This window comes from Xenopus laevis, chromosome 4S, assembly GCF_017654675.1.
Source record: "Xenopus laevis strain J_2021 chromosome 4S, Xenopus_laevis_v10.1, whole genome shotgun sequence".
Taxonomy (NCBI): domain Eukaryota; kingdom Metazoa; phylum Chordata; class Amphibia; order Anura; family Pipidae; genus Xenopus; species Xenopus laevis.
The window spans coordinates 121,647,208-121,719,296 of NC_054378.1; the positions used below are offsets into that span (position 1 = coordinate 121,647,208).

The 72,089-nt window shown below is 42.4% G+C and overlaps 1 protein-coding gene across 1 annotated transcript; it reads left to right on the plus strand.

Moving 5' to 3' along the window:
• The first annotated feature begins 821 nt into the window (after positions 1-821).
• tmf1.S (TATA element modulatory factor 1 S homeolog) lies at positions 822-42,642 on the plus strand. Its single transcript, XM_018261480.2, has 17 exons — positions 822-1,034; positions 7,587-8,782; positions 11,026-11,129; positions 14,828-14,954; positions 17,164-17,269; positions 18,780-18,922; positions 21,116-21,282; positions 22,692-22,848; positions 22,936-23,028; positions 24,564-24,720; positions 26,620-26,812; positions 28,475-28,544; positions 30,478-30,570; positions 31,125-31,244; positions 31,328-31,480; positions 32,511-32,636; positions 42,295-42,642. The coding sequence occupies exons 1-17, from the start codon at positions 893-895 to the stop codon at positions 42,436-42,438; spliced, it is 3,291 nt and encodes a 1,096-aa protein (XP_018116969.1). The 5' UTR covers positions 822-892; the 3' UTR covers positions 42,439-42,642.
• Positions 42,643-72,089: the final 29,447 nt, after the last annotated feature.

Consider the following 72,089-nt stretch of genomic DNA (forward strand, 5'->3'; position numbering starts at 1 on the left):
ACTATAGTAGTACTTATCTGTTATCTACTGTGTATCCTGTGCTTGAATGGCTGCCCCCATGGCTACACAGCAGCTTGTTTATATAAACTATAGTAGTACTTATCTGTTATCTACTGTGTATCCTGTGCTTGAATGGCTGCCCCCATGGCTACACAGCAGCTTGTTTTTATAAACTATAGTAGTACTTATCTGTTATCTACTGTGTATCCTGTGCTTGAATGGCTGCCCTCATGGCTACACAGCAGCTTATTTATATAAACAATAGTAGTGTTTCTTAAGCAAACACACCAGTTTTACCAGTGCAGGGCAACACTGCATTGTATTTTTATTACTTTAACACTTATTTTTTTGACGTTACTGTTCCTTTAACAAACAAGGGATATAAATGATTACAGGATTGGAGTTCCCTGGTCACAAGAATTTGCATTAACTACTGCTGCACCTCCTTATTTATAAACTGGCCTGTAACTCCCTACACTCCCCAAAATACCGCTGTACCCCCTTATTTATAAACTGGACTGTAATTCCCTACACTTCCCAAAATACCACTGTACCCCATTATTTATAAACTGGCCTGTAACTCCCTACACTCCCCAAAATACCACTGTACCCTTATTTATAAAGCAGCATGTAATCCCTTGCATTCTCAGTATACCACAGCCTTATTTATAAGTCAACAACAAGTACAATTCCCAGCAGTGTCCGGTGAGTAACACTAACAGACTGAGTGACAGGGCGGCCATTGCATACACAGTCCATAGCAGGAACTCCCTACAGCGGAGATGGAGGCGCGGGATGATGACGTCACGCCGGGGGTTTGTTTACTGTTACGTGTCTGGGGAGGGGGCGGTGCTGCAGACTGACGGGCTCGGGAGGCCTCTGTGCCGGGAGGATGAGCTGGTTCAACACTTCGCACCTCTCCAGCTTCGCTAAACAGGCTTTCTCCCAGGCCCAGAAGTCTATAGACCGAGTACTGGATATTAAGGAAGATGAAACCGCCTGGGCCGACTCCATCATTGGTCCCTTTGAGGAAGGTACGAGGGGCCCTGCGGCCTGTCATGGGCTGTGAGACTGAGCGAGTCAGTGATCTGTCTCATATGGGGGAATCTTGTCACTGACTTGGGGCTTCCGGTTTAGTTTCTGTCAGTAGTGACTGGATTCCACTTCCGTGTCCCTGTAGCTACTGACCATTGTCTTATTGTGTCCCAGTCCCACTGGTTATCTCTCTCATGTGTCCTACTGGTTATCTCTCTCATGTGTCCTACTGGTTATCTCTCTCATAATTGTGTCCTACTGGTTATCTCTCTCATAATTGTGTCCTTGTGTGAGGCTGTTAATGTGTCTGTATCACTTTATATCACAATATGGAGCAGTAACTCAGTGTCAGTAGTGAAGCTCATCCTCTCATTGAATCCGCTCATTCCATTGGTCAGCAGAAAACAGCTTCACTGTCACACCTTGTGTCCCTGTGTATATTTGTCCTGTCACTGCCCCCCCCGTGTATTAATTGTGCTGTACAACTGTGTACATGTCCCACTATTATACTTTGTGTCCTACACTGTTAATCTGTCCCAACTGCTGTTGTGCCCTGTTCCACTCTATGTCCTTTTGTGTCCCACTGTGTGTATCTTACCTGTACTGTATACTCCTGTATATCCCTGTAAATCCCTGTATACTCCTGTATATCCCTGTAAATCCCTGTATACTCCTGTATACTCCTGTATACTCCTGTATATCACTGTATACTCCTGTATACTCCTGTATATCACTGTATATCCCTGTATTCTCCTGTATATCCCTGTATATTCCTGCATACTCCTGTATATTCCTGCATACTCCTGTATATTCCTGCATACTCCTGTATATTCCTGCATACTCCTGTATATTCCTGCATACTCCTGTATATTCCTGCATACTCCTGTATATCCCTGCATACTCCTGTATATCCCTGCATACTCCTGTATATCCCTGTATACTCCTGTATACTCCTGTATATCCCTGTATACTCCTGTATATCCCTGCATACTCCTGTATATCCCTGTATACTCCTGTATACTCCTGTATATCACTGTATACTCCTGTATACTCCTGTATATCACTGTATATCCCTGTATTCTCCTGTATATCCCTGTATATTCCTGCATACTCCTGTATATTCCTGCATACTCCTGTATATTCCTGCATACTCCTGTATATCCCTGCATACTCCTGTATATCCCTGTATACTCCTGTATATCCCTGTATACTCCTGTATATCCCTGCTTATCCCTGCATACTCCTGTATATCCCTGTATACTCCTGTATATCCCTGTATACTCCTGTATATCCCTGTATAATACACAAAAGCCATGAATATCTTGTAAATTATATCCTTATAAATGGTGAGTTCTGATGTCATCAGTTATAAACGGTGAGTTCTGATGTAATTTCTGTCACATGACTCACTGAAATTTGTGTATTATTTTTCAAATTGTTTTTATTACAAGTTAAACATGTATAAACATGAAAACATTCGGGCCTACCAGAGGCCCATGGTAATGAGCAGAGTAACAGATAGATACATGTATGCGTATCATAAACATCAACAAGGAATCGGTGACAAACCAAAAGAAAAGAAAAAACAAACAAACATACAGGGAATATATGCTCTGATAGAGAAAAGTAAGTAAAAGATAAGAAAATAAAAACAAAATCCAAGTATTTCCTTAGGCCAAGGTCAATTACCGCAGATAAGAGGCTAAAAGCCTGTTGGTTCGCTGAGTCTTGGGGGGCGAGATTGGAACGGCCGCATTACCACAGAGAGTGGTCTGAATGTACTGAAAAGTGTCACGTAATAGTGGATTATCCCTAAGCGTTTCTAGATCGTACCAAGTAGTGCGTTGAAAGGTATACGTAGTCAAATATTTTAGTGGAGATGGAAGGCTATTAATATATGCGCCCCAAATAGAGAAGAATTTGTCTACCTGTCGTTCTTTCTTGGCCATGGCCTCGAGCCAGTCCATGTGAAAGATGTAATGTAGCTTTTGTTTGGTCAATAAAAGGGATGGGCTGTCCGTAGAGAGCCATTGATGTAAGATTGCCTTTCGAGACGCCGCTGCCAATCGGGTCGCCAAATGTTTCTCTTCTTTAGTGAAGGTATTGAAAGGTTTCACCGAGCTAAATAGTGCCCATTCTAAAGTAGGGTGAATCAATTTATTAGTCATTAGGCGTTATCAAAACCCCTATTCCTTATATGAGTGGCAGTTTTAGCGAAATGTAACAGCTGCATACTAAGGAAAGGAAAGGATTTGGTAAACGGAAATTTTTCAATGAAATCTGTCAGAAATTTGTGTATTATAATAAATAAAGTACCCCCAGTTGTAAAATATGAGGATATTAGAAGTTACCTCGGAGTTCCATGACCTGTATAAAAACACTCGGCCTTCGGCCTCGTACTTTTATATGGTCATGAAACTCCTCTGTAACTTATAATATCCTTATATTTTACAAGAGGGGGTACTTTATTCAGTATACATCACTGTATATCCCTGTATACTCCTGTATATCCCTGTGCCACTGCTACAGCTCTATCTGTCTGTCTGTCTCTGTCGCACTGTGTTGATCCATTTCTGCCTCCCTCACTGCATGTCTCTTTCTCACTTTGCCCTGTCACTTCCACTGTAAGTCACTCTGTCTCTGCACAAATCTCTGCCCCTTCCCCACTGGCTTTCTATGTAGGTCTGTGTGTTCCCTTTCCTTTGGCTTTCACAATAGTATTGTTCCAAGTAAAGTTGTTGTACCGTGTAAGCCAGTCACAGGACAAAAAGGTGGTATAAAGGTGATGCCTTTATTGGCTGACTAAGATAATGTCCGGTATATTTTGGTATCTTTCATTGTAATTCTGTGAAAAGTTCTCCTACTGGATTAGCCAGTCACAGGGCAAAGAAATAACAAAAAGGTTATATGAAGCCGATACCATTATTTGCTGGCTAACATAAGTTATCAACTTTATACCACCTTTTTGTTACAATATTACTGTGTGACCCCATTCCACCTGCTTTTTGTATAGTATCATCCCCCAATCCCACTGGATGTCCCCGCACCTCTCTCCCCGCGCCTCTCTCCCCACGCCTCTCTCCCCGCACCTCTCTCCTTATGCCTCTCTCCTCGCACCTCTCTCCTTATGCCTCTCTCCCCACGCCTCTCTCCCCGCAGCTCTCTGCTTGCAGCTCTCTCCTTACGCCTCTCTCCCCGAGCCTCTCTCCCCACGCCTCTCTCCCCGCACCTCTCTCCTTATGCTTTTTGTATAGTATCATCCCCCAATCCCACTGGATGTCCCCGCACCTCTCTCCCCGCGCCTCTCTCCCCACGCCTCTCTCCCCGAGCCTCTCTCCCCACGCCTCTCTCCTTATGCCTCTCTCCCCGCAGCTCTCTGCTTGCAGCTCTCTCCCCACGCCTCTCTCCCCGAGCCTCTCTCCCCACGCCTCTCTCCTTATGCCTCTCTCCTCGCACCTGTCTCCTTATGCCTCTCTCCCCGCGCCTCTCTCCCCGCACCTCTCTCCTTATGCTTTTTGTATAGTATCATCCCCCAATCCCACTGGATGTCCCCGCGCCTCTCTCCCCACGCCTCTCTCCCCGAGCCTCTCTCCCCACGCCTCTCTCCCCGCACCTCTCTCCTTATGCCTCTCTCCCCGCAGCTCTCTGCTTGCAGCTCTCTCCCCACGCCTCTCTCCCCGAGCCTCTCTCCCCACGCCTCTCTCCTTATGCCTCTCTCCTCGCACCTGTCTCCTTATGCCTCTCTCCTCGCACCTCTCTCCTTATGCCTCTCTCCCCGCGCCTCTCTCCCCGCGCCTCTCTCCCCGCAGCTCTCTCCCCGCAGCTCTCTCCCCGCAGCTCTCTCCTTACGCCTCTCTCCTCGCACCTCTCTCCCTGCATTGCCAAACTTTGGGTGACTTTGGAAAGCTGAAGCAACGTATATGTTTTCCCACTTTCCCCAATTTCCATCATTGCATTCTGTCTTCATTCACTAGGTGCTCACTTTAAAAATAACCGACTCTGATACAAATCCTGTATCTCTGTGTGCAGGGTGTTTGCCAGAGTCTGTTACTTTGTTAACTTTTGTTTGTGCTGGAGTTGGTTACTTGAATTATTCTTCTAAGAATGGGAGTCCCCTAAAAGCTGATACCTTTATTTGCTGGCTAACATAAGTTATCACATTTATACCACCTTTTTGTTACAATATTACTGTGTAATAGAGTCCTGCAGCGGGTCCGGTACCCGCGTGTTACCCGCAAAAACGATATTTACTCCTTTTTTCTGGTCACGGCTACTTCCGATGGTGTCACTTACGGTTTAATTTTACTTCTTTTTTTTCTGATCACCTCTACTTCCAATGGTGTCACTTCCGGTTAACAATGACAGCACTTTCTGATTCTTGATGGTCGCGGGTCCGGGTTGCGGATAAGTTACGTGCGGGTAGGGTCGGGTCGGTGTTCCAAGCGGGTAAGAATGCAGGTTGCGGGTCTGGGTTACGGATTGCAGGGTACGGGTCCCAAAAAATGAGCCCGCACAGGACTCTACTGTGTGACCCTGTTCCACCTGCAGTTTGTATAGTATCATGCCCCAATCCCACTGGCTGTCCCCGCGCCTCTCTCCCCGCATCTCTCTTCCCGCGCCTCTCTCCTTGCCGCTCTCCCTGCATTGCCAAACTTTGGGTGACTTTGGAAAGCTGAAGCAACGTTTATGTTTTCCCACTGGCAATTTCCATCATTGCATTCTGTCTTCAATCACTAGGTGCTCACTCTTTAAAAATAACCGACTCTGATACAAATCCCGTTTCTCTGTGTGCAGGGTGTTTGCCAGAGTCTGTTACTTTGTTAACTTTTGTTTGTGCTGGAGTTGGTTACTTGAATTATTCTTCTAAGAATGGGAGCCCCCGTAAAAGATGTGTTAGATCTACCTGTCAATCAAAATCTGACCTAGACCTCAGCATGAAGAGAGACAAGTTTTGGAAAGTGAGATACTGATGAGTAACTTGATTATTTCTTAAACAATACCACAATGTTAATTAATTGTATTTAGAGTGTATTTAGAGAAGTCAATACATTTGTGGCATTACAGTATATTTGTTTTTTAGACGTTCAGTGACCCCATTGGAGAGTTGGGAAGATTTAGAAGAAGAAGGCAAATAAAAAATGTCTAAAAATAAATAAATAATGAAGACCAATTAAAAAGTTGCTTAGAATTGGCCATTCTATAACATTCTATAAGTTAACTTCAAAGATGAACCACCCCTTTTAGAAAAAAAAAAAAAAAGTCCTGTTGTATATATCGTCTTCTTCATCCTATTGCATACAGTAGTTGGCCGTCTTTTATTTATACAAACTGTACTAAGTATTTAGTAATTTATGCTTTGATCATTTGTCCTTCAGAGACCGTTAATTATTATGGTATCATTTATTATGTACACACGGCTTGAATGTTTTATGTTTGCAGATCTAGGAGACCATGTCATCCCTAGGGCTCATTAGTCTGGGGGGAACACACGATTAAAATAAAAACATTTTTTCAGTGGTACAACCTTGTAGCAGCTAGTGTGTTTGGGCCATTTTATTTAGATAAGTGAACCATTAGCACGGATACAGTGTAGGCCCTAATCTAAGCACTTTGTCCCCCAACTCTGTCGCAGCAAACCCCCTCCCCAGTAGGGATGTAGCGAACTGCCGTTTATGTGTTCGCGAACGCTGTTCGCGAACACCGGCAAAAAATGCGAACAGTTCGCGAACAGTTCGCGAACTTCGAACATCCGAAAATCGTTCGATTCGAACGATCGAAGGATTTTAATCGTTCGATCGAAGGATTTTCGTTCGAATCGAACGATCGAAGCCATTCAATCGAATGATTTCATTCAATCCAATGGCTTCGATCGTTCGATTCGAACGAAAATCCTTCGATTTTAGCGGTCGAAGGAATCGAATGGTCGAACGATTTTTGACGCGAACGCCTATTGGCGAACGTCGCGCGACGTTCGCGAACATTCGGCGGACGCGAACAGTCGAAGTTCGCGCGAACTAGTTCGCCGGCGAACAGTTCGCTACATCCCTACTCCCCAGTCACAGTAAACCCCCTCCCCAGTCACAGCAAACCCTTCCCCGGTCGCAGCAAACCCCTTCCCCGGTCACAGCAAACCCCTTCCCCAGTCGCCGCAAACCCCTTCCCCAGTCGCCGCAAACCCCTTCCCCAGTCGCCGCAAACCCCTTCCCCAGTCGCCGCAAACCCCTTCCCCAGTCGCCGCAAACCCCCTCCCCAGTCGCAGCAAACCCCCTCCCCAGTCGCAGCAAACCCCCTCCCCAGTCCCAGCAAAACCCTCTACCCTTCCAGTTGCAGCAAACCCCCCTCGCCTGGCGCATACCTACTTTACATGCATGTTCAGGCGGAGGTCCGGAGTAGAGGAGGAGGTGAGACTCTGTGGAGCGGGCTTGGGCCCATCGGGTTTTTTTTTTATCCAAATTACAGAAAGATTCATTATCCCAGAAACCCCAGACCCCAAGCATTCTGGATAACATGCCCATACCTGTATCATGGTTATTTATTTTCTTTCTTTATAGAGAACGTTTCATCACTCAAAGGGAGCTGGGAAAACTCCAATTGGGGGGGACAATCAGAAGAACCTGAAACACAAGTGGTGTTATCTCCGACAGCAATTACCAAGCCCGTTACACGGAGTGTAGTGGACGAATCAGAGAATTTCTTCAGTGCCTTTCTCTCTTCCCCGACATCGAACACTGCCTCCGATAGTTCTGTGGTGTCCAAGCCTCCCGTCAAATCTCCGAGGCTCAAACAGGAAGAGAACTATACCTCTCCCACATCCACGGTCAAGGTGAAACAGAAAGATGAAATTAATCTTAACTTGTTCAAGCAAAGTGCCTGTAAGAGCCAAAGAGCAGATTTGGAAACACCAGACATATCTTCAGAGAAACCAGTGCCCCACCGTTCAAATGTCTCTTCGGAATTAAAATGTGAGACTGAAAAAGAGGAGCAAATATCTTCTGACATTACAACAGATAATGGAGTTCCAGAGAGCAGACCTATTGAAGAACTCTCCAGCTCGTCGACGGCTGTTACTTCTGAAAGTAAAGACGTTGCACTGGATAATAAAGAACAGAAGTCTGAGGACCGTCAGAGTAACACCCCGTCCCCCCCAATAAGCACCTTTTCCTCTGGGACGTCAACCACCAGTGATATTGAAGTGTTAGACCATGAGAGCGTGATGAGCGAGAGCTCTGTTAGTTCAAGGCAAGAAGCAGCTGATTCCAAAGCAAACCTCCATTTAATGCAGACATCTTTCCAGCTTCTCTCTGCCTCTGCTGAATACAGCCGTATGGAAGAGTTTCCAAAGCTTACGGAGAGCTGCTCATCGTCGGATGCATTTGAGCGGATAGATTCCTTTAGCATGCAATCCATGGACAGCCGCAGTGTTAGTGAACTCAATTCCGACGATGAATTTCCCGGCAGAGGATGCACCCTGGTTTCCATCGCAGTCAGCTCTTCTTCTCCCAATATGGACGTCCATGAGTCAGTTGAGTGTAAACCAGAGGAAGACTTAAACGAGACACTAATGGTGCACTCCAGTGAGAATACGGAAATGGAGGAAAGTGGAAGGAGCTCCACTCCTGTAAATTCAGAGCAGCCTGATCTTCTGGCCCACGAAGGTGAAGATGTCTGTCATGGAGTTGCTGCTGAATCTTTGACTGAAGCTGAAACTGCACCAGAAGCTAAATTCTCAAATGAGGACTTGCAAAAGGTAATAAAGAAGTATAACACTTGTTTGGTTTCTAGTGTATCCCAGTTGTATGTGTGTATTGTATCGGCTTGCCAGGGTGTAGATTACACAGACTGGAATAAAAGATCCGCTCCACACTGGCACACCATTAAAGTAGAAGGAAAGCTACTGAATCAGTTTATTGCCAATAGATTAGCCACAATAGTGCAAGCTATAACACTATATTTATTCTTTAGAATGTTTTACCATACCTGAGTAAACAGCTCTAGAGACTCTCTCTGTTTGTTTAGGATAGCAGCTGCCATATTAGCATGGTGTGACATCACTTCCTGCCTGAGTCTCTCCCTTCTCACTCATAGCTCTGGGCTCAGATTACAACAGGGAGGGGAGAGAAGAGCAAACTGAGCATGCTCAAGCCCTAGCCCTGGAGGTTTTAGCTGAAACAAGAAGTGTGATACAGAAGCCCATGAGTACACAATAGAAGGAAAGAAATGTGGTGTTTCTTTTGACAGAGGACTCAGAGCAGCATTACTTTGAGGGTTTACTGGTGTATTTATATAGACCTTCTGATAAAGCTTACTTAATTTTAGCCTTTCCTTCTCCTTTAATCTAACCACAAGAGATGACTATTTTTACTTGTGGGTCATTAACTACCAAAACATATTAAAGGGGTGGTTCACCTTTTAGGTAACTTTTAGTATGTTATAGAATGGATAATTCTAAGCAACTTGTCAATTGGCCTTCATTGTTTATTTTCTATAGTTTTGTAATTATTAGCCTTTTTCGTTTGACGCTTTCTGGCTTTCAAATGGGCGTCACTGACCCCATCTAAAAAACAAATGCTCTGTAAAGCTACAAATGTATTGTTATTTGCTATTTTTTATTCATCATCTTTCTAGTAAGGTCCTATCCTGTTCATATTCCAGCCTCTTATTCAAATCAATGAATGGTTGCTAGGGTAATTTGGAACTTAGTTACCAGATTGCTTAAAATGCAGATTGAAGAGCTGCTGAATAAAAAGCAAAATAACGCAAAAACCTTAAATAATAAAAAATTAAAACCGATTGCAAATTGTCTCAGAATATCACCCTCTACATTATACTAAAAGTTAACGCAAAGGTGAACAACCCCTTTAAAGAGAGTGATATTCTGAGACCATTTGTAATTGGCTTTCATTTTTTATTAGTTGTGGTTTTTGATTTATTTAGCTTTTTATTCAGCAGCTCTCCAGTTTGCAATTTCAGCATTCTAGTTGCTAGGATCCAAATTACTCTAGCAACCATGCATTGATTTGAATATGAGACTGGAATATGAATAGGAGAGGCCTGAATAGAAAGATGAGTAATACAAAAAATAGCAATAATAATACATTTGTAGCCTTACAGAACATTTGATTTTTAGACGGGGTCAGTGACCCCCCCCCCCCATTTGAAAGCTGGAAAGGCAAATAGTTAAGAAAAAATAAAAAAGATGAAGACCAATTGAAAAATTACTTAGAATTACCCATTCCATAACATACTAAAAGTTAACTTAAAGATGAACCATCCCTTTAAAGGGGACCTGTCACCCCAAAAAAATATTCAAAATCCTATTTTATCACATTAGTCAAGCAAAATGAACTTTAATTACACTATACAAATTATTTGAATATTGTTTCCTTCCGTCTGGGAATTCATAATTATAGCAAGCAGGCAGCAGCCATTTTGAGGACACTGTTAAGACAAGCCTTGTATCATCTCAGAATCTTGTTTGTGCACCAGAATGGGGGACCTGATGTCCATCCCCATGTCCTGGCTACACAATTAAATGGTAAAGAGAACGGGGAATGTGGGGAGGGCAGTGATATCTAGAAAGTGCTGAATGGAAAGTGAAAGTAATTGTCTGTCCCGCCTCTATGCCCATGGCATAGAGGAGGGGCAGACATTATTTGATTGACAGCCGATATGTTTAAATGAGCTTACAACAGCTATGAATGCTTTAATAAAAAATAGAAATTGGATTTCATGTTTAATTTGAAAAGGACTTTTACTATACAGATTTTTGTGTCCGGGTGACAGGTCCACTTTAAATAGCAACTTCAGAGCAGGATTAAACAATAATAAAAAACAGTCACATACTTTCTCAGAATTTGATTGTGTAAAGTACTACATTAAACATTATTACATTAAATTCGAGGAACATTTACTTGTTCATAAATTTGTACGTAGAATGTACATAACAATATTTCCTGGGCTACGATGATACTTGTGTTTTGCTGTGTGTAGACGATCGATGAACTTACTGCCAGACTGGAGAAGAGGGAGACACAACTGCTATCCTTGAGCAAGGAAAAGGCCTTCCTAGAAGAAGCTTACGACAACCTTAATGAGTAAGTACATTTTCAGTAACATCAAAATATGAAAGTGTTTTAAAGTAATACAAATATAATGCAGTGTTGCCCTGCACTGGTAAAACTGATGTGTTTGCTTCAGAAACACTACTATTGTTTATATAAATAAGCTGCTGTGTAGCCATGGGGCAGCCATTCAAGCACAGGATACACAGTAGATAACAGATAAGTACTACTATTGTTTATATAAATAAGCTTCTGTGTAGCCATGGGGCAGCCATTCAAGCACAGGATACACAGTAGATAACAGATAAGTACTACTATAGTTTATAAAAACAAGCTGCTGTGTAGCCATGGGGGCAGCCATTCAAGCACAGGATACACAGTAGATAACAGATAAGTACTACTATAGTTTATAAAAACAAGCTGCTGTGTAGCCATGGGGGCAGCCATTCAAAGAAGAAAATGCTCATGTTACACAGCAGATAGCAGATAAGCTCTGTAGAACATAATGGTGTTATCTGTTATCCACTATTTAACCTGTGCCATATAGCCGATTTTCAATTTCCTCCATTGCTACACAGCAGCTTGTTTATATAAACTATAGTAGTACTTATCTGTTATCTACTGTGTATCCTGTGCTTGAATGGCTGCCCCCATGGCTACACATCAGCTTGTTTATATAAACTATAGTAGTACTTATCTGTTATCTACTGTGTATCCTGTTGCTTGAATGGCTGCCCCCATGGCTACACAGCAGCTTGTTTATATAAACTATAGTAGTACTTATCTGTTATCTACTGTGTATCCTGTGCTAGAATGGCTGCCCCCATGGCTACACAGCAGCTTGTTTATATAAACTATAGTAGTACTTATCTGTTATCTACTGTGTATCCTGTGCTTGAATGGCTGCCCCCATGGCTACACAGCAGCTTGTTTATATACAGTGGTGTGAAAAACTATTTGCCCCCTTCCTGATTTCTTATTCTTTTGCATGTTTGTCACACTTAAATGTTTCTGCTTATCAAAAACCGTTGACTATTAGGCAAAGATAACATAATTGAACACAAAATGCACTTTTTAAATGAAGGTTTACGTTATTAAGGGAGAAAAAAACCTCCAAATCTACATGGGCCTGTGTGAAAAAGTGATTGCCCCCCTTGTTAAAAAATAACTTAACAGTGGTTTATCACACCTGAGTTCAATTTCAAAGGTTATAAAGCCATTTCTAAAGCTTTGGGACTCCAGCGAACCACAGTGAGAGCCATTATCCACAGATGGCAAAAACATGGAACAGTGGTGAAACCTTCCCAGGAGTGGGCCGGCCGACCAAAATTACCCCAAGAGCGCAGAGACAACTCATCCGAGAGGCCACAAAAGACCCCAGGACAACATCTAAAGAACTGCAGCCTCACTTGCCTTAATTAAGGTCAGTGTTCACGACTCCCCATAAGAAAGAGACTGGGCAAAAAACGGCCTGCATGGCAGATTTCCAAGGCGCAAACCACTTTTAAGCAAAAAGAACATTAAGGCTCGTCTCAATTTTGCCTAAAAAACATCTCAATGATTGCCAAGACTTTTGGGAAAATACCTTGTGGACCGACGAGACAAAAGTTGAACTTTTTGGAAGGTGCGCGTCCCGTTACATCTGGCGTAAAAGTACACAGCATTTCAGAAAAAGAACATCATACCAACAGTAAAATATGGTGTGGGTAGTGTGATGGTCTGGGTTGTTTTGCTGCTTCAGGACCTGGAAGACTTGCTGTGATAGATGGAACCATGAATTCTACTGTCTACCAAAAAATCCTGAAGGAGAATGTCCGGCCATCTGTTCGTCAACTCAAGCTGAAGCGATCTTGGGTGCTGCAGCAGGACAATGACCCAAAACACACCAGCAAATCCACCTCTGAATGGCTGAAGAAAAACAAAATGAAGACTTTGGAGTGGCCTAGTCAAAGTCCTGACCTGAATCCTATTGAGATGTTGTGGCATGACCTTAAAAACGCGGTTCATTGCTAGAAAACCCTCAAATAAAGCTGAATTACAACAATTCTGCAAAGATGAGTGGGCCAAAATTCCTCCAGAGCGCTGTAAAAGACTCGTTGCAAGTTATCGCAAACGCTTGATTGCAGTTATTGCTGCTAAGGGTGGCCCAACCAGTTATTAGGTTCAGGGGGCAATTACTTTTTCACACAGGTTTGGATTTCTTTTCTCCCTAAATAATAAAAACCCTCATTTAAAAACTGCATTTTGTGTTTACTTGTGTTATCTTTGACTAATAGTTAAATGTGTTTGATGATCAGAAACATTTTGTGTGACAAACATGCAAAAGAATAAGAAAACAGGAAGGGGGCAAATAGTTTTTCACACCACTGTAAACTATAGTTGTACTTATCTGTTATCTACTGTGTATCCTGTGCTTGAATGGCTGCCCCCATGGCTACACAGCAGCTTGTTTATATAAACTATAGTAGTACTTATCTGTTATCTACTGTGTATCCTGTACTTGAATCAGTTACAGGTGTTCAGAATTCAATTGACAACTTGCAACTGTATTCGACTAGTGCTTTTGTGGGAAATGCATAGTCTTTTTTTATTTCATCACTATTTAATAAAAACAAATCTGGTTTCTATTGTTGTGCCAAACGTAGAATAATTGAAAGATTACTTTTGGTTTAGACTGGATGCCATGTTGTTGGTTCGTCCACTTAACTGTGGAAGGAGAGGAAGTTTACTCAGTCCCCCCCATAAAATGACCTCCTCCTTATCTTTAAGCCTGAAGCATAGACAGGAAAAAAAATTGAGGGACTGCTTATTCATAGATTATACAGTTTATTGCTCACTGTTTATACATACTGTATATCACATGGTTTGTGCCAGAAAATAAATAGCTATAATATACATTAAAAAAAGAAAAGGCATATAACGTTTTCAGTATAAGTCTTATTTGGCTCATGTTTAACATGTGTTTGTATCGCTCCTTTATCATATTGTTATCTAATAAATCTAAATAATTAAAACAAGGACACTCCTATGTTATATGAACTTATTGCTTGGTGAACATAAGTTGTTTTGTTCATGATCTGATTACAAAATTCACTGGATGCTTTGGATATTAGTGGAGGAAGAATTACAGTTGGCATCAGTCGAGTTTTATGGGCAGATTGATTAAGAGTCGAGTGTGTTATTTAAAACTCCCATAAACTCGAAATTCAACCAATTGAAATTTATTAATAAAATCAAATTTTCTCAGCTTGAATAGAATTCAATTCGTATTAGAAAAACTCGAATCGAAAAAACTCAATTTGAGTTTTTTCTCTCGGAAAAAAACTCAAATGTCAGGAAGGCCGCACACATCAGCAAATTGATCCCTGGACCTCTTCCATTGACTTATACAGCATTTTGGCAGGTTTTAGGTGGTGAATAGTCGAATTCGACCAGAGTATGTTAAATCTTGAAGTTTGAAATAAAACTCGAATCGAGTTTGGACAATTCACAATTTGAATTTGAGAGTTTTGAGCAAAAAAAAAAAAAAAATTTGTGAATTCAAATTTGTACTTAATTCTTGTTTATTTAGAAAATAATTATTATTTTCAGGCCCAGAATAATTTTGACACAGAAACCATCTGCTGTCCTTCTCTGCCGTTCTAATTAGTTATCCAAGAAAAATAAAATGACAAGAAAACCTTTTCTCTTAACGAATACTAATGCACTTAATTGTGTTTCTTCTACTGCAGCGAAATGGTGAGGCTGAAGGAAGAATGTAGCAGCGTCGCTCTGCTGAAAGATGAGTTCACCCTCCGGATAGCAGAAGCCGAGAAGAGAGCGAAAACAGCATGTAAAGAGCGAGACATTGCCAAAAAGGTAACACTCTCAGTAACTGAGATGTGCAATGTTTGTCCGTGCTGCTGTGTACTTTTATATTTTGTCTACGTTACATAACTTGCATAGAAAAGGACATAAACTCAAGGGATGAAAACATAATTTTTCCTCTATTGGTCCCTGGTGAGGCCTCACCTGTAGTATGCAGTGCAGTTTTAGGCTCCAGTCCTTAAAGGACCAGTAACTTCAAAAATTTTTTAAATAAATTCGTTAGTATACATCATAAAATAAACACCAACACAAATTAAACTTTCAAATTGCAAAGCCTTTATTAAAAAATAACTTACTGAAACTCCACTTCCACTCCTCTTCAAAAATGGTGACAGGGCGACCATCCATCCTGCAGCAGTTGATTTGTTCTCCCTGGTTCTCTCTCCTGGCTGCCCTATGTCTCGTGCACTCTGCCGGCAAGATTGGGGCATCGAAACCCGTTGCCTCTCCAGCCTGAAGCCTCCTCCTGCTATAGCCTCAGCAGAGACAGATTTGTCAGTTTTGATTTTTTTTTATTTTATGGTCAAAACTGACAAATTAGACTAGGGAGCTATTCAAATTCGATTCGAGTTTTTTAAAAAAAATTGAATTCGATTTTCGAGGTTTATCATACTCTGGCCCTTTAAGAACTCAAATTTGAGTATTCGCCACCTAAAACCTGCCGAATTACTGTTTCAGTCAATGGGCGAGGTCCAGGGATCAATTTGGTGATGAGTGCAGCCTTTCTGACGTTAGACTTTTTTTTACCAAATTGAGTTTTTTTTAATTTGCTTTTAGTTTTTCAAATTCGAATCAAGTTTTGGGTCGATTAAATTTGTCCTGGATTCGGTGCATCCCTACTTTCAAGAGATGCAAACAATAGTTATACGAAGTAACAATTCACCACTTTGGTTTGTGGTCCTAAAGTGAATGGCCTTGGCAAAAATAACCCCTAAAAACGGGGTTTTAAAGGGATTCTGTCGTGATTTTTATGATGTCGTTTTTATTTCTAAATGACACTGTTTACACTGCAAATAATTCACTCTACAATATAAAATTTAATTCCTGAACCAACGAGTGTATTATTTTAGTTGTAATATTGGTGTGTAGGTGCATCTCAGGTCATTTTGCCTGGTCTTGTGCTTTCAGAAAAAGCCAGCACTTTAGGATGGAACTGCTTTCTGTCAGGCTGTTATTTCTCCTACTCAATGTAACTGAATGTGTCGCGGTGGGACCCTGGATTTTACTTTTGAGTGTTGTTCTTAGATCTACCAGGCAGCTGTTATCTTGTGTTAGGGAGCTGCTATCTGGTTACCTTCCCATTGTTCTCTTGTTAGGCTGCTGGGGGGAAAGGGAGGGGGTGATATCACTCTAACTTGCAGTAAGGAGTGACTGAAGTTTATCAGAGCACAAGTCACATGACATGGGGCAGCTGGGAAACTGACAATGTGGGTAATTTTAACATTTGCGCAGCCAGGGGCGCGCAGGTGGGGGGCGGCGTTTCGACCGCTGCCTCAGGCGGCGCAACAGGCTGGAGCGTGCCTGTGCATAGCGAATATTTATTCGCAAATGATTGTATTACCCATGTTTTTCCTGAACGCTAAAATATTGCATTGCTCTGCCCGTCTTTCTGGTTTTTGTGTATTCGCAATGAGAATACATTTTCGCGAATGAGACAGGTGTTTGCTTGAGTGCGTCCAATGTGCAAGGTTGTTGTGCACAAAAATATCGTTAAGTGACTTAAATTCTCAATTTCCGAAACTGTTTTGCGAATATTTTCTCCGCCACCAAAGATGTGACGTAATTCAAAACCAGAGTGTGTAAGAGTGCTGTTCTTAGATCTACCAGGCAGCTGTTATCTTGCGTTAGGGAGCTGCTATCTGGTTACCTTCCCATTGTTCTTTTGTTTGGCTGCTGGAGGGAAAGGGAGGGGGTGATATTACTCCAACTTACAGTACAGCAGTAAAGAGTGATTGAAGTTTATCAGAGCACAAGTCACATGACTGGGGGCAGCTGGGAAACTGACAATATGTCTAGCCCCATGTCAGATTTTAAAATTGAATATAACAAATCTGTTTGCTCTTTTGAAAAATGTCAGAGTAGAATTCTGCTGGAGCAGCACTATTAACTGATGCGTTTTGAAAAAAACAAAAACATTTTTTTCCCATGACGGTATCCCTTTAAGCTCATAGCGGCTTATGTCTGATGTTATTTCCTGCAGGAATCAAAAACAACGAAGGAGGAACTGGCAACAAGATTAAATTCGAGTGAAACTGCAGAAATCATGAAAGAGAAGGATGAACAGATTAAAGGTTTAATGGAGGAAGGTGCGTGTATTTGACTTGTATTACTATGTACTTACATTACTATACATTACTAAGTTACTATGAAAAGTTTGTTTGTTATATTCTCCACCAGCAGTTTTTGGCTTACTGAGAAGCACCCAACTGAATTCTGAATTTGTTGGAAGTACATGCAAAATATATATATGTATTACTCATGGGTCATAAAACCAACTGTAATTTGCGCTTAAAGGGATGGATCATCTTTCAGATAACTTTTAATATATTATAGGATGGCCGATTCTAAGCAACTTTTCAATTGGTCTTCTTTTGAATAGTTTTGGAATTATTTGCCTTTTTCTCCCGACTCTTTTCAGCTTTTAAAAATGGGTCAAGGACCCTATCTAAAAACAAATGCTCTGTAAGGCTACATTTTTATTGTTAATGCAGCTGTTTATTACTTCTCTTTCTTTTCAGGCCTCTCCTATTCATATTCCAGTCTCTTATTCAAGTCAATGCGTGGTTGCTGGGGTAATTTGGACCCTAGCAACCAGATGGCTGACATTTCAAACTGGAGAGCTGCTGAATAAACTAAATAACTCAAAAACCACAAATATTAAAAAATGAAAACCAATTCCAAATTGTCTCAGAATATCACTCTACATCATACTAAAAGTTAATTTAAAGGTGAACCACCCATTTAAGTGTTTAACTCCAAACACCCAGAGAGAGTTTAGAACAGGGGTCCCCAACCGCCGGGCCGCGGACAGTCTTGAACTGGGCCGCCGAGCCTAGGGGACAATTAACGATGTACGCCAAATTGGACGCCGGTACTCTAGAATTGGACGTGGACCCCTCCCGGCCCCTGACTCCCTCCTCCCCCAGTCCTCTGGCCCCGAGACAATAAAGGTTGGGGACCCCTGGTTTAGAATACAAATGCCATGTATAACAATTATATACAATTTGATTTTGTATATACTTAATTGACAAAAAGTGAGATCTTGTATTCATCTTATTCTCTTTCCTGACGAATTGTTTACTGCAGCATAGTTTTACCGTATCTTTATGTATTGGATATAAACAAACTTAGTTTGCCTGACTTTTTTTGTGTTCTGCAACTTTTTCATGATCCAAACGTTGTGACATTACACCCTCTTGATTACTAGGCCACAACCTGCTGGTCAGTTTTCCACCAGTCTGACCACCAAGTAGTCAAGGAAGTTGTCAGGAGAAAGAAAGAGGCTGCTCTGATGTTCTTCTGCTTAGTAAAGGTTTGAGAAAGGTTTCTAATTTTTTTCCTAAGCAGAAGAACATCAGAGCAGCCTCTTTCTTTCTCCTGACAACTTCCTTGACTACTTGGTGGTCAGACTGGTGGGAAACTGACCAGCAGGTGGCGCTGTTGTAACAAAATTCATTCATATTAACAGTACATGTATCCCTTAATATCTTGGAATAAAAAGAAAATAAATAATGAATGTAAATTGCTTGTGGCTTAGTAATGCAGTAACAAGTAAATCTGGCAAGGTTTCCTGATTTTTTTTTTCTCATGTCACAGGTGAAAAGCTCTCCAAACAGCAGCTGCACAACTCCAACATCATCAAGAAATTACGGGCAAAAGAGAGAGAGAATAACCACTCCATATCCAAACAGGCAAATAAGATCCGGGAGGTGGAGGAGGAACTGCAGCTTTTAAAGCAGGTTGGGATTAAATATTCACCCAGGGGAATATGGTAGGACTGTATCAGGCAGCTCAAATTGCTGCAGATTGCTTTCCATTGACAAGGAAAAGTGATGTGCACATAAATATTTTGTTAATAACTGCTGGGTGAGGAATACTTGCAACTTCTTCTATTGCAGTCAGAGAGAACCTATCACTGTGTCTCCTGGCATTTTAAAGAAGAACTAAAGCCTCACTAAAATAGTAGCTAGAAATGTTGTACATGATGTTTAGGGTTTCTGTACAAGCCCAAGGCAACCACAGCCCTTTAGCAGTAAAGATCTGTGTCTCCAAAGATGCCCCAGTAGCTCCCCATCTTCTTTTCTGCTAATTCACTGCACATGCTCTGTGCTGCTGTCACTTACTGAGCTTAGGGACCCACTCACAATATACAGTACACATAGAATAGAAATGTCACAATATAAGGCTGATTAGTAATTAATATACATAATTACTACATGGCAGCACAGAAACCAGTGCAATTAGCATCAGAATTTAATAATGAGCAAACCTGTAGCATCAGCTTATATTACAGGGGAAGCTCATTTTCTGCTGGATAATTAGTGACGAGCCCTAAGCTTAGCTTCTCAACAGCCAATCAGAGCCCACTGAGCATGTGAGTGTCACAGACACTTTCCAAGATGGTGACCCCCTGTGACAAGTTTGAAGTCCTGGATCATTGCTGCTATTGACAAGCTGAAATTTTAGCCTTGTGCAATAAGCTCACTATATAAAATATACAATTTTTAGCCATATTTATTTTTAGGGTAGTTCTCCTTTAAGCACCACTTCACATTAAACATCACATGTGCCTTTCTTATGTTACCTATCTATTATTTATGTGTTTATGCCGTGTTTTGTGGAATTATAACCTGTAACTGCATGATACAGCGATAGAAGAATGTTCTCTATCCATAAAGGGGTTCAGATAAGATCTAGGACATAGGGGTATATTTATCAAAGAGTGAAGTTAGAGATCGCCACAGTCCTCTAGAGTGAAATTCCGCCACTCTACATTAATTTCTATGGGCTTTTTAAAAGAGTATTTATCAATGGGGGAAAGTGAAAGTTCATCCTTAATACTCCTTTCAACATCCCATAGAAATGAAAGGAGAGTGGCAGAATTTCACTGTAGCAGACTGGGGTGTTTTCTGACTTCACTCTTTGATAAATATACCCCATAATGTTTTAGCTTTGTTGCGCCCCAAATATATGAATAAGGGGTTAAACAAAATCGGTAATACCAAATTGACTGTGTTCGTTCAATAAGGAGTGAAGCTTTTAAAGCAAGAGTGCTATGGGTGTGGTCTGGATGGTGGGCTTAGAGGAAGCAGATGAGTTGGAGCTATGTATATTATATATATTCTGAAAAGTCATTCTGACAGATAATTGGGCACAGGGAATTATTAATTGAAAGAGTGTCATCTTCAGAGAGGAGATGGGCAAATTATAGACAGAGGCCTAAGATAGCAGCCACAGTTCACCCTCCCCACCAACAATCTCTCCATTGCATAAAAAGCAGCCTGATGTAGTTGGAGCCCGTGCTACACACTCAGGTCAAAGCAATTTCTGAAGTAAGGTTTGATAACGTTGCTCCAACCTCAGGACTCGCACACATTTATAAAAAGCAACACTTTATGGTAAAAATTGCAAAAAATAAAGTACAGTTAGCTATTTTTTTGCACTTTGCTCCCTGCTTTCCAGATTAAATAATATCTTAAAACATAAAATACAGTGCTGCCTGCATCCGTCATCGCTGTATTCGAGAGAGGGGAGGAACACACTGAGGGGCACAGTCTTCTGATCAGGATTTGAGTAAATGGCCTCTTTAGTTATTGAAACCCCAGAACAGAAACATAAATTCCTGCAGTTGGTCAGCAGAGCTCTACTGATCCTAAGCGGCTCTGCTTTGTATTCACTGGGACCCCTTGAGTTTTGAATGTAGCGCGGTGCAATGTTTTTCATGTAGTGATGATTATTTGTCATACTGCATGATCACTAGCCAGACTATATTAAACATCATGATGTAGCTAAAAGTTTGTGGAATCCTTGAGCAGACTGAGGTCTTTCCCATGGGCAGCCCTGTTATATTACTTGTTAAATACACGTTTGTTTTCTGCTGTATTTATAGAAATGGAACACACATGACGGGAAAGCTCTTTTCATTCTTTCAGACATTAGATGGAAAGGAAGAGGTGGAAAAACAGCACCGAGAGAATATCCGAAAGCTGAACTCCATGGTAGAGAGGCAGGAGAAGGATCTGGCGAGGCAACAGGCTGATCTGGATGAACTGCACGAAAACAACCGCAGTCTACAAGCTGCTCTGGACAACTCCTACAGGTAAAGGGAGAAAGATGTCGTTTTAGTATTATGTAGAAAATGACATTTAAAGGAGAAACAAACCTGTACTAGAAAAAAACCCTACCTCCCTACCCTGCGTAGACCAACCTCCCTCCTCCCCCACAGTCTAACTGCCCCCCCCATGGCAAATGCCCCTAATTTTTTTTACTCACCCCTCCGTGCAGATCTAGCCTCGGGAGTTCACGAGCGCCATCTTATTTTTTCGGTCTTCTTTTTCGGAAATTTTCGTGACTTTCAGCGCATGCGCAGCTGTTTGTGACCGGAAATTTACTCCAACTGCGCATATGCTGAAATTCCGCTCAGATTGTGAAGAATACCGAAAAAGAAGATGGCACCCTGGAACTCCCGAGGCCAGATCTGCATGGAGGGGTAAGTAAAAAATTATTGACATTTGCCTGGGGGCGGTTAGGCTGTGGGGGAGGAGGGTTGTTCTACGCGGGGTAGGGTTTTTTTCTAGTACGGTTTTGCTTCTCCTTTAAGACCTGTTTTTTTTTTTTAATTTTATCATTGTTTTTGAATGTTTTTTTTGGAATTACAGAAGCTATGTGTTTGCTAGGGTCTAATTTACCCTAGCAACCAGGCAATGATTTCAACGAGATAGGGTCTGAATAGAATAATAAGTAATAAAAAACTGAACCCTCGCTGAGCAACGTTTTTAGTTGCAAAGGTCAGTCACCCCAGTTTGAAAGACCAATTGAAAAAGCTGCTAATAAAAAATAAATACCAATTGAAAAGCTGAAGAATGGGACATTTGCACTTAAAGGGATACTGTCATGGGAAAACCTGTCAGTTTCCCAGGTGACCCCAGTCATGTGACTTGTGATCTGATAAACATCAGTCATTCTTTACTGCCTCACAGCAAGTTGGAGTGATATCAACCCCCTCCATCTCCCCAGGAGCCTAACAACAGAGCAATGGGAAGGTAAACAGATTACAGCTCCCTGGTAGATCAAAGAACAGCACTATAGGCAAAATCCAAGTCCCACTGTGACACATTCAGTTAAATTGTGTAGGAGAAACTCTGCCAGAAAGCAGTTCCATCCTAAAGTGCTGGCTCTTTCTGAAAGCACACGACCAGGCAAAATGACCTGAGATGCACCTACACACCAATATTACAACTAAATAATACACGTGTTGAGTTAGGAATTACATTTTATATTGTAGAGTGAATTATTTGCAGTGTAATTTAGAAATAAAAACTACACCATAAAAATCATGACAGAATCCCTTTAACACCTGACACTTTAATCATTAAAATGCTTATTATTTCGGAATTTGCTTAGCACAGCTCTACAGATACTACTTTACTCTGTGTTGTATTATTTGGGGGTTCCCAGAGTATTGATTTGGGTGACCTTAAAAGAGAAATTTCTTCTGAATGTTTTTAGGGAACTTGCAGAATTACACAAAGCAAATGCATCAAAGGCCAGCGAAGCCCAAGAAGCGGCACTGAGTTGTGAACTACGAGCCAAAGAAGAGCTTTGTTTTGCACTGGAGAAAGCTAAGGAGGAGTCTCAGAAGCAGCGAGAAGCTTTGGCTATCCAAGTAAGTGGACAAGAGCCTCACAGGCACAACCTAAAAAAAAAACACATGGCATGAGATCTTTTATAGGATGTAAAATACTCATTTTAGGTAACAGATCTGAGGCTAGCCCTGCAGCGAGCGGAACAACAAGCTGCCAGAAAAGAAGATTATCTGAGACAAGAAATTGCTGAGTTGCAACAGGTATGTTTTAATTGAAATGTGCTGCTCCTTACTTTAGGGAGTGTGAAAGGGTGGATATACAGCTATGTTAAATACACAGGGTGGCATATTGCCCCTTTAAAAAGGAATATATTCTAAAGATATGGTAGGCTGTGCAACCCTATACCAGTAATGATCAAGCCCTTTAAAGGACAAGGAAAGTTAAACTAAACTAGAAATGTTGTACATTTTGTTTTGGGCTTCTGTACCAACCCAAGGCAACCACAGCCCTTTAGCAGTAAAGATCTGTGTCTCCAAAGATGCCCCAGTAGCTCCCCATCGTCTTTTCTGCTGATTCACTGCACATGCTCTGTGCTGCTGTCACTTACTGAGCTTAGGGAGCCACTCACAATATACAGTACACATAGAATAGAAATGTCACAATATAAGGCTGATTAGTAATTAATACAGAGAATTTCTACATGGCAGCACAGAAACCAGTGCAATTAGCATCAGAATTTAATAATCAGCAAACCTGTAGCATCAGCTTATATTACAGGGGAAGCTCATTTTCTGCTTGATAATTTGTAGGGATGCACCGAATCCACTATTTTGGATTCAGCCAAACCCCCGAATCCTTTGCGAAAGATTCGGCCGAATACCGAATCCTAATGTTAATATGCAAATTAGGGATTCCTTGTTTTGTGACAGTCAAATGATTTCCCTCCCTGCCCCTAATTTACATATGCTAATTTGAATTCTGTTCAGCCAGGCAGAAGGATTCTGCCGAATCTGAATCCTGCTGAAAAAGGCATAATCCTGGCCGAATCTTGGATTTGGTGCATCCCTAATAATTTGCGATGACCCTTAAGCTTAGCTTCTCAACAGCTGCTCAGAGCCCACTGAGCATGTGAGTGTCACAGACACTTTCCAAGATGGTGACCCCCTGTGACAAGTTTGAAGTCCTGGATCATTGCTGCTATTGACAAGCTCAAACTTAAGCCTCGTGCAATAAGTTCACTATATAAAATATGCCATTTTTAGCCCTATTCATTATTAGTTTTCTTTTAAAGCAGTTTACAGGAGCTCCCCTGGAGCATATCCTCTTGAGTAATTTTTTGAGTGTCGGTGGCACTGCACATGCTCCGTGTGTCCCGGACTGCTGTTGAGATGCTTTTTTAACCTCTGCATTTCTAGAGTGGAATATAGTCTTGATTTTATTGCAGCACTGGATATGGTACAATCTTGCAATTCAATACAAGTCTAATTATTCTGTTTCTTAAAAAAAAAATATCACATGCATGCTTTTTGATAAAAAATAAAATTTTATTAAATCATTTTAAAATATCAACAAGTCCCCACATGGAGCCTAACGCGTTTCATGCTTACCTGGCACTTAGTCATAGGCATAGTTTTTTTTTTTTATCTAAAAAGCATTCATGTGGGAATTTTTTTTGAAGTAATAGGTTATACCTCTGTTTGGTCACTAGAGGAGCCCAGCATGCCATTATTGGTTGACTTATGTCTATCTCCAAGAAACCTAGCTATAGAGTTAATTATTCTGTTTAACACTGCAGCGATTGCAAGAAGGAGAGACACGGAATCAGGAGCTGAGCCAGAGTGTAACATCTGCCACACGGCCATTACTCCGACAGATTGAAAACCTGCAAGCAACTTTAGCAGCGCAGACCTCATCCTGGGAAAAGCTGGAGAAGAATCTTTCCGACAGACTTGGTAAGAAAAAGTTGTCTTGTTCTATAATAATCACTGCCTTACACTTGCAGCAGCACCAGGGCTTTTTCTGAGCTCTTTTGCCAACAACTGGAATTGACCAGCAGCCAATGGTCTTTGTGGTGCTGAGCAAAACACTTGATGTGTATCGGGCTCTAATTATTTGTATTACAAAGCAACTGGTTGAGCTGTTTGTTAGACTGTTTATACAGTAGGACTATGCCAATAACCAACCCCTATTGTTTCTTTTGTAAGATAAATATGCACTGTATCATAATTCTTTGTTTACTTGGGATATTTATTGCAATACTAGAATTTTATATGATGAAAGGTCAATGGGAAAGTTACCTAATTTGTTTTGCCTTGCTTCGGTAGCTATAGTTTTAAAGAAGAACTGAACCCTAAAAATGAATGTGGCTAAAAATGCCATATTTTATATACTGAGCTTATAGCACCATACTAAAGTTACAGCTTGTCAATAGCAGCAATGATCCAGGACTTCAAACTTGTCACAGGGGGTCACCCTCTTGGAAAGTGTCTGTGACACTCACATGCTCAGTGGGCTCTGATTGGCTGTTGAGAAGCTAAGCTTAGGGCTCGTCACTAATTATCCAGCAGAAAATGAGCTTCCCTGGCTGTAATATAAGCTGATGCTACAGGGCTGATTATTAAATTCTGATGCTAATTGCACTGGTTTCTGTGCTGCCATGTAGTAATTATGTGTATTAATTACTAATCAGCCTTCTATTGTGACATTTCTATTCTATGTGTACTGTATATTGTGAGTGGGTCCCTAAGCTCAGTAAGTGACAGCAGCACAGAGCATGTGCAGTGAATCAGCAGAAAAGAAGATGGGGAGCTACTGGGGCATCTTTGGAGTAGGGATGCTAAAAAAATTAAAGCTGAACCACCTCGTTAAATAAAATATGACCCCAAACTTAGAGGGTGTGTATTTTGCTGGGGGCCACTGTGCTGGAAATAAAATTACTGAATTTGCCAGGATGCCCAAATCTCATGTGGAATGCGGATGTGATCAATCTGGAAGTGACAGTGAATAATGTGCAAGTAACTGTGCTTTGTTCGTGCACTTGTAGGTGTGAATATGTTAGTTATGCACCGAATCCAGGATTCTGTTCGGGATTCGGCCAGGATTCTGCCTTTTTTTCAGCAGGATTCAGATTCTACCGAATCCTTCTGCCTGGCTGAACGAAATCCTAATTTGCATATGCAAATTAGGGTCAGGAGGGAAATCACATGACTTTTTGCAAAAACGAAGTAAAAAATGTTTTCCGCTTTCCACCCGGTTCGGTATTCGGCCGAATCTTTCACAATGGATTCGGGGGTACGGCCGAATCCAAGATAGTGGATTCAGTGCATCCATACTTTGGAGACACAGATCTTTACTGCTAAAGGCTGGTATAGAAGCCCAAAAAATAACATACGGAAAGGCAGTCTCCCATAGACTCCATTATAATCAAATAATCCAACTTTTTAAAAAATATTATTTTTCTGTGTAATAATAAAACAGTAGCTTGTACTTGATCCCAACTAAGATATAATTAATCCTTATTGGAAGCAAAACCAGCCTATTGGGTTTATCTAATGTTTACATGATTTTCTTTTTACACGTGAGGTAAGAAGATCTAAACTATAGAAATATCCCTTATCCGGAAAACCCCAGGTTCCTAACATTCTGCATAACAGGTCCCATACCTGTACAACATTTCGAGCCTCCTTCTTTGGTTAAGCTTTAGTTCTCCTTTAAAGAAGGACTATACCACTGTCCTATTTATGTACTGACCATAATCAAAGAAATACTTTTATACATCTCCTGTAACGAACATTTCTGTGTGGGAACCTTTGAAAAAGCATGAAGTCCTGAAGCTGTTCTATTTTCCAAAGCTGAATCACAGACGTTGTTGGCCTCAGCAGTGGAGAAAGAACGTGCCTCCACGGAAGAAGTGCTCACGTTCAAGACTCAGATATCCGCTATTGAATCTCAGAACAGCCTGTTGAGGCAAGAGAAGAGCAGACTCCAAGCTCAGCTTGAAGTGGAGAAGTCTCGATTATTGAAGATGGAAGAAGATCACAGCAGGTACATTCTTTTTAATAAATTTCATTATGTGAGCGCAGTTATTTACAGCTTCTTGTGGGCAGGCACATATATGTGGAAAGACTGCAAAGGCTATGACACAGGGTGGCTGGCCACTTTAATAGTCTGGTGGCCCTTGGGCAGTGTTTTGACTTCCATTTCTCCCTCCCACACTTTAAGGGGCAGATTTATTAAAGGATAAGTAAAGCTGGCCATAGATGTAAAGTTTTTTAAAAGATCCGATCGTCATCGTGAGACCACGATTATCTCAAACGATCGTACGAATTGTCCATCAACTAAAAAGACCATTTGCCAGGAAAACAAAGGGGAGCTGCCTGCTTGTCCCTGCAAACATAAATTTCTTGCACTGGGGCCGATAAAGATTTTTCAACCTGGCCGACAGATGTCGGGCAAAAAATCGTACGATGTATGATCGTTCGAATAACCGCACGATAATTTCGAAGGATTGGCCGGACTTCACTAAAATCGGTCGTTCGGCAAGAAAAATATTTGCGTCTATGGGGACCTTTAACCTTTAAAATAAGCGAATTTAAAATTTATGAGGGTGCTATTCTAAGCACTTTTGTAATTGACATTCATTATTTATTTTATTTTAATTCCAAGATATTAAAGGGATACATGTGCTGTTAATATGAATGAATTTTGTTACAACAGCGCCACCTGCTGGTCAGTTTCCCACCAGTCTGACCACCAAGTAGTCAAGGAAGTTGTCAGGAGAAAGAAAGAGGCTGCTCTGATGTTCTTATGCTTAGGAAAAAAATTAGTAACCTTTCTCAAATCTTTCCTAAGCAGAAGAACATCCGCCTCAGAACTTTCAAATTTGAATTGTGAATTATCCAAACCCGATTAGAATTTTAATTTGAATTCTGATTTCAAGATTTATAAATTTTCTGGCCCTTTAAAAATACAAATTTGACTATTCGCCACCTAAAACCTTGCGAGTTCATGTATAAGTCAATGGGAGAGGTCCAGGGACCAATTTGGACATGTTACTAGCCTTCCTGACATAAACTCGAATTGAGTCGCATTCAAATTCGATTCAGTAAAATTCGTGCAAGTTTTAGATATTTGATTTTTTCGAGGGGACGGAAATCGCGTGACTTTTTGCCACAAAACAAGGAAGTAAAAAATGTTTTCTCCTTCTCACCCCTAATCTGCATGTGCAAATTAGGATTCGGTTCGGTAGTCGGCCGAATCTTTCACGAAGGATTCGGAGGTTCACCCGGATCCAAAATAGTCGATCTAGTGCATCCCTAGAATTTATTAGAGTTAAAAAAAAAAAAACATGAATTCGAAATTTGACCTTTCATAAATGGGCCTCTGAAAGTGACATCAAAATTCTACAGCAGGACTTCCATCAAAGTCATTGGGATTTACAAGAATAAAACGGGTGTTTTTAGTAATAAAATATCCTGGTACTTGCAGGCAGTTTTCTTTGGGGTGTCATCAGCCGTAGAAAGTAGGAGATTAAAGAAACAAAAATGAGGTTTATATGATGTCATGAAGCATCTGCAGTTTGACACGTGCTGAAAATGTATTTCTTGCATCCTAGATCCTATAAATCAATGTATGTGCAACAGTGGTAGCCATATTGAATTTGTTGGAGCCTGATCATTTTAATCTTGTTTTTTTCTTTTGCTAAAGGAATCAGGTGGAGCTTGAAAATATAAAGCTGGAATTCATGAAAGCAATGGAAGAAGCAAAGAAAGAAAAGGTATTCAGTTTGTGCTAATGATGAAAGCCAGTGGGGCTCATTTATAAACAGTGGGCAAATTTGCACCTGGGCAGTAACCCATAGCAACCAATCAGTCAGCCAGCTGTAGGTTGGGCACTGATAGCAATTATCTGATTTGTTGCCATAGGTTACTGCCCAGGTTTTGCCATGATTTTTGTTTTCCTATCCATTCTATAATTAATGCACCCCCTGTGTCCTTGGACCCTACCATCATGCCTTCTCTTCTTTCTTTTGTACCTGCCAATCACTATTAATCTTTATCTTCTTTCTTCTGTATCCAACATATTTGTATTATTTCAGTCTATAGGTGTATCACACCTATCACTATTATGTTTATAGCAATGCTGTTCAAATGTTTCTCTATAGTGGGCCAATTATTTAAAGGGCACCAATCATAACCAAAATCATTTACTAAGTAAATACACTATGTGAAAGTTCAAGAAATCCGATATTTACAACGGTTAGAATTGTTTGTATAATGTAAATGATCAGCTCACTATTCCTTCTGCAAGATCTCCCCTATCTCCACTGCAGTTCTAGCTGAGGCAGCCATCTTGGATTTCACTGGCTCCTCCTACCTATATCTTCCCAGCCAACTGTAGCTCTGAAATCTCGCACATGCTCAGTTGAAATTCCTTGTTTGCTTATCAACCCTTCTAAGCTATTTTCAAATCAGCCAAACCTGTGTGTTAGCTGCTGTACAGTAGTGCTGCCACCTGCTGGAAGTTAGCAGGCGGTAGCACTTCTAGTGGAGGAGTTTACTAAAACAAGGCATTCTGGGTAGAATACTCAAAGCAGTGTTACAATCTGAGCATGCTCCTGAAATTTGCATATTATAGTCTCTGTTATAGTCTCAATATGGCCTCCCTCAATGAAAGAACCCATTTGACAAAGTAAGGGATTTTTTTAAAACCTGCAGTTTTTTCAAAAAACTATATATGTAGTTTGATTAAACGTGTTTAGCTTATACTGGTCAGATTGTTAATATGTGTTTGATTTTGGCTGTGATAGGTGCCCTTTAAGCATTGGGGCCCATCTATAAGAAAATGATGATGTCACGCAAAGAAATCAGTTGAGCAAAGTTGCTTTTTCTTCCATTACAAGAGGGTTGCTCACCTTCAAACACTTTTTTTCAGTTCAGTTGGTTTCAGACAGTTCACCAGAAATAGATTATTTTCTGTTTGTGACCGTTTTTCTAATATGAAAGAGTAAAGTTTCGTTTTTCACCTTCTAAAGCAGCTAAGGCAGCTGTTAGAATACAATAGTTGCTAATATTCCGCAGATGCTGCTGAGAAATGTATCGACTTAATGTAGCAAATTGTAACAGTTCAGCTGTTCTTGGATCACTGAGACACTAGAGACAGAATACAGGTATGGGACGTTATCCAGAATGCTCAGGGTTTTCCAGATAACAGATCTTTCTGTTATTTGGATCTTCAACCCTCAAATCTACTAGAAAATTATTGAAACATTAAATAAACCCAATAGGCTGGGTTTGCCTCCAATACAAATCAATTATATCTTAGATTGGTTCAAGTGCAAACTACTGTTTTATTATTACAGAGAAAAAGTAAAATCATTTTTAAGTATTGGGAGTATTTTGATAAAATGGAGTCGATGGGAGACGGCCTTTCCGTAATTTAGGACTCTGGATAATGGGTTTCTGGATAACAGATTAAACTTTAAACATTAAGTTTGGGGAAAAGGGTAAAAAAATAACAGATGGAAAGCAATTGGAAAAAAATATTTGTTTATGGAGAACATTCTGAAAACAACTGAACTGAAAAAAATCCTACATTACTCCTAATAAATGTATTTCTCCCTCATATACCTGCTGTTTTATCCATAACGGTTTACCATTCATATACATTTGGCACTGAGCGATCAGTCAAGACATCTACTGTTATTTCAGAGTCTTCTCTCCAGTCAACTGGAAATGGAGAAGCTGAAAGTGGAACAGGAGAAGAAAAAGGTCCTGCTGGCACAGGAAACTGCTAAAGAGAAGGTACTTCATTAACAAACGAAAGAAAGATGCGGCTAATGGCGGAGCTCACCCGTGACACGCCGGCTCCTACTCAGCCGCAGCTCTCGCGATACTTCGGCTCCTTCCAGCCGGCTTCACTCTTACTTTTGTGGTATCGCTGCGGAGCGCCGTTCAAAGCAACAACGGAGTCTGGCGTTTGAATATCAAATTTTCGGCTTTATTGACCGCATTAAAATTGTAGAGGGGGGTTACATCTATTGTATGGTGCCTATAGTAACAGTGGATAATAGTCTCTGGGAAGGGAGAGTGACTGTGGGATAGATGTAACCCCCCTCTACAATTTTAATGCGCTCAATAAAGCCGAAAATTTGATATTCAAACGCCAGACTCCGTTGTTGCTTTGAACGGCGCTCCGCAGCGATACCACAAAAGTAAGAGAAGGTACTTCATTGCCTATAGAAGAAAAAAAAAACAAACCTGAAATAAGATGGATCAATTGAGGTTTGCTGCGTGTAAGTGCTTAAAGGGTTATTGGGTCTATATGCTAACACATACATTATATTTCACCTTGTAAGGAACGTAAAGCCTATATGTTTCCCTCAATGGAACCCACTGCCACAACTCCAACTCTATCTCGCTCCAGTTCTATTAGTGGAACAGACGCGTCAGGTCTTCAGACATCCATCATTTCCCAGGTAGCGAGAGCGTATTTACACTCATATATTCTATACATATTCTGTCTGTCTGTGCACCTTTTATTTAACTTACTATTTACTAGGATGATCCCCATGATCATTTGTACGGATCAATGACGGCGTCCCTCAGCGGAAGCAATCTCTACGAAGCGGTACGATTGGGCGCTGGTTCCAGTGTCATTGAAAACTTGCAGTCTCAGCTAAAACTCCGAGATGGGGAAATCGCTCAGCTTCAGGTAATGGTTCAGTGTTAGATTCATGTTGTTGAATCTGAATATTTTGCGGTAAATTTATCAAAGAGTGAAGTTAGAGATCGCCACAGTCCTCTAGAGTGAAATTCTGCCTCTCTCCAATCATTTCTATGGGATTTTTAAAACAGTATTTATCAATGGGTGAAAGTGAAAGTTCATCCTTTGATAAATACGCCTTTCAAAATATAAATATACCCTTTGAATCATTATGTTACTCTTGCCTTCTTGCTTTATTATGTCCCATACTTACTGGGAATACAACACATCATATTGACTTTCGGATTCAAAGGGGAACTATTGCGAAAATGAAAATTTAATATAAGCTTATTTCAGAAACAGTACAGGATATTTAAAGGACAAGGAAAGTTAAACTAAAGAAGTAGCTAGAAATGCTGTACATTATGTTTTGGGCTTCTGTACCAGCCCAAGGCAACCACAACCCTTTAGCAGTAAAGATCTGTGTCTCCAAAGATGCCCCAGTAGCTCCCCATCTTCTTTTCTGCTAATTAACTGCACATGCCATGCTTTGTGCATCTTGTTTCCAAGATGGTGACCCCCTGTGACAAGTTTGAAGTCCTGGATCATTGCTGCTATTGACAAGCTGAAACTTTTGGCTGGTGCAATAAGTTCAGTATATAAAATATGGCATTTGGAGCCCTATTCATTTTTAGGGGTTAATTCTCCTTTAATTGATTGTATTTAGAAAGTTTCTTATTTCAGAATGCTGAAGCTTATATAAAATTTTAAATTTTTTGCGATAGTTACCCTATAATATAAAAAAATATATAATAAATATATTATAAAAATGCACAATAGTGGATTTATTGGGGCAACCCGGGCTTGGTGGCTGGGCTTGGCTGAACACAGTCTGAAGGAATAACATATACACCACTGCATGTGCCTTTAGATTATAATGTTCCAATCAAAACGCAACAATATCACTATTTGTGTGGGATTTTCCGCGTGAAAACATGTCCTGACCTCTTGCACCACTCACTAACTGTCACATTTGCAGGTTGAAATCGTGAACCTGGAAAAAACCCGCTCACTACTAGCCGAGGAAGTGGTTAAATTGAATAACCTAAATGACGAGCTTGAGGAGAAAGTGAAGGAAATACCCAAACTACGGACACAGATGAAGGTGAGTGTCAATTTTGTAATTCACTTCATTTAAAGCTGCACCATCAATTTATGCCTTACTCAACTCAAGGCTATTCATATTATTATTTTTTTAATGTCCATCAAATTCAACCTTTTAACTCTATGTATAACCTGCCTAACTGCCAGTTGATCCAAAGGAAGGCAAAAAAACCCATTTGAAGCCTCTCCAATTTTGTCTCAGAGGGGAAAATTCCTTCCTGATTCCAAGATGCAATGGGACCAGTCCCTGGATCAACTTGTACTATGAGCTATCTCCCATAACCCTGTATTCCCTCACTTGCTACACACCATCCAACTGACCAACTCTCCACCAGCTGAAATACACCATCAGGGAAGTACTACATGCTTTATAGGCATTATTTGAAGTGATGAGATCTGTGGTTGAGGCAGAACTGAGCTTTCTCTAAAGACATGGGACTGCGTTTCTTCAGGTTTGCGGGTCGCGGGTCTTCTCAATAGCGAGTTTTACTCCTTTTTTTCTGATCACGCCCACTTCTAATGATGTCACTTCCGGTTTACAATGACAGCACTTCCTGTTTTACTCCTTTTTTTCTGATCACGCCAACTTCTAATGATGCCACATCCGGTTTACAAGAACAGCACTTCCTGTTTCTTGATGGTCAGCAGATCGGGTTGCTGATAAGGTACTTGCGGGTTGGGTCAGGTAGCGGGCCCAAGATTGTAAGTATGCGGGTTGGGGTTGTAGGTCACCGGTCGCATTTGGGTTTAACAAGTTGGTTTTGCGCAGGACTCTACCTCTAATGTAGGGGTTCCCAACCTTTTTTTTTTACCCGTGATCCTCATTAAAATGTAAAAGAAGTTGGAGAGCAACATAAGCATGCAAAAACTTCTTGGGTTTGCCATTCGGTAGCCCCTATGTGGACTGGCAGACTACAGGAGGGTCCGTTTGCCAGTAAATATTGCCTTCAAGCCAGGAATTAAAAAAAAAATCACCTGCTCTAAGACAACTGGGAACAACATCCAAGGGGTTGGTGAGCAATGTGTTCCTCACAAGCCACTGGTTGGGATCACTGCCCTAAAGTAACAGAAGTGTCTTTATGAAACAGTAACTGATTTATTAAACTGAATATGTAATAACTGCATCACCTCCTGGTCTTCTGTACAGCTGCTGTATTACTGTCCTCTTCCAGCAGATGGAGCTGTGTGCTTATTGATGTTTAATACCCAATACCTGCGAGCCAGGATATGGATAAATATATGAATATCTTTTCATTTTATTCTTGTGCTTGGTTACAGACCATCTACAAGTGTCTTTTGGGGCATGATGAAGAGTAGAAAGTAGCTGTGACTTATTGCCTATAACTGCTAATGCAGCTTCTTTTGGAATGTTGATTAGGTAGAAATCTGGGGCAATTTGTTATGGCCGTGCTACACAGAGCTCCTCTTTTGCTTCTATTACACATGCCTTTGCATGCATACATGTGAACCCCAGCAACAAGATCGTGTAACCCCGGCATAACTGCAGGCAATATAAATGTTCCCTGTAATACGTCGTTTTCATGTTCCTACAGACAGGCTGGGACTAGCAACGTGGGAGATTTGGCCAGAGTTAAAGCCCACAGCCATATCTTCTACCTGGCAGCTTAGACTGTGGGTAAATAAGGATTTACTTGTGGGTGAACTCTTTGTATAATTTTAAATGAACTCGCAAATCTGCCTCCTGTCTTATCATTGCCTGGCTCGCGGTTTAGGTATAGTATCAGAACCCTGGAGTGGAAACGTCAGTGATTCTTTATTTGATTTATTAGTTGGGATGTACAGAATACAGGATTCAGTTCTGGACTCAACTCCCAGCTTTTTTTTTTTTTTCCAAAAACAAATTACCCTAAAACCTTTGTTTCAGGCAAACCCAATTAATACATACAAATATTTTGGAGGCCTGGTGTTCTGGGGCAACATTGTAAAGGATTCAGTATTTGGCTGCCTCAAAAAACAGGATTTTTGATACTCACCGTTAAATCCGTTTCTCTGTAGTCGAAAGGGGGACACAGGGACGATGGGGTTAAGCTCCACCCTCCAGGAGGCAGGACACTTAAATAAAAATTAAGGGGCGTGCCCTGTTGGGCTTAACCCCGCACACCGTGCTCTAGTCTTCAGTTTGTCCCAAAGACTTTGCAACCAGAACAATATGAACATAACCATAACTAAACGCAAGCCAAGGTAAACCAGGGACTATCCTGGAACAAAACATGGTTAAGCTCGTCCTAATGGACGGGAAGCCCTGTGTCCCCCTTTCGACTACAGAGAAACGGATTTAACGGTGAGTATCAAAAATCCTGTTTTCTCTGTCGTCTTAGGGGGACACAGGGACGATGGGGACTTAACAAAGCAGTCCCGGAACAGCAGGGTGGGAACGAGCTTAGACACATTGGTGTGAAAACCGAAAACACTCTTGACCAAGGTAGGCCTTGGCTGAGGAAAGAGTGTTGAGTCTGTAATTTTTAATGTATGCACCGAAATAGGTGGCTGTCTTGCAGATGTGGCCCAGTGAGTCACAGATACACCACACCTAAGAAGTTCCCACTGCTCTAATATAGCGGGCTCGGATACCTTCTAGTGGTGACCTTACTTGTATGATATGCTTGATAGAGCGTTAATCTGATGAACTTGGCAATGGGATCTTGGAAGTTGCCTGACCTCTTCAAGTCCCGCTGGTATGATGCGAGTTTGCGAACGGTGTAAGAATTTGACTAATTCATGCACCCACGGAGTGCTCTGACTACGTTGTCAGTAGGAGCTGGGAGCGACGACGGTACTAAAATCTCCTGATTTAATGAAGGAGGAACTACCTTGGTATAATGAAGGAACTGTACGTACTAAGCCTTATCTTCGTGAAGACCGGAGAAGCTGGATTACAGAATTGTGCCCTCAGCTCATATATACACTCTCATGGTTGGTGAAATGCCATCAGAAATGCCACCTTGAAGATGAGCCAATTTAAAAGATTGAGATCAGAGACTAAATGCTGGTTCCAGTAAGCCTCGAGTACCATTAAAATCCCAACCTGCGACCGGTGGGCGAAAGGGACGGAGCTGTGTGTGCTACTGCATGCAAAAATGCACAATTTCTTCCACCGCTAACTGATGCTGGAACATAAAGATAGCACAGACACCGTACCTTCAGAGAGCTAGCTGTAGACTCCTCTGCAAAATGATGATATCCTTGGAATGTCAAGTTCCAGGAAGATCAGCCTTCTTACACCAGTTTAAGTATGAGTGCCACATGTACTAGGATCTCGAGGAGTTGATTAGTGTGCCTTGATCACTCCAGATATAACTTCCACCGCTCGCCCATGCCTTTACCAGGTGGGCGACTCAACAGCCATTCCGTTAACGTGACTAGACCCGGACTGAGATACATTTTGTGCCTTGTCGCAGAAGCTCTGGGCTGCCCTCTCGTCAGATAGGTTGTACCAACCACCTCTCCTGCAAGTTCGCAACTCATATTGTCCGAGGCCAGTAAGGACCTACCACAAAAAACCCCGTGGTGATACCTGTCTGAATTTCTAGAGGACCCGAGGAGCATAGGGAGAACAGGGAAGTGTACGATAGATCGAACTAACAGCACTGAGTCGTGGTGTCCACTCTCGTTGTCAGTGTGTCTTGATAGCAAGTGAGAATCTTGAAAGTTGTCTGTTGGTACTGTAAGCCATTAGATCTATTGTGATTGTCCCCAAATATTCACAAGTTCCGTGAATGCCTCTGGGTGAAGTGGAGCTTCACCCAGCACACCTGGTTATGTCGGAGGAAGTTAGCTTTAGTCTTGGGCATTCTAGGTAGGTGTATGGCTAATAGTCTTACAAGGCTGTCTGGCGACCAATCTCAGGATTTGTCAAACTTCTGCTAGAGCTGCTCTGCTGCGCGTTCCTCCCTGCGGATTTATCTAAGCTACTGTGGACTCGTCTTCACTCTAGACCTGCACCAGCTTTGCTTGTATAAGATGTGCCCATCTGTTTAGTGCTATTTTTACAACTCGTAACATCAAGATGTTGATCGTCGGTATGAACTCCTTTTGCAGACAGGTTGTTCTATGATGCATTCCAGCCTTGCAGACTGGCATGTGTGGGTAACACATTCCAATTCGGAGTCTCCCGTGACTGCTGTATGGTTAGGTTGTTCGGCTGTAACCACCACTGGATATCTTTTCTTGTCAAAACAAGTTGATGATTCTGGACAGAGAATCCCCTTTCCTACGGACTCAACTCGCCTGAATGGCCGCAAGTGTATCTATGCGATGTGACACTTCACTGGCCGGGACCATTGGCCCCAGCTCTCTCATCGCTAAGAGACTTTTTGGTCTCTGATTGGACAACAGTGAACGGATTTGACCTCTGACCTTGTCCTGCTTGCCCCGTGGGAGACATAAGGACTGTGTGATTGTGTTGATTCTAGTCATAGAATTAGCATCTGATGGTCGGGTTGTAATTTGAAGTCTCTACCATATGAAGGCCCACTGGAATTCCCGAGTATCAGAATGGTTTGGATACTGAACCTTCCTAGCTTTGTCTTCCGACCTGGCCTTAAGTAAAAATCGGCCATGTGGGGGAAACTGAACTCCACTGCAGTCGCAAGGTCGCTGCTGATACTGCCATCAGATTAGTGAGTACACGAAGTGCGATGAGAGAAGACCAAACAAGTGCTACCAACTGGTAGTGACGATTCTCAAGGCAATTCGAAGATACCCCTAGAGAGGGGCCATATTGGAACATGCATGTATATACCTCCTGGATATCTACTGACATCATTAATTGCACTTACTCCATCTCTGGAATCAGGGGATGTAGGGTTTCCATTTTGAACCAAATGGGACGGATGAGCTATCTCAATTGTTTGAGACCAAAACACGGTCTGAAGGGTCCATTCTTCTTAGGAACTATGAATGTTGGTGTAAAACCATCAGAGTGTCTTCGGTTGTGGTACCTTTACAATAGTTCCAGACTGCTCCATCCTGTAATAATTGAAAGAAAAAAGAGCTTGTGCTTTGTTGGAGTGCCATAGCACTCTGGGTAACATGAGTCTAGGAGTTAGGAGTTGTGAAGTCTAGGAGTTAGTCTTCTTGCACACTTTGTTGACTCATGCATCCAAAAAGTGGAGACTTCACCTCCCAGAAGGTCAGGTTGTTATCGAAGTAACTTGCCCCCTATGTGATCCCTGATTCTGGAGGGGATGACCCGTCATGAAGAAGTTTTGTCCGCTGTAGACTAGATAGGCACCATGGCCACTATAATTCTTTCATACCTTGCTGATCCTGAAGATCTGGATCTAGCTCGTGCCAGAAGAGTACTAATTCCTCATGTAGGTTGAGCAATGATTTACTCACGTTCTTCTCCAAATAACCATTGCCCTAGGAATGGAGTGACGTTGGAGATCTCTTGAATGAAGGTCTGACTGACAAGTCTTTGAGCTGTAATGATTTTCCCACAGCAACGGACACAACTGAAGTGCGGGCCATACTTTGAGAAGTATGCGAAATTACATAAGTAATCGATGCATCTGCTATCTCTGGAGTGGCTTACACTCTCGATCATACGAGTCGGATATGAGTCGATCAAGGTTTGAATGGCGATGGACACCCAGCGGATACCAGACATGGCCGTAATGCTGACACGGAAGATAATTAGCTTTTAACAGCCCATTATCGTCCGTCGGATTCCCGAATGCTGCCGCCATTCGTCACTGGCAAGTAGTAATTGTGACAGTCTGGATAGCAGAGCCTCCACTGCTAAGGGGATTGGCTACAGTGTACCATATCCTTTGGAATTAAAATGACAACTTCTTTATAGCTTGGAATTTTCTCTTGGGAGTATTCCATTCCCCTTGTATTATGTCAGGCAGCTGTTGTATGAATAAAGAACAATTTGTGGTTGAATAGCTTTTGTGCTGTGCCTTGCTATTCAGCTGTTTATGAGATATTTAGAATCTCATGTACACCTTTATTATTCCGCCAGAAATTTGGAAGGTGATTACTTTTTTTTTTTTTTTTTTTTTTTTTTTTTTTGGATGACTTGTCCCGCATTTACAGTAATGTCATCATTGGAACTGTCCAAAAGGGGCAGCCAAATGAAAGGCAGATGATGGACTTCTGGCACTTGCCCTACCATCACTCTCGAAAGTAGGTTAAAGCACAGCGGAACAGAGCTGCTCTGGAGCTGAGTTTCTAGCAGATGTGGGAAACAACCCACAACCTATTGGACCAGGGTATCAACCAGGGGCTTGCACTCTACCGACTGACTATTTAGGAAGGCTCCTATCTTTTTTAAAAACCTTCCTAAATTAACAGTAAGGCAAGTAATCCTTTACGTGGTACTAAGGAAGAACGGAGTTGAATTGCCAAAAATGAGGCTTGTAGTTAAACGACACAGTCGCCTCCCAGTTCCTGTAAGAGAGTCTCTAATAGCACACCTTCAATTGGTAACGCTACTGGTGCCTCACTGAACAGCTGCGCACACTGTAGCAACAACTGGCACAAGGCGCATGCAATAAAGACCTGCGCTGTGGAGGGTACTCTCTCCTCCCCCGGCCCTTGTGGTAACCCACTGGCTTACCTTCTGCCATTTCGGAGCCCTTGTTGGTGATCAAGCGTGCATGAGGTTAGTGACCGATGCTGTACTAGCTTATGCCGGTATTTCCCCCTTGATTGCACCACCAGAATGAGCCATTATCATTGTGGCATCATTTGCTTAGCCAAAGATATCCGTGCGGCGCCCTTGTCTCTCGCAGCCTGCCGTTAATCTTTCAAAATGGCCGCTGGAACGCATCTGCGTTCCAGCGGCGCGCGGCAATGCAAAATGGCGCTGAACCTTCTGCTCCTCCTAAAGACGCTCACCTCTGCTTCCTCTCCTGCCGATAATAATGCTAGCAGCGCATTGGATACTGTCTGGTAACGATGGCATAGCCATCCAGGAGAGGGACTAGCCGGTACGGAGGCACTCATTGAGCGCTGTTCAGAGGAGAGAGGAGACGGACAAGGTTGGTCCTCCGACAACTGACTGAGGTTAACCCGCACCAGGGGAAAACTCTTAGGAGGGGTTGCAGGGAGGGAATTCTGCAGCAGAATGTCACCGCTGGAGCCCTCTGCCCATACTTACTAAGGATTTTCACCGGCCAGACCCTCTACCCTCCAGTGAGGCGCAGGAAACGTCTGGATGGTCGGTATAGCCTTCATGGCTAGAAATTGACCCCGGTGGGCTACTTCGTGTTGGGGGCTAACTGTAGAAGAGACAGGTAACCCTGCTCTTAGTATCACCCCAGGTGTCAGACAGGACTGACCGTAGAATCATCTATTTCCTAGATAGAGAGCGTAGTCCAACCTCCTGGTAGCAGGACACTTGAAAAACTGAAGACTAGAGCACGGTGTGCGGGGTTAAGCCCAACAGGGCACGCCCCTTAATTTTTATTCAAGTGTCCTGCCTCCTGGAGGGTGGAGCTTAACCCCATCGTCCCTGTGTCCCCCTAAGACAACAGAGAAATATATATGTATTAATTGGGTTTGGCTGAAAGGCCAAATTTGCCTTTACAATGTGACTTAAAAACCCTTTTTCCTAGAAACATTTATCCCACAATTGTTTGGGACTGAGTTAAATGAGAACTAAAGCCTAACTAAAGAAGTAGGTAGAAATGTTGTACATTATGTTTTGTGCTTCTGTACCAGCCCAAGGCAACCACAACCCTTTAGCAGTAAAGATCTGTGTCTCCAAAGATGCCCCAGTAGCTCCCCATCTTCTTTTCTGCTGATTCACTGCACATGCTCTGTGCTGCTGTCACTTACTGAGCTTAGGGACCCACTCACAATATACAGTACACATAGAATAGAAATGTCACAATATAAGGCTGATTAGTAATTAATACACATAATTACTACATGGCAGCACAGAAACCAGTGCAATTAGCATCAGAATTTAATAATCAGCAAACCTGTAGCATCAGCTTATATTACAGACCAACCTCATTTTCTGTTAACCCCTAAATTTAGCTTCTGAACAGCAGCCACACTGAGCATGTGCAGTGCCACAGACACGCAAACGATTGCCAAGACACAATTACTGCTGTCGGGCTTCTGCTTCTGTACCTCCTTGTTGGTGCAATAAGGTCTGTATATCAAATAGTTCAATAGAAGTATGGGACCTGTTATCCAGAATGCTTGAGACCTGGGGTTTTCCAGATAAGGGATCTTTCCATAACTTGGATTTCAAGTGTACTAAAAAATATCTTCCAAACGTTAGGCTGGTTTTGCTTCCAATAAGGATTAATTATATCTTAGTTGGGATCAAGTACAAGCGACTGTTTTATTATTAGAGAAAAAGGAAATATTTTTTAACAATTTGAATTGATTAAAATGGAATCTATGGGAAATGGTCTTCCCCTAATTCAGAGCTTTCTGGATAATGACTCCCATACCTGTACATAGACCTGGTGTAGAAGCAGCAGAGTACAGCAGCTCTATCAAATAGAACATTTCTACACATATTTATTTTCAGGCTCCCTTAAGTGTGGGGAAATGATGTGTTAGGTGTGCTCAATGTAAGAACCCCAGGCTGGTGCACTTTACTGCTGATAGGAGCACCTACCTGGGGTGTCGGGTAAGAAAATACAATCACTTGGGGGTGCCTAACATTTGTCACCCCCAAGTATAAAAAGACTTTCCTTCTCCTTTAAAGGAGAACTAAACCCTAAAATGAATGTGGCTAAAAATCTCATATTTTATACAGTGAACTTATTGCACGAGGCTAAAGTTTCTGCTTGTCAATAGCAGCAATGATCCAGGACTTCAAACTTGTCACAGGGGGTCACCATCTTGGAAAGTGTCTGTGACACTCACATGCTCAGTGGGCTCTGATTGGCTGTTGAGAAGCTAAGCTTAGGGCTCGTCACTAATTATCCAGCACAAAATGAGCTTCCCTGGCTGTAATATAAGCTGATGCTACAGGTTTGCTGATTATTAAATTCTGATGCTAATTGCACTGGTTTCTGTGCTGCCATGTAGTAATTATGTGTATTAATTACTAATCAGCCTTATATTGTGACATTTCTATTCTATGTGTACTGTATATTGTGAGTGGCTCCCTAAGCTCAGTAAGTGACAGCAGCACAGAGCATGTGCAGTGAATCAGCAGAAAAGAAGATGGGGAGCTACTGGGGCATCTTTGGAGACACAGATCTTTACTGCTAAAGGGCTGTGGTTGCCTTGGGCTGGTACAGAAGCACAAAATACAGTATTATGTACACTATTTCTAGCTACTTCTTTAGTTCTCCTTTAACTGACCTATCCTGGAAGGTCAGGGGGCTTAATAAAATGTCCTAATTAAGGTATGGAGAATAACTGTAGAGTGTTGTCTGCCCAGGGCCGCTCCGGCCATGAGGCAAGGTGAGAATCTTGCCTCAGGCGGCATGGAGCGGCCAGTTACCAGGGGCGGCAAAAAGCCGCCTCTGGTAACTTTAAGAGCCGAATTTCCGTTTTTTAAAACGGAAATTCGGCTCTTCTAGCGCAGCGAGCGCAATAGCGCTCACTGCTCTAGCGATGCGGCCCCTCCTCCACCCGCTCCGACGCTGGTAGTTAATAATGGTTAAGACCCTAATTAACGGCCGTGTGATTAACAGAAGCTGATCTGTGTGTTGTAGGATCTGGAGCAGCGGTACAACACCATTCTGCAGATGTACGGAGAGAAGGCCGAGGAGGCAGAGGAACTGAGACTGGATCTGTCAGATGTAAAAAACATGTACAAGACTCAAATAGACGAACTATTGCAGCAGAGACTCCATTAGCCCCCGAAGCTGAATCGTATGAAGAGAAATGTATCTGAAACATTCTTTGTCTAATATGTAAATTTAGAGCTCTACAAAAATCTCTTGTATAAAATATAGTGTATAATAGATCCTACTTTTATTTACTGCTCCCTAGGACAGAAAACTATTCACAGTAACTGTATCTATGTCTTGCCGTTCTCTGTGATTAAATTATTTGTTATATTTCTGTGCTCTTTTTAAAATGCAAAAGAGTTTATTTTGGATTCATCTCATGTTTCAGTCACAAGACGTACGTATGGGATCTTTTATCCAGAATGCTTGCAACCTGGGAGTTTCTGGATAACAGATCTTTCTATAATTTAAATCATAATACCTTAAGTCTACTAGAAAATCATGTAAATATTAAATAAAGCCAATAGGTTGGTTTTGCTTCCAATAAGGATTAATTATATCTTAGTTGGGATCAAGTCAATAATGATCCAATCAGACTGCTGGGCAGACGCTCGCCTGTTTATTTGCACAACTGAAGTCTTCACAATGGGGAAATTGTGACAAACTGAAATTGTATTCATCGTGTTTAATTAACTGAAGGTGCAATGTCTTAGAAGGGGAACAGCAGCCCCCTGGATCAATACAGACTCGGTGAAGCATAAGTAGGTCAATGTTTGGTTTTGCTTAAAGGAACAGTAGCACCAAAAAATTAAAGTGTTTTAAATAATGAAAATATCATGTAGTGTTGCCCTGCACTGGTAAAACTGATCTGTTTGCTTCAGAAACTCTACTATAGTACATATAAACAAGCTGCTATGTAGCCATGGGGGCAGCCATTCAAGCACAGGATACACAGTAGATAACAGATAAGTACTACTATAGTTTATATAAACAAGCTGTTGTGTAGCCATGGGGGCAGCTATTCAAGCACAGGATACACTGTAGATAACAGATAAGTACTACTATAGTTTATATAAACAAGCTGCTGTGTAGCCATGGGGGCAGCCATTCAAGCACAGGATACACAGTAGATAACAGATAAGTACTACTATAGTTTATATAAACAAGCTGTTTGTGTAGCCATGGGGGCAGCCATTCAAGCACAGGATACACAGTAGATAACAGATAAGTACTACTATAGTTTATATAAACAAGCTGCTGTGTAGCCATGGGGGCAGCCATTCAAGCACAGGATACACAGTAGATAACAGATAAGTACTACTATAGTTTATATAAACAAGCTGTTGTGTAGCCATGGGGGCAGCCATTCAAGCACAGGATACACAGTAGATAACAGATAAGTACTACTATAGTTTATATAAACAAGCTGCTGTGTAGCCATGGGGGCAGCCATTCAAGCACAGGATACACAGTAGATAACAGATAAGTACTACTATAGTTTGTATAAACAAGCTGCTGTGTAGCCATGGGGGCAGCCATTCAAGCACAGGATACACAGTAGATAACAGATAATTACTACTATAGTTTATATAAACAAGCTGCTGTGTAGCCATGGGGCAGCCATTCAAGCACAGGATACACAGTAGATAACAGATAAGTACTACTATAGTTTATATAAACAAGCTGCTGTGTAGTCATGGGGGCAGCCATTCAAGCACAGGATACACAGTAGATAACAGATAAGTACTACTATAGTTTATATAAACAAGCTGCTGTGTAGCCATGGGGGCAGCCATTCAAGCACAGGATACACAGTAGATTAAGGATCACAAAGTTGATCGTTTGTCAAAGGATACTCGATTTTCTTGCATTAGTCTTATTGAACACAAATCTCCAACCTTGATCATTGATAAATATATTTTGTACATTCCACTCTACAGCTGGCCACAGATGTGCAGATTTTACCCTTGTATCCAACAACCGATCAGACGTCGCAATCTGCCACTAATAATTCAGATTAATTAAAGTAGTAAAAGAACAAATCAGAAGATGTTCTGATGGTGACAGTCAATTGTATGAAAGTTGTGCCTGACAAATAGTAGTGACAGTTGCCCACTGATATCATCAGATATGAGGGGGCTATTCTAAGAACTTTTGCTATTTACATTCATTATTTATTTTCTTTTTATTCCAAGATATTAAGGGATACATGTGCTGTTAATATGAATGAATTTTGTTCCAACAGCGCCACCTGCTGGTCATGTTCCCACCAGTCTGACCACCAAGTAGTCAAGGAAGTTGTCAGGAGAAAGAGGCTGCTCTGCTGTTCTTCTGCTTAGGAACAAAATTAGAAACCTTTCTTAAATCTTTCCTAAACCCTCTTATCATTATTTCACAATTAGGAGCCTAGAGTTCATACTTAGCCCACCAGAACCTCACAAGCTTCTCAATCGCTCAGCACCAAGACAAACACTTCAACCCAAAGCTGCCGGCCAGATAAGCAAAGGTCTAGGAAACAACGGATTTGGGAAGCTCGGTCTGTACAGTCCACGACCCAGACATATTCCTGCAATTATAGATTTGGCCCTTAATTCGGCATTCGATTTGCCCAACCCTAAATTCTACCCACTATGTCTGTCCTTCTCTGTCCATTATGGGTTAGTGGATTAGGAGTAACATTCATCCATTTAGTGAATTAATAGTAATCCTTCTATTTTATTGTTTTCTCTTTTATAATTTCTAGATTCACTGCAGGTCACAACCAAAATATAGGAAATCGATTTTAGCTTGGACAGCCAATAAGCAGATCACTAGGCGGGTCACAATTCTAGAGAAAGCCACCAGTTTTCCACCTTTGGTTAGGGATTCTTAACCTATGGGTCCGGACCTCGAAAAATGATAGCGAGGGACATGGGACCCTCCTCTATACAGTGAAATGGCCTCTTACGCCTAAACGTAAATGAAGCGCATAACTGGTTCTAAAGCAATTTTTCGGTCAGAAAGCCAATTCCCCCAATTTTATTTGATTCCCCTGAAAAAAAACCCATTGTCGAATACTGTTTTATAAATACACGTAGGAATTTTAGCAAAACGCAAATTGTCCTTAAAGGACCAGTAACATAATTTTTTTAAAAAAAATATTTGTTTCTTTGTAACGAAAAAAACCCCACCAAGTCTTACAAATCTTCTGCATGTGCTCCTCTTCAGAAACTGTGACAGGGCGACGATCCATCGTGCGGCGCTCCATTTCTCCTCCCTGGCTATCTCCTATAGAAGGCAGGCAGGAGAAATCGAGTGACGTGTGATGGATCATCGCCGTTTCTGAAGAGGAGCACATGCAGAATATCGATAAAAAAATTTTTAATAAAAGCTTTGCGATTTAAAACTGTCTTGGTTTTTTTTTTTTTTTTTTTGAAACTTGTATGTTTATTATGTAATGAACGAGTACAGAACAAACACTTGACTCGATGGTACATAATGAAAGCACATATAAATACAAACAATATGCAAACTGTTTGGTACATGAAAGAAGGAAGAAAAGTAAAAAGAAAAGAAAGTAAAATAAAGCGATATAAAGGCGTCATGGAATAAAAGAAAAATCCTAGGTAGTACATGGCATATGTGGCATATTAGGCAAGGTAGCAGGGTACGTAGCCTATTCCCCATAATCCAACTACCACCAGAAGTAGCAATGGCAGAGGGCATAACCTCACAGGAGTCATAGAGGGTGCCAAGTATCCCAAATTTGGCTACATTTGAGTTTGGACTCCAATGATCTTGCAATCATTCTCTCCATATGTTCCCTGAATTCCAATTGTTGGAGTAAGTGCTGTATAGTAGGAGTCTCCTTTTGTTTCCAGGATTTCGCTATTAACGTAGCTGCAGTATTGAAAATGTGAAACAAAAGTTTCCTGTTAAGGTTAGGAGAGTTTTCACGTCTTGTTTTTTTTTTTTTCATTACAAAGCAACACTTTTTTTTTAAAAAAAAATAATTTTTATGTTACTTGTCCTTTAATGTGAGTGAGTTTGATGGTTCCTTCAAGGCTGATAATAAATTTCTGTAAATAAATTTCTGGCAGGTTCAGTCATCATGAAACAATTGTCTTGTCACACTCAATAACCTGTCCATCCTAATCCTGACTATTTCACTTTTATCTCTAAATTCCTTTGAATGCCGTATATACGAGATTGAACAAATAGTCCCCTATCCCAAAAGCACAAGCTGTTGCCTAACAGGTCTGACCTGCAAAGTGCTGGAAGTGCTGCCTTGAGTTTGGTTGTCATCAATGCAACTCTAAACAGTCTTGTAAATTGCTTGTGAAACAGAGGGAAACCAAGGCAAATATCTATTCTACCAGTTTATGAACACGCATCATAGCAGGTATAGTAGGGAGAGTTGGTGCCTATAGTAACAGTGGATAATAGTCTCTGGGAAGGGAGCGTGACTGTGGGATAGCAGGTATAGTAGGGAGAGATGGTGCCTATAGTAACAGTGCAAAATAGTCTCTAGGAAGGGAGTGTGACTGTGGGATAGCAGGTATAGTAGGGAGAGATGGTGTCTATAGTAACAGTAGATAATAGTCTCTGGGAAGGGAGTGTGACTGTGGGATAGCAGGTATAGTAGGGAGAGATGGTGCCTATAGTAACAGGGGGATAATAGTCTCTGGGAAGGGAGTGTGACTGTGGGATAGCAGGTATAGTAGGGAGAGATGGTGCCTATAGTAACAGTGGATAATAGTCTCTGGGAAGGGAGTGTGACTGTGGGATAGCAGGTATAGTAGGGAGAGATGGTGTCTATAGTAACAGTGTGATAATAGTCTCTGGGAAGGGAGTGTGACTGTGGGATAGCAGGTATAGTAGGGAGAGATGGTGCCTATAGTAACAGTGGGATAATAGTCTCTGGGAAGGGAGTGTGACTGTGGGATAGCAGGTATAGTAGGGAGAGATGGTGCCTATAGTAACAGTGGATAATAGTCTCTGGGAAGGGAGTGTGACTGTGGGATAGCAGGTATAGTAGGGAGAGATGGTGTCTATAGTAACAGTGGATAACAGTCTCTGGGAAGGGAGTGTGACTGTGGGATAGCAGGTATAGTAGGGAGAGATGGTGCCTATAGTAACAGTGGATAATAGTCTCTGGGAAGGGAGAGTGACTGTGGGATAGCAGGTATAGTAGGGAGAGATGGTGCCTATAGTAACAGTGGGATAATAGTCTCTGGGAAGGGAATGTGACTGTGGGATAGTAGGGAGAGATGGTGCCTATAGTAACAGTGGGATAATAGTCTCTGGGAAGGGAGTGTGACTGTGGGATAGCAGGTATAGTAGGGAGAGATGGTGCCTATAGTAACAGTGGATAATAGTCTCTGGGAAGGGAGTGTGACTGTTGGATAGCAGGTATAGTAGGGAGAGATGGTGTCTTTAGTAACAGTGGATAATAGTCTCTGGGAAGGGAGTGTGACTGTGGGATAGCAGGTATAGTAGGGACAGATGGTGTCTATAGTAACAGTGGATAATAGTCTCTGGGAAGGGAGTGTGACTGTGGTATAGCAGGTATAGTAGGGACAGATGGTGTCTATAGTAACAGTGGGATAATAGTCTCTGGGAAGGGAGTGTGACTGTGGGATAGCAGGTATAGTAGGGAGAGATGGTGCCTATAGTGACAGTGGATAATAGTCTCTGGGAAGGGAGTGTGACTGTGGGATAGCAGGTATAGTAGGGAGAGATGGTGTCTATAGTAACAGTGGATTATAGTCTCTGGGAAGGGAGTGTGACTGTGGGATAGCAGGTATAGTAGGGAGAGATGGTGCCTATATTAACAGTCGATAATAGTCTCTGGGAAGGGAGTGTGACTGTGGGATAGCAGGTATAGTAGTGAGAGATGGTGTCTATAGTAACAGTGGATAATAGTCTCTGGGAAGGGAGTGTGACTGTGGGACAGCAGGTATAGTAGGGAGAGATGGTGTCTATAGTAACAGTGGATAATAGTCTCTGGGAAGGGAGTGTGACTGTTGGATAGCAGGTATAGTAGGGAGAGATGGTGTCTTTAGTAACAGTGGATAATAGTCTCTGGGAAGGGAGTGTGACTGTGGGATAGCAGGTATAGTAGGGACAGATGGTGTCTATAGTAACAGTGGGATAATCGTCTCTGGGAAGGGAGTGTGAGTGTGGGATAGCAGGTATATAAGGGAGAGATGGTGCCTATAGTAACAGTGGATAATAGTCTCTGGGAAGGGAGTGTGACTGTGGGATAGCAGGTATAGTAGGGAGAGATGGTGCCTATAGTAACAGTAGATAATAGTCTCTGGGAAGGGAGTGTGACTGTGGGATAGCAGGTATAGTAGGGAGAGATGGTGTCTATAGTAACAGTGGATAATAGTCTCTGGGAAGGGAGTGTGACTGTGGGATAGCAGGTATAGTAGGGACAGATGGTGTCTATAGTAACAGTGGGATAATAGTCTCTGGGAAGGGAGTGTGACTGTGGGATAGCAGGTATAGTTGGGAGAGATGGTGCCTATAGTAACAGTGGATAATAGTCTCTGGGAAGGGAGTGTGACTGTGGGATAGCAGGTATAGTAGGGAGAGATGGTGTCTATAGTAACAGTGGATAATAGTCTCTGGGAAGGGAGTGTGACTGTGGGATACCAGGTATCGTAGGGAGAGATGGTGTCTATAGTAACAGTGGATAATAGTCTCTGGGAAAGGAGTGTGACTGTGGGATAGCAGGTATAGTAGGGACAGATGGTGTCTATAGTAACAGTGGGATAATAGTCTCTGGGAAGGGAGTGTGACTGTGGGGTAGCAGGTATAGTAGGGAGAGATGGTGCCTATAGTAACAGTGGATAATAGTCTCTGGGAAGGGAGTGTGACTGTGGGATAGCAGGTATAGTAGGGAGAGATGGTGCCTATAGTAACAGTCGATAATAGTCTCTGGGAAGGGAGTGTGACTGTGGGATAGCAGGTATAGTAGGGAGAGATGGTGCCTATAGTAACAGTGGATAATAGTCTCTGGGAAGGGAGTGTGACTGTTGGATAGCAGGTATAGTAGGGAGAGATGGTGTCTATAGTAACTGGATAATAATTTCTGGGAAGGGAGTGTGACTGTGGGATAGCAGGTATAGTAGGGAGAGATGGTGCCTATAGTAACAGTGGATAACAGTCTCTGGGAAGGGAGTGTGACTGTGGGATAGAAGGTATAGTAGGGAGAGATGGTGCCTATAGTAACAGTGGGATAATAGTCTCTGGGAAGGGAGTGTGACTGTGGGATAGCAGGTATAGTAGGGAGAGATGGTGCCTATAGTAACAGTAGATAATAGTCTCTGGGAAGGGAGTGTGACTGTGGGATAGCAGGTATAGTAGGGAGAGATGGTGTCTATAGTAACAGTGGATAATAGTCTCTGGGAAGGGAGTGTGACTGTTGGATAGCAGGTATAGTAGGGTGAGATGGTGCCTATAGTAGCAGTGGTATAATAGTCTTTGGGAAGGGAGTGAGACTGTGGGATAGCAGGTATAGTAGGGTGAGATGGTGCCTATAGTAGCAGTGGTATAATAGTCTTTGGGAAGGGAGTGAGACTGTGGGATAGCAGGTATAGTAGGGATAGATGGTGCCTTTAGTAACAGTGGATAACAGTCTCTGGGAAGGGAGTGTGACTGTGGGATAGAAGGTATTGTTGGGAGAGATGGTGCCTATAGTAACAGTGGATAATAGTCTCTGGGAAGGGAGTGTGACTGTTGGATAGCAGGTATAGTAGGGTGAGATGGTGCCTATAGTAGCAGTGGTATAATAGTCTTTAGGAAGGGAGTGAGACTGTGGGATAGCAGGTATAGTAGGGAGAGATGGTGCCTTTAGTAACAGTAGATAATAGTCTCTGGGAAGGGAGTGTGACTGTGGGATAGCAGGTATAGTAGGGAGAGATGGTGCCTATAGTAACAGTGGATAATAGTCTCTGGGAAGGGAGTGTGTCTGTTGGATAGCAGGTATAGTAGTGAGAGATGGTGTCTATAGTAACAGTGGATAATAGTCTCTGGGAAGGGAGTGTGACTGTGGGACAGCAGGTATAGTAGGGAGAGATGGTGTCTATAGTAACAGTGGATAATAGTCTCTGGGAAGGGAGTGTGACTGTTGGATAGCAGGTATAGTAGGGAGAGATGGTGTCTTTAGTAACAGTGGATAATAGTCTCTGGGAAGGGAGTGTGACTGTGGGATAGCAGGTATAGTAGGGACAGATGGTGTCTATAGTAACAGTGGGATAATAGTCTCTAGGAAGGGAGTGTGACTGTGGGATAGCAGGTATAGTAGGGAGAGATGGTGCCTATAGTAACAGTGGATAATAGTCTCTGGGAAGGGAGTGTGACTGTTGGATAGCAGGTATAGTAGGGTGAGATGGTGCCTATAGTAGCAGTGGTATAATAGTCTTTGGGAAGGGAGTGAGACTGTGGGATAGCAGGTATAGTAGGGAGAGATGGTGCCTTTAGTAACAGTGGATAACAGTCTCTGGGAAGGGAGTGTGACTGTGGGATAGAAGGTATTGTTGGGAGAGATGGTGCCTATAGTAACAGTGGGATAATAGTCTCTGGGAAGGGAGTGTGGCTGTTGGATAGCAGGTATAGTTGGGAGAGATGGTGTCTATAGTAACAGTGGATAATAGTCTCTGGGAAGGGAGTGTGACTGTGGGACAGCAGGTATAGTAGGGACAGATGGTGTCTATAGTAACAATGGGGTAATACTCTCTGGGAAGGGAGTGTGACTGTGGGATAGCAGGTATAGTAGGGAGAGATGGTGTCTATAGTAACAGTGGATAATAGTCTCTGGGAAGGGAGTGTGACTGTGGGATAGAAGGTATAGTATGGAGAGATGGTGCCTATAGTAACAGTGGGATAATAGTCTCTGGGAAGGGAGTGTGACTGTGGGATAGCAGGTATAGTAGGGAGAGATGGTGCCTATAGAAACAGTGGATAACAGTCTCTGGGAAGGGAGTGTGACTGTGGGATAGAAGGTATAGTAGGGAGAGATGGTGCCTATAGTAACAGTGGGATAATAGTCTCTGGGAAGGGAGTGTGACTGTGGGATAGCAGGTATAGTAGGGAGAGATGGTGCCTATAGTAACAGTGGATAATAGTCTCTGGGAAGGGAGTGTGACTGTGGGATAGAAGGTATAGTAGGGTGAGATTGTGCCTATAGTAACAGTGGGATAATAGTCTCTGGGAAGGGAATGTGACTGTCGGATAGCAGGTATAGTAGGGTGAGATGGTGCCTATAGTAGCAGTGGTATAATAGTCTTTGGGAAGGGAGTGAGACTGTGGGATAGCAGGTATAGTAGGGAGAGATGGTGTCTGTAGTAACAGTGTATAATAGTCTCTAGGAAGGGAGTGTGACTGTGGGATAGAAGGTATAGTAGGGAGAGATGGTGCCTATAGTAACAGTGGGATAATAGTCTCTGGGAAGGGAGTGTGACTGTGGGATAGCAGGTATAGTAGGGAGAGATGGTGTGTATAGTAACAGTGGATAATAGTCTCTGGGAAGGGAGTGTGACTGTTGGATAGCAGGTATAGTAGGGAGAGATGGTGTCTATAGTAACAGTGGATAATAGTCTCTGGGAAGGGAGTGTGACTGTGGGATAGCAGGTATAGTAAGGAGAGATGGTGTCTATAGTAACAGTGGGATAATAGTCTCTGGGAACGGAGTGTGACTGTGGGATAGCAGGTATAGTAGGGAGAGATGGTGCCTATAGTAACAGTGGATAATAGTCTCTGGGAAGGGAGTGTGACTGTGGGATAGCAGGTATAGTAGGGAGAGATGGTGTCTATAGTAACAGTGGATAATAGTCTCTGGGAAGGGAGTGTGACTGTGGGATAACAGGTATAGTAGGGAGAGATGGTGTCTATAGTAACAGTGGACAATAGTCTCTGGGAAGGGAGTGTGACTGTGGGATAGCAGGTATAGTAGGGAGAGATGGTGTCTATAGTAACAGTGGACAATAGTCTCTGGAAAGGGATTGTGACTGTGGGATAGCAGGTATAGTAGGGAGAGATGGTGCCTATAGTAACAGTGGATAATAGTCTCTGGGAAGGGAGTGTGACTGTGGGATGACAGGTATAGTAAGGAGAGATGGTGTCTATAGTAACAGTGGACAATAGTCTCTGGAAAGGGAGTGTGACTGTGGGATAGCAGGTATAGTAGGGAGAGATGGTGCCTATAGTAACAGTGGATAATAGTCTCTGGGAAGGGAGTGTGACTGTGGGATAGCAGGTATCGTAGGGAGAGATGGTGCCTATAGTATCAGTGGATAATAGTCTCTGGGAAGGGAGTGTGACTGTGGGATAACAGGTATAGTAGGGAGAGATGGTGTCTATAGTAACAGTGGACAATAGTCTCTGGAAAGGGAGTGTGACTGTGGGATAGCAGGTATAATAGGGAGAGATGGTGCCTATAGTAGCAGTGGGATAATAGTCTCTAGGAAGGGAGTGTGACTGTGGAATAGCAGGTATAGTAGGGAGAGATGGTGTCTATAGTAACAGTGGATAATAGTCTCTGGGAATGGAGTGTGACTGTGGGATAGCAGGTATAGTAGGGAGAGATGGTGCCTATAGTAACAGTGGGATAATAGTCTCTGGGAAGGGAGTGTGACTGTGGGAAAGCAGGTATAGTAGGGAGAGATGGTGCCTATAGTAACAGTGGATAATAGTCTCTGGGAAGGGAGTGTGACTGTAGGATAACAGGTATAGTAGGGAGAGATGGTGTCTATAGTAACAGTGGACAATAGTCTCTGGAAAGGGAGTGTGACTGTGGGATAGCAGGTATAGTAGGGAGAGATGGTGCCTATAGTAACAGTGGATAATAGTCTCTGGGAAGGGAGTGTGACTGTGGGATAGCAGGTATCGTAGGGAGAGATGGTGCCTATAGTATCAGTGGATAATAGTCTCTGGGAAGGGAGTGTGACTGTGGGATAACAGGTATAGTAGGGAGAGATGGTGTCTATAGTAACAGTGGACAATAGTCTCTGGAAAGGGAGTGTGACTGTGGGATAGCAGGTATAATAGGGAGAGATGGTGCCTATAGTAGCAGTGGGATAATAGTCTCTAGGAAGGGAGTGTGACTGTGGAATAGCAGGTATAGTAGGGAGAGATGGTGTCTATAGTAACAGTGGATAATAGTCTCTGGGAATGGAGTGTGACTGTGGGATAGCAGGTATAGTAGGGAGAGATGGTGCCTATAGTAACAGTGGGATAATAGTCTCTGGGAAGGGAGTGTGACTGTGGGAAAGCAGGTATAGTAGGGAGAGATGGTGCCTATAGTAACAGTGGATAATAGTCTCTGGGAAGGGAGTGTGACTGTAGGATAACAGGTATAGTAGGGAGAGATGGTGTCTATAGTAACAGTGGATAATAGTCTCTGGGAAGGGAGTGTCACTGTGGGATAGCAGGTATAGTAGGGAGAGATGGTGCCTATAGTAACAGTGTGATAAATCTTATTTTTTTGCACAACAATCTGAAAAAGTTGTGGTTTTTCCCAACCCATTTTTTTCATGGTTTTTTAATGATAAATAAGGGTAAATCATGGATTCTAGTTTGGTCGGATTTTTTAATTTAAAATATTAGAAAAATTATGAATTTTTATAAATAGCCCTCCCACCTTAGTATGTGATAAAATGTCCAAATCTAAAAAAAACGTTTCAATTGGTCTTCTTTATTTATTTTATATTGTTTTTTAATTATTTGCCTTCTGATTCTTTCCAGCTTTTAACTAGATGTCATTGACCTCATGTGACCTAGTTCTCTGTGTAACCCGACACCCGCGGTTGCTTCATTGTGACATCACAATGCGTCTATGTAGTGTGATGCCACATTATTTATATTTTTTATAGTTTTTGAATTATTTGCCTTCTTCTGACTCTTTCCAGCTTTTAACTAGGGGTCATTGACCCCATGTGCCTTCTTCTTTTGACTCTTTCAAACTTTCAACTAGGGGTCATTGACCCCATGTGCCTTCTTCTTTTGACTCTTTCAAACTTTCAACTAGGGGTCATTGACCTCATGTGACCTAGTTCTCTGTGTAACCCGACACCCACGGTTGCTTCATTGTGAGTTCATTGTGACATCGCAATGCGTGTATTGTGACATCATCAGATGACAAGTAGAGAGTTTGCCAATCTACCAACTTGTCAGTATTGTTTAGCTCTTGGTTAGTGACGCGTCACAACCTCAGTATTGTTTAGCTTTTGGTTAGTGACACGTCACATCCTTTAGCAAGCAATCAATTTATTTAGAGAAATTAAAACATAAACTTCAAAAAAATTACAAAAATGTCAGAAAATCAAAATAAACGAAAGAGAAGTAATGATGATGACGATGATGATAATTGTCATCAGTCAGCGAAAAAAACGAAGAGTGAAAATAAGAGGGATGAGCAAAACCCTCAACCTTTGCACGACGCCGGCGGAAAGAAACGTCTCAGAGAGAGCGACGATGAAGAAACACGGGGTACCGTGAAAAGAATGAAGCCAGAAAATGAGGGGAATATAGAGAAGACCCCCATTACCCAACCTGAAGCAGGTATCAGTGGGAAGAAACGTTGCCGAGATCCAGAAGATGACATTGAACAGAATAAAGTGAAAAAGATGAAGTCTGGACAAAGCAACGAAGAAGCAGGTCAGTTGTTGGGGCAGAAAGGGATGAGTCGATTTAAAGGGTCCCCCATCCCATTATTCTGATCCTGACTAAGGAAGAAGGGGAAAGAATATATGTCAATGACTTTTCTTGGTTTCCCCTACAGGAGAATGTTCCAGCGACAGTTCTATGTCTGTCAACAGATTTATTTTTTTCAAGCACTTAGGAAGCGGGAGTTATGGCAAGGTAAGTGGGAACATTCATGGAGATGGGTTTTTTTATTTAACAAACCCATAAATTCTCCTTATTTAACGCCTAATGCCGCACACGACGCCCCTGATCCTGTAACCCACACCTCTATCTTCTCCTTGTTGTCTTCTTTAGGTGATGCTGGCCAAGGACACGGTCAGATCCCAGCTGGTGGCCATAAAGATTCTAAAGAAGCGGAAGCTCCTGGAAGAAGACGAGCGGGAGAACATAATGGTGGAACACCGGGTATTGCAGTTAGGAAATCACTGCAAGTTCCTGACTGGTTTATATGCTGCATTCTATAATAAGGTAAGTACCAGTCTCCTAGTTCCATATTCACTGCACTCCCCTAACGAAGAGGAACAATTTAAAGGAACAGTAACACGAAAAGCATTTTAAAGTAATTTAAATATCACGTACAAATGCTCTGTAAGACTACAGATATATTACTTTTTATTACTCATCTTTCTATTCAGCCCCTCTCCTATTAATATATCATAATAATAATAATAATAATATGACTCTAAAAACACTCGAACGATCCCTTGGCTTGAATGAAATTATTGTGTTATCCCTCGATTGTAGTAGAGGTCTGACCTAAGTCAGTAATGGGTAGGTAACAAAAACAAAAGAAAAAGTACCCCGCTTACAATCTTGCTAGAGCTGTTACTGTATAAATTATTTCAAAACCTGTTAGTTAAAATTTACATGTGTTGCCGTACAAGCCCTGTGATTAACGTTGGACCAATCTAATAAATGGTATTGACTTAAAGTGCCGTGCTATAAATTCATTATATAATAAATAATGATTAAGAATGAAATTGATTATAATTGAAGTGCAGTGCAATGAAATTAGTTACTTAATTTGAAATTAAAAACTTTAATTAAATCCAGCCACAATAAATCGATTAAAAATAGTGGCAATAATAAGGCGTGATAGAGGTAACTGCGTCCAAACTTGGACAACAATTCAATAATAAAGTGCTAGGCAGTGCTAATTCATTAATTCATTATAACTCAGGTAATTGATTAAAAATTGATTAGAGTAACCGCATAAATAGGGATAAAATTTAAAAACAATACTCAGGTTCATAAGTTGATATAAGAAAATGGAAAAGGAGAGAGGTGGAGTTGTCCCAAATCTACTACCTAATTTTTTCTAATCCCTGGGACACCACAAAGGCAAGGTAGGCAGAGCAACCGGGACTGTGGTCTCGATGGTTATTCTAAGCCCTAAGCTGTCAAGGACTATGCTGGCCTAAAAAACCACAAATCCACGGCCTCTTGTAAGTTCAGTAATGCGAGAGAGAAGAGAAAGCGAACCAGGTATTGCATTAAATATCCACCACCCCTTCCATTCCCATTTAACCCAAAGTAATTGAAATTGTTTAAAAGATTGAAATCAACAAGATTCAAAACGCCAACGCGCGTTTCGCTATACTCGCTTTATCAAGGCGCAAGGGTTAGAAAAAATTAGGTAGTAGATTTGGGACAACTCCACCTCTCTCCTTTTCCATTTTCTTATTTCAACTTATGAACCTGAGTATTGTTTTTAAATTTTATCCCTATTTATGCGGTTACTCTAATCAATTTTTAATCAATTACCTGAGTTATAATGAATTAATGAATTAGCACTGCCTAGCACTTTATTATTGAATTGTTGTCCAAGTTTGGACGCAGTTACCTCTATCACGCCTTATTATTGCCACTATTTTTAATCGATTTATTGTGGCTGGATTTAATTAAAGTTTTTAATTTCAAATTAAGTAACTAATTTCATTGCACTGCACTTCAATTATAATCAATTTCATTCTTAATCATTATTTATTATATAATGAATTTATAGCACGGCACTTTAAGTCAATACCATTTATTAGATTGGTCCAACGTTAATCACAGGGCTTGTACGGCAACACATGTAAATTTTAACTAACAGGTTTTGAAATAATTTATACAGTAACAGCTCTAGCAAGATTGTAAGTGGGGTACTTTTTCTTTTGTTTTTTTTAATAATATGACTCTCTACATTATACTAAAAAGGGTGAATTTAAAGATGAACAACCCCTTCTGTTATTATGATGTTTGGTTTCTGTGATGTTACCTAACTCTCTTCTTTCCTCTATAGAATTATGTCTTCTATACGATGGAATACTTACCTGGAAACTTAGAACAACTGCTGGGAGCCAGGGGACCACTGGATATTGACTCTATAAGGTAGGCCAAACTTCTGAACCTGCCCAGAATCTAGAAGCCTAGACTTGGCCAACGCTACTAAATATTCATTATTGATCTAGTGTTATAATTATTCTTTTGATCATTTGTATCTGAGAGCACTGGGGATTGTGGTTCGGTACCAATAGTACAAACTATAGATGATCATACCCCTTGCTGTGATGCTGTAGGACGTTAGCGAGACTCATAAAACATAATTATTCAGATTAGCTTTATTGGCTGTAGGCCATATGAAGATGCTTAATCCTTTCTTTCCTTGCTGATAGGTTCATAGCAGCCGAGTTGATATGTGGCATCTCCTTCCTGCACTCTAAAGCTGTTATCCATCGGTAAGTATCCATCATCCGAAAAATGTGTGATATTTTTGTTATAATAGGTTTTTAAATTTTTTATTCGGAATTTATTAAACCCCGAGGGCTAAAAAGCCCGAATATAAAAACATGGCATCTCAGACCTGTCGAGGTTGCATAAAAGTCAATGGGAACAGTCCCATTGATTTCTGGTTGTGTCTGGGGTTTTCGGAGCTTCCATTTGAAAAATTCACGGAAAAAAAAAGTACAATTTTAGCTTTTCCCGCAAAGATAATTTTCGGGGGAACTGTAATAATAAATAAGAGTTAAAATCCCGAGCAGGTTAGATCGGAGAAGAAGGCAAATAATTCAAAAACGATATAAAATAAATAATGAAGACCAATTGAAAAGTTTCTTACAATTGGGACATTTTTTAATGTACTAAGGTGGGAGGGGGGCTATTTATCAAAATTCTAATTTTTCTAATGTTTTAAATTAAAAAATCCGACCAAACTAAAATCCATGATTTACCCTTATTTATCATTAAAAAAACCATGAAAAAAAATGGGTCTGGAAAAACCACCACTTTTTCAGATTGTCTCACAAAAACTGCAACTTTTTCAGATTGTTGTGCAAAAAAATAAGAATTTTTCGGATTTGACGGCCAAAAAGTCAGAATACAATCCCTGCCCCCCCCTGGGACCCCCTACCCCAGGCGCAACCCCCTGTGCACCTTATTATCTCTTCATGCGGCAGTGATTGGGGCCGGGGGCAGTGCCAGGGTTTCAGGCAGGGATTGGGTCTAGGTTAATGGGGTCCATGAGGGCTGGGGGTCACCAGGTTTTTTTCTAGCGTCCTGCTGGCCCAGTTCGACCCTGGATATAATGTTTATAACAAAGGCCATAAAGAACTAAACTATGTGCAGTATCTAATGTGGCTGATAATATTTTCCTCAGTGATCTGAAGCCAGAAAATATCCTACTGGACCCTGACGGTCATATCCGTATAGCAGACTTTGGTCTTGCTCTAGAGAATATGTTTGAAGGACAGATGGCAACAGAATACGCTGGGACCCCAGGATACATTGCCCCAGAGGTAAGAACGTACAGTTCAAACTGGATTAAACCATTTTTGCTTAGTTTGCCCATATTTAATGTTGGATAAATACGATAATTTTCCTGCATTTGTTTTTACAGATGACAAGAACCAGGAAATACAATGCAGCTGTCGACTGGTGGTCTTTTGGGATTATATTGTATGAGATGGTAACTGGAAAAAAGCCATTTCAATATATCCCAAAAGGTAAACTCAAATGTTTAAAGAAATTAGAAGGCGACATCAAGGATCTCATCGCACAGGTAAGAACAGGGAATTGAGAGGGACGGCGCTTGACAGTTAGAGATCAATATGGAGGATAGACGGAGGGAATAAAGATACACAAGAAGTGTTGACCTATGATGTATCTTTTCACAGCTCCTACAGAAAGATCCTGCTAAACGGCTTGGAGTTACAGGCAGCATAAAGGCCCACCCTTTCTTTAATTCAATAGATTGGGAAGGCCTGGAAGCAGGTCGATTGAAGCCCCCCTTCAGTCTGGTAGGTATTTCAGTATAGCCTTATATCTGTCCATTCTCAGACTCAAATATAAGAATTATACAACCCCCCTCCCCAGTATTAAGAAAAATCAAATTAAATAGAATTAAACAATTTTAAAGGTCTTCAATTGGACAGGAGCTCTTATCAATATGGTAAATATTTGTAACACACCTTTATAGTAGTTATATAGTATCAGGGTTGAGAAAAGACCAAAGTCCATCAAGTTTAACCCCTCCAAATGAAACCCAGCGCACAGACTAATGTATATATATAATACAATACACAGGTATAGGACCTGTTATCTGGAAACTTGTTATCCAGAAAGCTCCGAAGGCCATCTCCCATAAACTCCATTTTAGAAATGATTTACTTTTTCTCTGTAATAATAAAACAGTAACTTGTACTTGATCCCAACTGAGATAAAATTAATCCTTATGGGAAGCAAAACCAGCCTATTGGATTTATTTAATGTTTAAATGATATTTTAGTAGACATATAGAGGTCCCGTGCATTCTGCATAACAGATCCCATACCTGTATACATATATACCAAAATAAATAAGTAAATATATATTACATTAAAAAGGTGAGAGACTTTGGCTAATTCTTTAATTCTTTTGTTTTTAGCCCAAAGTGATGATAAGTGAAGAAGTAGTGCCACATGAGCAGGTATTATGTTCAGAAGAAAATCAGACTCCAGTTGCAGAAAAGGACCAAACGCTCTTTACAGGTTTCACATATGTTTGCCCCACGTGGAGAACAAATTCAGCTCCAGCTTCTGAGCAGCGAGTGAAAGAGCGAAGAGAAAAAGTGAAATGAACGAGAAGAGAAAGAGTGAACGAGGAAGAGTGAAAAGAGTGAAAAGAGGGAAAAAAGATAAGAGTAACAGGAAAAGAGTGAAAGTGAAACGAGGGAAAAGATGAAAAGAGTGAAAAGAGTGAAAAGAGGGAAAAGAGTGAAAAGAGTGAAAAGAGGGAAAAGAGTGAAAAGAGTGAAAAGAGTGAAAAGAGGGAAAAGAGTGAAAAGAGTGAAAAGAGTGAAAAGAGGGAAAAGAGTGAAAAGAGGGAAAAGAGTGAAAAGAGTGAAAAGAGGAAAAAGAGTGAAAAGAGTGAAAAGAGTGAAAAGAGGAAAAAGAGTGAAAAGAGGGAAAAGAGTGAAAAGAGTGAAAAGAGGGAAAAGAGTGAAAAGAAGAAGAAATGGTCACTATGCCACTCTATATAACTTCTATAAGGTACGATACACCCATAGACAGGGCTCTAGATGGGCCTTGGGCAAAGAGACAAACGATGGGCCCCAAGAGCCTGCCGTGCGTGTTGTGGCAATTTGAAGGACCTGCCCAATTTTTGGTCACACCTCCCTAAACACACCCATTTTACCTAAACACAACCCAGATGTAGATCCCTAAGTAAAATGGATAAAGGCATATTAACCCGAGGCATACCAGTATGACTACTACAGAACATTGATAATCATCTTATTAACCTGAGCTTCAGGCATAAATACCCCCAAAGGGCATATAAAGATGGCACACAGATTATTTCATGCAGAAATACCCCAGAAGTCTGGAAGATCATATATTTTATTGGCAGTGGTAGCAGGCCAGTAACCAATTCCATTCCATCCGACCCGCCCCCCCCCCATGGGGCTCCCAATGTTTGGCAAACTATCCCTTATGTGAGCAACAAAATATACAGTATTACAGAAAGAAATTTAATATTTTACATACCTACTACCCACCCTCAGCTCCAAACTGAGGAGGTAGTGGTGACACTGACAGAGGCAAGTAAGGCAAGGTGGGCGGTGCCACGGCGGGTGGCTAGTTACCTTTCCCCCCCATGACTATAGACTGCCAGGCCTGTTGTTGCGCGCTTTGTTTGACGGCAGGCACTTATATATGGAGAGGACAGGGGATCTACCAAGTACTGATTTCTGGGAGGGGGGGATTTTGGTGCGGATGGCTGGGATGGTGGTGTTGGCGGCGCGGCGGGGGGGGTTGGGACAGAGAGGCAGCAGAGGCTGCTATGTAAAAACAAAAAAAACAAAACCAGCTCAGCGGTGGGCCCCCAACAGAGGTGGGCCCTGGGCAGATGCCTCTTTTGCCCGTTTATTAAAGTGGCCCTTCATACACTATACCAGTACAAAAGCACCATATTTATTATGTAATAAAAAACAGATCCCCATGACTAAGCAAACACTTTCTTAGAGACAGAAATAGAGTTGATCAGTTTATCAAGCAACAGGGTAGAAAGCTGAAGAGAAGGAAAAGGCAATAAGGTAGGTTGGCTCGGCAAAGCTCAACCATAATTGCCTTGTTTTGAGGCCTAGAAGAACAGCAAAGATAAAAGTTGCTCTCAGTACATAGAAGCAGCAGTGGAGAAGAGCCAAGAGACCCACACACATAGAATAGTGTGCGACATTCTACGAGAAGCAGAACACCTAGAATAAACTGGATTGTAACAAATATCCATTAATAAAAATTATTATAAAATATAATTTCAGTGGTTAAATTTTTTTTTCTGGGTCTAATATTTAGATGGTGCCTATAGTAACAGTGGATAATAGTCTCTGGGAAGGGAGTGTGACTGTGGGATAGCAGGTATAGTAGGGAGAGATGGTGCCTATAGTAACAGTGGATAATAGTCTCTGGGAAGGGAGTGTGACTGTGGGATAGCAGGTATAGTAGGGAGAGATGGCGCCTATAGTAACAGTGGATAATAGTCTCTGGGAAGGGAGTGTGACTGTGGGATAGCAGGTATAGTAGGGAGAGATGGTGTCTATAGTAACAGTGGATAATAGTCTCTGGGAAGGGAGTGTGACTGTGGGATAACAGGTATAGTAGGGAGAGATGGTGCCTATAGTAACAGTGTGATAATAGTCTATGGGAAGGGAGTGTGACTGTGGGATAGCAGGTATAGTAGGGAGAGATGGTGCCTATAGTAACAGTGGATAATAGTCTCTGGGAAGGGAGTGTGACTGTGGGATAGCAGGTATAGTAGGGAGAGATGGTGTCTATAGTAACAGTGGATAATAGTCTCTGGGAAGGGAGTGTGAATGTGTGATAGTAGGTATAGTAGGGAGGAGAGATGGTGCCTATAGTAACAGTGGGATAATAGTCTCTGGGAAGGGAGTGTGACTGTGGGATAGCAGGTATAGTAGGGAGAGATGGTGCCTATAATAACAGCGGATAATAGTCTCTGGGAAGAGAGTGTGACTGTGGGATAACAGGTATAGTAGGGAGAGATGGTGCCTATAGTAACAGTGGATAATAGTCTCTGGGAAGGGAGTGTGACTGTGGGATAGCAGGTATAGTAGGGAGAGATGGTGCCTATAGTAACAGTGGGATAATAGTCTCTGGGAAGGGAGTGTGACTGTGGGATAGTAGGTATAGTAGGGAGAGATGGTGCCTATAGTAACAGTGGATAATAGTCTCTGGGAAGGGAGTGTGACTGTGGGATAGCAGGTATAGTAGGGAGAGATGGTGCCTATAGTAACAGTGGATAATAGTCTCTGGGAAGGGAGTGTGACTGTGGGATAGCAGGTATAGTAGGGAGAGATGGTGCCTATAGTAACAGTGGATAATAGTCTCTGGGAAGGGAGTGTGACTGTGGGATTGCAGGTATAGTAGGGAGACAGTGGCGGAACTACCGGGGGGCAGGGGGTGTGAGCGGGCCAGGGCCCGCACCCCCTCAGGGCCCCCCGGCAGTCCATGTGCCACTAACAAATGCGGCCAAATGCGGGTGTATACGGAGGGGGTGGGGCCCGGCTGCGCGTCACGCACCAGGGCCCACCCCCCTCTAGGATCGCTACTGTAGGGAGAGATGGTGCCTATAGTAACAGTGGGATAATAGTCTCTGGGAAGGGAGTCTGACTGTGGGATAGCAGGTATAGTAGGGAGAGATGGTGCCTATAGTAACAGTGGGATAATAGTCTCTGGGAAGGGAGTGTGACTGTGGGATAGCAGGTATAGTAGGGAGAGATGGTGCCTATAGTAACAGTGGATAATAGTCTCTGGGAAGGGAGTGTGACTGTGAGATAGCAGGTATAGTAGGGAGAGATGGTGTCTATAGTAACAGTGGGATAATAGTCTCTGGGAAGGGAGTGTGACTGTGGGATAGCAGGTATAGTAGGGAGAGATGGTGCCTATAGTAACAGTGGGATAATAGTCTTTGGGAATGTGCGCTAAGGTCCAAACTACATAATTCTGTGTCAGTGAGTAGAAGGTATTTCTCTTTAGACATTAGTACATAGCTGCCTCCACGCACATTGTTGCTCTGTGGTACAATAGGACTGGTCACACCGCAGTGATACAATAGTATTTCTATACACAGTACCACAAGATTACACAGTGTGTCACTAGGGATGTAGCGAACGTCGGAAAAAAAGTTTGCGAACATATTCGCGAACTTGCGTCAAAAATGCGAACGGTTCGCGAACGTCGCGAACCCCATAGACTTCGATGGGAAGGCGAATTTTAAAAGCTAGAAAAGACATTTCTGGCCAGAAAAATGATTTTAAAGTTGTTTAAAGGGTGCAACGACCTGGACAGTGGCATGCCAGAGGGGGATCAAGGGCAAAAATGTATCGGAAAAATACATTGTTGACACAGCGCTGCGTTTTGTGCTGTAAAGGGCAGAAATCACACTACATTTCTAAACCTGTGTAATAAAATGCTTTAAAACGTCCGGCGTCTACATGTAAAGGTTACAGCCTGTTCACACGCAAAGACGAAACGCGGCGCTTACTGCAACGCAAAAAAACGCAAAGAGCTTTAATGAATGATACCGTCAAGTGAGCAAATGATAGTTGTTAATTACTAGTTGAGCTTGTCACCTCCAGGATGTTCGTCCTGTTGGTGGCAATATTTCTGTAGTGGTGTGTTTAGCAGTCACATGCTTGTGCGCACGTGCACGGTCAGGCAGAGGTAATTCAATGTACAGTGAAGTGAACCAAAAAACACTGATTCTGCAGTGTGGGCCCAGTTTTGGTCTACTTTATTGATCACCTGCGGTGACCATAAAAGATGCGATTTTGCCACTGTTGCAGAACCCTGAAAAATTAGGCATGTGTACTGTCCTGAAAAATTATGTTTTTTTTGTCGCAGCCACTGAACCAGAAGGCCAGAAACAATATGCCATATAAATGCTGAAAATATTCATTTTTTTTGTCACAGCCACTGCAGCACAGAGGCCAGAAAAAATATGCCATACAAATGATGAAAATATTAATTTATTTTTGTCGCAGCCACTGAAGCACAGAGGCCAGAAACAATATGCCATATAAATGCTGAAAATATTCATTTTTTTGTCACAGCCACTGAAGCACAGAGGCCAGAAACAATATGCCATATAAATGCTGAAAATATTCTTTTTTTTTTTGTCACAGCCACTGCAGCACAGAGGCCAGAAAAAATATGCCATACAAATGATGAAAATATTCATTTATTTTTGTCGCAGAGGCCAGAAACAATATGCCATATAAATGCTGAAAATATTCATTTTTTTTGTCACAGCCACTGAAGCACAGAGGCCAGAAAAAATATGCCATATAAATGCTGAAAATATTCATTTTTTTTTGTCGCAGCCACTGAAGCACAGAGGCCAGAAACAATATGCCATATAAATGCTGAAAATATTCATTTTTTTTTGTCGCAGCCACTGAAGCACAGAGGCCAGAAAAACTCAGGATTTACCTGGATTCAAATTAAACCAGTAGGGTTTGCACCCTAGTTTGTAACGGTGGTGGAGGGAGGAGGACGCTAAAGGACAGCTGTATGTGGAGTCATGAGGCGTGCAGAGAAGGACAGCTGCATGGGGAGTCAGAAACTCAGAACAAGTCTTCCGGCGTGCAGTAACCCTCCGAGATCCACCCCTCATTCATTTTAATAAAGGTCAGGTAATCCACACTTTTGTGACCTAGGCGAGTTCTCTTCTCAGTTACAATCCCTCCTGCTGCACTGAAGGTCCTTTCTGAGAGGACACTTGAGGCGGGGCAAGACAAGAGGTTCATGGCAAATTGTGACAGCTCAAGCCTGCGCACCCAGTAGTCCAGGGGTTCATCGCTCCTCAGAGTGTCGATATCTGCAGTTAATGCCAGGTAGTCCGCTACCTGCTGGTTGAGGCGTTCTTTGAGGGTGGATCCAGAAGGGTTCTGGCGCTGCCTTGGACAAAAAAACATTTGCATGTCTGACGTTACAGAGTGGCCAAAGTGCTTTGTCCTTGCAGGTGCGCTCGTGGCAGGATTACTGGCACCTCTGCCCCTGGAATGTTGATGAGTTCCTGAAGTGACATCACCCTTAAAAGCATTGTACAACATGTTTTGCAGGCTGGTTTGTAAATGCAGCATCCTTTCAGACTTGTGGTATGTTGGTAACATTTCTGCCACTTTATGCTTGTACCGAGGGTCTAGTAGAGTCGCGACCCAGTACAGGTCCTTCTCCTTAAGCCTCTTGATACGGGGGTCCTTCAACAGGCATGACAGCATGAAAGACCCCATTCTCACAAGGTTGGATGCAGAGGTATCCATCTCCGCTTCCTCGTTATCAAGGACTGCATCATCCACGGTCTCCTCCCCCAGCCACGTACAAGACCAGGGGTCCCCAAAAGGTCACCACTAGCCCCCTGTGAAGCCTGCTCCTGTTGGTCCTCCTCCTCCACAAAGCCACCTTCCTCCTCTGACTCCACTTCTGACACCTCTCCCTGCGTTGCAGCAGGTGCCTGGTTCGTTCTGGTGATTCCGACCAGAAATCGTGCGCTTCCTGCTCCTCGTCACGCTGGTCTACAGCCTCATCTGTCACTCGTCGCACGGCACGCTCCAGGAAGAAAGCAAAGGGTATTAGGTCGCTGATGGTGCCTTCGGTGCGACTGACCATGTTTGTAACCTCTTCAAAAGGGCGCATGAGCCTGCAGGCATCGCGCATAAGCACCCAGTAACGGGGAAAAAAATCCCCAGCTCTGCAGATCCAGTCCTACCACCCAGTTCAAACAGGTATTCGTTGACGGCTCTTTGTTGTTGCAGCAGACGTTCCAACATGAGGAGCGTTGAATTCCAGCGAGTCTGGCTGTCGCAAATCAAACGCCTGACTGGCATGTTGTACCGCTGCTGAATGTCAGCAAGGCGTGCCATGGCTGTATAGGAACGTCTGAAATGGGCCGACACCTTCCTGACTGCCTGAGAACGTCCTGGAATCCTGGGTACTTTGAGACAAAACGTTGGACTATTAAATTCAGAATATGTGCCATGCAGGGCACATGTGTTAAATTGCCCAGTCTCAGTGCTGCCAACAGATTGCTTCCATTGTCACACACCACTTTTCCGATCTTCAGTTGGTGTGGGGTCAGCCACTGATCGGCCTGTGACTGCAGAGATGACAGGAGTACAGATCCGGTATGGTTTCTGCTTTCCAGGCACGTCATCCCCAAGACAGCATGACAATGGCGTACCTGGCACGTCGCATAGCCTAGGGGGAGCTGGGGGTGCACAGGTGTGGAGGAGGAGGACCCAGCAGCAGAGGAGGAAGAAGAGGAAGAAGACGAGTTAGAGAGCGAAGGAGGAGTAGAGGTGGTGGCAGAACCACGTGCAATCCGTGGCGGTGACACCAACTCCACTGTCATTGTTGAGCCACACATTCCCTGCTTCCCAGCCATTACCAAGTTCACCCAGTGGGCAGTGTAGGTGACATACCTGCCCTGACCATGCTAGGAGGACCATGCGGTCAGTAGTCATATGGACCTTTGGCCCAACACTAAGTGACAGAGATGCGGTGACTTGGCTCTGCACATGGTGGTACAGGTGTGGTATTCCCTTTTTTGAAAAAAATTGCGGCTGGGTACCTTCCACTGCGGTGTCCCAATTGCTACAAATTTGCGGAAGGCCTCAGAGTCCACCAGCTGGTATGGTAAAAGCTGGCGGGCTAAGAGTGCAGACAAGCCAGCTGTCAGACGCCGGGCAAGGGGGTGACTCGCAGACATTGGCTTCTTACGCTCAAACATGGCCCTCACAGAAACTTGGCTGGGGGCAGATGACTGGGAATGGGAACTGGTGGTCAAGGTGGAAGGCGGAGTGGAGGGTGGTTCAGACGGGTCAAGGACAGCAGAGGTAGAGCAGTAAGATGCTGGACCAGAAGGAGGGTGGCTTTTAGTTTGCCTGTTGCCTTTGAGGTGTTGCTCCCAAAGTGCTTTGTGCTTGCCGTTCATGTGCCTTCGCATAGAAGTTGTACCTATGTGGCTGTTGGGCTTCCCAAGACTCAGTTTCTGACTGCATTCATTGCAAATTACAACACTTTTGTCAGAGGCACACACATTAAAAAAATCCCACACTGCTGACCTTTTTAAAGCTGGCAATCTGGCGGTAACAGTAGAAGTTGGCAGCGTTGGCGGCAATGGCGGGTGCGTTGGCCGGCTGACCACAGGTGCCGATACATGTTGTTGCCCTACTGTTCCCTGCGAGCTGTCCTCCCTGCTTCTTCCAAGTCTTATTCTCCTCCTGCCTCTCTGACTCTCCGTCTCTCCATCTGAAGTATCCTCCTCTTGCTCTCTTGCTCAAATAATGCCTGCAAGGTCAACGTATACACTACAGCAGTGGTGGATACGGAATATATTATTGCTGCTTGAAAAACGTCACTCAGGTGGTGTTTCTGGAGACGGTATTATTATTGATATTTAGACAGAATGTGAACAAGCTCACACAGCTAAGTGGCAGTGGTTTGAAGAACACACTGGGCAAATAATGCCTGCAAGGTCAACGTATACACTACAGCAGTGGTGGATACGGAATATATTATTGCTGCTTGAAAAACGTCACTCAGGTGGTGTTTCTGGAGACGGTATTATTATTGATATTTAGACAGAATGTGAACAAGCTCACACAGCTAAGTGGCAGTGGTTTGAAGAACACACTGGGCAAATAATGCCTGCAAGGTCAACGTATACACTACAGCAGTGGTGGATACGGAATATATTATTGCTGCTTGAAAAACGTCACTCAGGTGGTGTTTCTGGAGACGGAATTATTATTGATATTTAGACAGAATGTGAACAAGCTCACACAGCTAAGTGGCAGTGGTTTGAAGAACACACTGGGCAAATAATGCCTGCAAGGTCAACGTATACACTACAGCAGTGGTGGATACGGAATATATTATTGCTGCTTGAAAAACGTCACTCAGGTGGTGTTTCTGGAGACGGTATTATTATTGATATTTAGACAGAATGTGAACAAGCTCACACAGCTAAGTGGCAGTGGTTTGAAGAACACACTGGGCAAATAATGCCTGCAAGGTCAACGTATACACTACAGCAGTGGTGGATACGGAATATATTATTGCTGCTTGAAAAACGTCACTCAGGTGGTGTTTCTGGAGACGGTATTATTATTGATATTTAGACAGAATGTGAACAAGCTCACACAGCTAAGTGGCAGTGGTTTGAAGAACACACTGGGCAAATAATGCCTGCAAGGTCAACGTATACACTACAGCAGTGGTGGATACGGAATATATTATTGCTGCTTGAAAAACGTCACTCAGGTGGTGTTTCTGGAGACGGTATTATTATTGATATTTAGACAGAATGTGAACAAGCTCACACAGCTAAGTGGCAGTGGTTTGAAGAACACACTGGGCAAATAATGCCTGCAAGGTCAACGTATACACTACAGCAGTGGTGGATACGGAATATATTATTGCTGCTTGAAAAACGTCACTCAGGTGGTGTTTCTGGAGACGGAATTATTATTGATATTTAGACAGAATGTGAACAAGCTCACACAGCTAAGTGGCAGTGGTTTGAAGAACACACTGGGCAAATAATGCCTGCAAGGTCAACGTATACACTACAGCAGTGGTGGATACGGAATATATTATTGCTGCTTGAAAAACGTCACTCAGGTGGTGTTTCTGGAGACGGTATTATTATTGATATTTAGACAGAATGTGAACAAGCTTACACAGCTAGATGGCAGTTGTTTGAAAATGAAGAACACACTGGGCAAATAATGCCTACAAGTGCACTACTATTGGTGCACTACTATGAAGAACAGCAAACAGCACTGTACACGTTAAAGAACAGTAAGATAAGTAAAATAAAAAAAAAATTATATGTATATTAAAAAAAAAAAAAAATTCTCGGGTTGGTGCTGCTGAACTACTAGGAGCAGCACAGTAGCACACCAGTCCCACTCCCCAACACTGCTAGACTAATAGCACTGGGCTCTTATAGTAGCAACTAGCAAAGTAAAAAAACAAAAAAGAAAATAAAAGCAGTCCTTACAAGGACTATTGGGTTATTACAGCAGTCAGCAGATGAGATCAGAAGAGATCAGTGCCCACAGCAGCTACATACAGAGCACTGCAGTAGAAGGTAGATTACTAGCCAGCAAAGCTACCTAACCTAAAATGTCCCTCAAATCCCTGCAGAGTTCTGTCCCTCCAATACAGAGCAGTATCAAGTAGATTACTAGCCAGCAAAGTTACTATCAACTGTCCCTCAAATCACTAACAGCTCTCTCCCTACACTAGCTCTTCCAAGCACACACAGGCAGAATGAAAAAACGCTGCAGGGCTTCAGTTTATATATGGAAGGGAGTGGTCCAGGGGGTGTGGGGGTGGTCCAGGAGGGAGAGCTTCCTGATTGGCTGCCATGTATCTGCTGGTCTGGGGTGAGAGGGCAAAAAAAAGCGCCAGGTAAGGCGAACCCAAAATGGCGAACGTCGCGCGACGTTCGCGAACATTCGGCGAGCGCGAACAGTCGATGTTCGCGCGAACAAGTTCGCCGGCGAACAGTCCGCGACATCCCTATGTGTCACAAAGAAATGTTGGTAAAGTCTCCAATGCCCAAGCTTTAGCTTATCATTATTGCTGATCGGATCCTGAGAATCTCTGGAGAGACAGAGACAGAAGCTGAGCACATGGTAAAAGCGCATCTAGTCTGGAGTTCAGGTCAGGCAGAGCAAGGCTGAATAATAGCAACTATCAGCTATGGAAATTTAAGGTGGAAATGCTTTAATGTAAGGATGATCTGTGGGAGGTACTCAGCACAGAGAGACCAGATAAAAGAAACAGACAGGCTAAAGCAGTTATTAGCCGACTGGTGGAAGATGATCTACTGATGCACATCAGCAGGGGCGATCCTGGCCCCTCCGCCGCCTGAGGCAGCAGCAGTTGCTCCTGCCCCCCCCTCCTCTGGAAATTCACTCTTAAAGTACCAGGAGCAGCATTTTTGCTGCCCCCTGGTACCTAGTGGGGCGCTGCCGCCTGAGGCGACAGCCTCAATTCGCCTCATTGGTGAAGCACCCCTGCACATCAGGAAAGAATCTACAGCAAAAGGAGGAATGCACTGCAGGCACTCCATGAGAGATCAAACTTAAATAATAAACTGTACCTGCTGCGTAAGCTATACAGCATGAGACTGCAGAAAAATCAGGGAATGCAGGAACATTTAAAAGCAACTTTAGAAACTTCAGAACAGCTCAGATGAATTGGAGAGGAAATTAAAGACTTCTATGCAGCCTTCCTGAATCATATAGCCCTCTAATAAATGCCATTGAATCAGACCAGAGTCAGAAATAACTCTAGAATATGTCAAAGGCAAGTTAATTGATGAATATAATTTGCAGAAAGGACAACAGAGCTGTGAAAGAAACAATAGCTCAAGAAACAGCTCTTGAAGCTCGAAAAATTGCAAAAAGAGATGCACAGAGCAGAGTGTGTTTTCCTGGCTGCGTTTTCATCCGACAGTCGGATAAATGTAGTTGTTACCTGCGATTTCTCCTTCACTTCCGTTTTCATTAGAACATCCGACACGTCGCATGCGTTTAGTTGCATTGCGACGTGTCGGCTCCAATCGCGTCGTCAAGTCCTACCCTTAAAGAAAGACTTCTTTATATGGAAAAATGAACAAAAAACATGCAGTGGCAAAGACAGCAAAAGAAATCGCAAAGGGTGTTGCACATAAAACTATAGCTAGATATACACACAGTCCATGTTTCAAGCTTCCACAAGATAACTACTCATCAAACTGGTCTATTGACTCAGGAGCAATGAGTCACATGACAAGTGATAAGTATTTCTTTGATCAAATAGACTGTGATACAAACGAGAAAGTGTTCCTTGAAAATGGGGACAGCATCACTGTGAAACTAATTGGTCAAGGCTATGTGAACTGTGTCACATGCCCAGGACAAAAACGTAATATATTTGTGAAACATGTACTTAGGGTTGCCACCCGGCCGGTAAAACACCTGCTAAGGCCGGGGCTGGCAATGTAGCTGCCGGTAAATTTGTAATACCCTTAAAAAGACCCCTCGGCACGCCCCCAATCCCCTGTAAACTTAGCTTCTCCATTGGTTTTTGTCCTGGCCGCGCAGTGGCCCTGCCCCTTTGCATCACAACCCCACCCCCTTTGACGTCACACCACGCCCCTTTTTGTACCCGCCCCCCACAGGCCGAAATTTTTTTTTGCAAAAGTTGGCAACCCTACATGTACTTTATGTTCCAGAATGAGAGGGGAGCCTCCTATCAGTGAAAAATGTAACAAATGCAGGGTGCTCTGTTCATTTTAAAGGCAAAGTATGCACAATTCAGAATGATTCAGAAATTATCGCTGAGGGAACAGCAGACAGACACCTGTAGGAGTTCAAATGTGGAGAAAACAAGGCTAAAATTGCCACTCAGTCGCCTCATCAGAAATGCATTCATACATGGCACAGACACAGTGTCGGACTGGCCCACCGGGAAACCGGGAAAAGTCCCGGTGGGCCCAGGTGTCAGTGGCCCTCATGCTGCTAAACATTTGGCTTATTTCATGGCCATTCCCTA

Coding starts and splice junctions, on each gene's coding strand:
- tmf1.S (XM_018261480.2), top strand. CDS start 893: ATGAGCTGGTTCAACACTTCGCACCTCTCCAGCTTCGCTAAACAGGCT. Junction 18,923..21,115: donor AACTGCAGCTTTTAAAGCAG/GTTGGGATTAAA, acceptor TCATTCTTTCAG/ACATTAGATGGAAAGGAAGA. Junction 30,571..31,124: donor AGGAAACTGCTAAAGAGAAG/GTACTTCATTAA, acceptor TCACCTTGTAAG/GAACGTAAAGCCTATATGTT.